The 65,898-nt window shown below is 38.9% G+C and overlaps 5 protein-coding genes and 1 long non-coding RNA gene across 9 annotated transcripts in view; 4 read left to right on the top strand and 2 right to left on the bottom strand.

Moving 5' to 3' along the window:
* Positions 1-12,022: 12,022 nt before the first annotated feature.
* Positions 12,023-56,229, bottom strand: LOC125231476 (wiskott-Aldrich syndrome protein family member 3-like). The gene is given in 13 exon segments (XM_048136955.1): positions 12,023-12,158; positions 14,659-14,831; positions 15,458-15,556; positions 15,559-15,711; positions 16,354-16,478; positions 17,164-17,302; positions 18,155-18,286; positions 18,497-18,626; positions 18,953-19,039; positions 19,326-19,594; positions 19,685-19,836; positions 20,231-20,379; positions 55,688-56,229. Coding segments are annotated over 12 exon segments (1,605 nt in total). The 5' UTR covers positions 20,353-20,379; positions 55,688-56,229; the 3' UTR covers positions 12,023-12,134.
* LOC125231315 (peroxisomal hydratase-dehydrogenase-epimerase-like) lies at positions 25,922-32,341 on the top strand. The gene is made up of 10 exons (XM_048136756.1): positions 25,922-26,036; positions 27,698-27,934; positions 28,078-28,251; positions 28,385-28,539; positions 28,860-28,992; positions 29,403-29,600; positions 31,214-31,450; positions 31,593-31,766; positions 31,847-32,001; positions 32,179-32,341. The coding sequence occupies exons 1-10, from the start codon at positions 25,932-25,934 to the stop codon at positions 32,315-32,317; spliced, it is 1,707 nt and encodes a 568-aa protein (XP_047992713.1). The 5' UTR covers positions 25,922-25,931; the 3' UTR covers positions 32,318-32,341.
* On the top strand, positions 32,485-45,588 carry LOC125231314 (short chain dehydrogenase/reductase dpmpG-like). The gene is made up of 5 exons (XM_048136755.1): positions 32,485-32,848; positions 33,412-33,648; positions 33,773-33,946; positions 34,338-34,492; positions 44,622-45,588. Exons 1-5 carry the CDS (start codon positions 32,744-32,746, stop codon positions 44,758-44,760), a joined length of 810 nt encoding a protein of 269 aa, XP_047992712.1. The 5' UTR covers positions 32,485-32,743; the 3' UTR covers positions 44,761-45,588.
* Positions 56,230-56,631: 402 nt separating the features above from the next.
* Positions 56,632-58,007, top strand: LOC125231480 (speckle-type POZ protein B-like). Of its 2 annotated transcripts, none has more exons than XM_048136963.1 (2): positions 56,632-56,835; positions 56,951-58,007. In XM_048136963.1, exons 1-2 carry the CDS (start codon positions 56,749-56,751, stop codon positions 57,941-57,943), a joined length of 1,080 nt encoding a protein of 359 aa, XP_047992920.1. In that variant the 5' UTR covers positions 56,632-56,748; the 3' UTR covers positions 57,944-58,007. The 2 variants fall into 2 exon arrangements, with proteins under 2 accessions (XP_047992920.1, XP_047992919.1); XM_048136962.1 differs by having other exon boundaries at positions 56,638-56,835; positions 56,948-58,007.
* A 4,182-nt stretch (positions 58,008-62,189) lies between these two features.
* LOC125231479 (diphosphomevalonate decarboxylase) lies at positions 62,190-63,827 on the top strand. The gene has a single exon (XM_048136961.1). The coding sequence runs from the start codon at positions 62,589-62,591 to the stop codon at positions 63,747-63,749; it is 1,161 nt and encodes a 386-aa protein (XP_047992918.1). The 5' UTR covers positions 62,190-62,588; the 3' UTR covers positions 63,750-63,827.
* Positions 63,828-63,996: 169 nt separating this feature from the next.
* LOC125231492 overlaps positions 63,997-65,898 on the bottom strand; it is a 3,055-nt gene continuing 1,153 nt past the window's right edge. For all 3 annotated transcript variants that reach the window (XR_007177623.1, XR_007177624.1, XR_007177622.1), the window contains exons 2-3: positions 64,430-64,654; positions 63,997-64,240 (exon numbers count right to left, since the gene is read on the bottom strand). This is a non-coding gene — a long non-coding RNA (uncharacterized LOC125231492). The remainder of the gene's footprint in view (positions 64,241-64,429; positions 64,655-65,898) is intronic.

Below are 65,898 nucleotides of genomic sequence, written 5' to 3'. Positions count from 1 at the left end.
GATCGAAAGACCTTGAGATTCTGAGTATGAATCGCGTAAAAAACACCCATGTTACAAAAAAACAGGGGTGAACAACTTTTAAAAAAATGGCTCATCTGGCCGGCAGCCATAATTATGTGTTGAAATGAAATGAAAATGAAATATTTATTTTTCAAGTAGGCATATTACAATGAACATGTGAACGTCAAGTTTCAGTAAATAACTAATTTCGGTGTTTTTCTCAATTTCATGAGTAAAAATTACTCTAGACAATGAAATAAAACTATGGAAACGTTAATTAATCCGTTTCCATAATTTTATTTCATGAGTAACTATCGCGGTAACCGAAGACAATATTACTCTAGAAAATGTTTTGTCAAATACTAGCTACATTACCTTTTATTTTTTATATTAAGTACATGTATTTGTTTACTTAATAATATACATTTCCATATTTATACATTGAAATAGATAATATCATACACGAAAGGAAAAACGACACCGACGACGGTTTTTTTCCCACATTTCTAATTAACTACGCGCCTGCTTTCGAGTGCTTTAAATTTTAATAAACCAACTCATTCTTTGATTGGGGGCTCGGGCCTCTCAAGGTCAGTGCAAATGTGATGCGTAGAATAGGTACTAGTATAGGTAGGTAGGGGCGCGGGGCGCGGGGCCGCGACTAAATCTTGTTCATTCACATCCGCTTGCATGTGTCGCGGATAGAGCGATTACGTAAGCGGCGAGCACACATACTAACCGCGCGGAGGCCGTTTGCCACCCTGATGTATACCTCTATGTACCTAAATGAATTTATTAGTGTTAGTGTTATTAGTGTTATGTAGTTAGTGTCAAGTGATTGACTGCACATGTCAAAACAAAAAACATTAGGAATTGGTCACACACGTGTTCAGTAATTATCTTTGGTCACAGATCAAATAATACTAGTACAGATACCTAACCCCATACTAAAAATGGGCGCCGTCCTAAGTATTCTAGACCTGTGTACTAAATTTAATCCACACTCAAAGAGCTAGATGGCGCTAGTAGCCACGCGTGGCCAACAAAACTCTTATCAGTATCCTACGTCGAAATAGTCATCAAACTGCAACATCTTGCGACATCTGTTTTAGCTTTCACGCACTAAACATACAACGTCATGTGCACGTTTAAAGTCAGACATTACTAGATGGCGTTGTAGACATAGCCTACCAGTGGATTGTATGCCGCGCGGTTTGTATGTGTGCGTGCAGGTGGTGCGCAATGTACGTATGCGCTGGGTCCGCTCATCAGTGTGCGTAGTCGAATGCACACGTGCTCACGATAATATTTGTTTCGTTGTATCTATCTACCTCTAATTATAGCTGTTGCGTACTTGCGCGACAGAGCTAGAGTACATTTCTGTCGGCATATGGTGTCGACTGTCGACAATTGCCATTCGGCTACGCCGGCTGCTGAGTAAAATATAGCACGCACCTATTATTATTGGTATTATTTTTAACCGTCGCCTCATCTCTCAAGAAGGACGGTTATCAAGTCGTCTGTATGTTTTTTTTTTATTTTTTTTAATGTTTGTTCCTCGATATCTCCGTCGCTTCTGGACCGATTTTGAAAAAATTTTTTTGATTGAATGTATATGCATACAGATTGGTCCCATTTTTCTCAGAACCCAGTTCTGAAGATGGGATCCTGGAGAAATCGAGGGAACTCCTCGAATCTGAAAGGCATACATATGCTGATTTTTGTGTTTTTAAAGGAACAGCATGCATTTGGGTACGGAAAAGTGACATTTGGTGCAGTGGAACTGCTGATGATGGCCAGAACGGAACTCTTCAAATCTGAACGGCACGCTTATAGTGACTTTGGTATTTTTATAAGAACAGCATGCACTTTCGTCCAGAACAGTGACATTTGGTGCAGTGGAATTGCTGATGATGGTCAGAACCGAACTCCTCAAATCTGAACGGCACGCTTATAGTGACTTTGGTATTTTAATAAGAACAGCATGCACTTTCGTCCAGAACAGTGACATTTGGTGCAGTGGAACTGCTGATGATGGCCAGAACCTAAACTCCTCAAACCTGAACGGCACGCTTATAGTGACTTTGCCATTTTTAGGGTTCCGTAGTCAACTAGGAACCCTTATAGTTTCGCCATGTCTGTCTGTCCGTCCGTCCGTCCATCCGTCCGTCCGCAGATAATCTCAGTAACCGTTAGCACTAGAAAGCTGAAATTTGGTACCAATATGTATATCAATCACGCCAACAAAGTGCAAAAATGAAAAATGGAAAAAAAATGTTTTATTAGGGTAAACATGTAAAGTGGGGGCTGATATTTTTTTTATTCCAACCCCAACGTGTGATATATTGTTGGATAGGTATTTAAAAATGAATAAGGGTTCACTAAGATCGTTTTTTGATAATATTAATATTTTCGGAAATAATCGCTCCTAAAGGAAAAACAAGTGCGTCCCCCCCCCCTCTAACTTTTGAACCATATGTTTAAAAAATATGAAAAAATCACAAAAGTAGAACTTTATAAAGACTTTCTAGGAAAATTATTTTGATTTTGATAGGTTTAGTAGTTTTTGAGAAAAATACGGAAAACTACGGAACCCTACACTGAGCGTGGCCCGACACGCTCTTGGCCGATTTTTTCATTTCAACATTAAGTAAATAGCATTCGTTATAAGTAAATAGTATACGTTAATTCGTCGCTCAGTTTTGCCGTGAAGGACGGACAAATAAATAGACACACACACACTTTCCCGTTTATAATATTAGTATGGATTAAAATAAACATTAAGTTAATAAAAACAAAATGCAGTATTATTGTGTGCTACTTAAAACTTTCCTTGTTAGTATAAAACCCAAAGTTCTTAAAAAAAATAAGAAAGTAGAATCTTAGAGAAAGAAATAAGCAGGTAAACAAAATCAAATAATCCATACTGATTAAACTGGAAAGTGTGTGTGTGTCTGTTTGTTTGTCCGTCTTTCAAGAGAAGCCGCGGGCAAAAGCTAGTAGAACATAAAAGAAAAAAGTAAATAAAAATGCAAAAAGATTGCGTGAGCCGAGATTCGAACTCACGACACTCATGGCGCAAACGATTCCACCTAGAAGTCAAACCCGCTAGACCATTTGCACATTGTGAAAGACGGCGAATCTTGTGATTCTAATCACCAAAATGCTAGTGCCGAAGTTTCGTGCGATGGATACGCGATGACCTTGAGCCATCGCCGTCGCATCGCGTCGCGTCGCGTCGCGTCGCGTCGCCCGTCGCTCACGCAAGACGGAGCGTAATCAAATGAATTTAATGTCTCTAAGAAACTTAACTCTTACGGTTATCGAGTTATTAAAATAAAGATAATTACTGAACATGTGTGTGACCAATTCCTAATGTTTTTTGTTTTGACATGTGCAGTCAATCACTTGACACTAACTTGAATGTTATTCGTAAGGGTCTCTCACACTAATAAATTCATTTAGGTACATAGAGGTATACATCAGGGTGGCAAACGGCCTCCGCGCGGTTAGTATGTGTGCTCGCCGCTTACGTACGTCGTACTCGCTCTATCCGCGACACATGCAAGCGGATGTGAATGAACAAGAGCCCCGCGCCCCGCGCCCCTACCTAACTATACTAGTACCTATTCTACGCATCACATTTGCACTGACCTTGAGAGGCCCGAGCCCCCAATCAAAGAATGAGTTGGTTTATTAAAATTTAAAGCACTCGAAAGCAGGCGCGTAGTTAATTAGAAATGTGGGAAAAAAACCGTCGTCGGTGTCGTTTTTCCTTTCGTGTATGATATCTATTTCAATGTATAAATATGGAAATGTATATTATTAAGTAAACAAATACATGTACTTAATATAAAAAATAAAAGGTAATGTAGCTAGGTATTTGACAAAACATTTTCTAGAGTAATATTGTCTTCGGTTACCGCGATAGTTACTCATGAAATAAAATTATGGAAACGGATTAATTAACGTTTCCATAGTTTTATTTCATTGTCTAGAGTAATTTTTACTCATGAAATTGAGAAAAACACCGAAATTAGTTATTTACTGAAACTTGACGTTCACATGTTCATTGTAATATGCCTACTTGAAAAATAAATATTTCATTTTCATTTCATTTCAACACATAATTATGGCTGCCGGCCAGATGAGCCATTTTTTTTAAAGTTGTTCACCCCTGTTTTTTTGTAACATGGGTGTTTTTTACGTGATTCATACTCAGAATCTCAAGGTCTTTCGATCCTGCCTGATAGGAAGTAAAAAAAATGTCTTAAGATATCCATACATTTTTCAAACCTTCCATTCCGTTACTGCCATACAAAACGTAGGAAAAAAAACCGGCCAAGAGTGTGTCGGGCCACGCTCAGTGTAGGGTTCCGTAGTTTTCCGTATTTTTCTCAAAAACTACTGAACCTATCAAGTTCAAAACAATTTTTCTAGAAAGTCTTTATAAAGTTCTACTTTTGTAATTTTATTCATAATTTTTAAACATATGGTTCAAAAGTTAGAGGGGGGGGAACGCACTTTTTTTTCCTTTAGGAGCGATTATTTCCGAAAATATTAACATTATCAGAAAACGATCTTAGTAAACCCTTATTCATTTTTAAATACCTATCCAACAATATATCACACGTTGAGGTTGGAATGAAAAAAAAATATCAGCCCCTACTTTACATGTAGGGGGGGGTACCCTAATAAAACATTTTTTTCCATTTTTTATTTTTGCACTTTGTTGGCGTGATTGATATACATATTAGTACCAAATTTCAGCTTTCTAGTGCTTACGGTTACTGAGATTATCCGCGGACGGACGGACGGACGGACGGACGGACGGACGGACAGACAGACATGGCGAAACTATAAAGGTTCCTAGTCGACTACGGAACCCTAAAAATGGTAACGGAATGGGAAAAAACTTGGGAGACTTCTTTTTCCTATTAGGAGTGAAAGAGCTCACGATTCTGAGTGGAAACCACATAAAAATTTCCAAATTCAAAAAAAGTCGGGTGGACGTACAACTTTGACAAAAATAAAAATGTCCCAGATAACAGTTCTAATCAACATTCAACAATTAAAATGATTTATTAATAATGAAGAACTAACACGATAAGGTAGGCAAGCACGAATTCAAATTTGTGATTTTTGTGTTTATTGCCATCGCGCAGTCGGGGGCGGTGCCGCTCGGTCGCATCAGAAGTCCGAAACTAGAGAAATATAGAAAGCGCTCGATCGCGAGTAGCTACTTGCGCCGGCGGCGGACGCGGTTGTGTGCGTGCGCCACGCGCACGCACACAGGGCCTCTCTGTGGGTTCCACCCCGTCAGCGCGACGGCGATAAAGACCTAAAAATCTCAAATTTGAATTCGTGCTTCGGTATCGTATCCTCTTAAGGGTTAATTCGCCTTCTGAATTTGTTATGAAAGTGCGTGCATTAGTGACGAATCGCTTAGTGGACGCCAGGCTTCACATATTGCTTTTCGTTTTACCAACAACGCCATTCATTCATAAGTTTCATTAACGAAACCATGTGGTTACGGAGTGCACACGAGTTGAATACGGCTACGTAACCAGTCTAAAATGTGCCGTCCAGACGCGTAAGAAGATCATGGTTCCGGAGAGCGCCCTTACACTGGTTTTTTGAGCGTATGACTAGCCCGCACTCAAGTGGCTATTCTAATTGTATCACGTACGTTATGCACAGTCACTCCATCTAGTGACGAGAGGTAATAATACTTAGACGACTCAATAACGTTCAATGCGAGTTTGCTGATGTTGTATTCAGTCGTGTAATAAATTTTAGATTCGAATTTTGAAAAATATTGCATTGAATTCGTGTTTGTGTGGATTTGTGTATTAAATTAATGATATTCTTAATGCATGAGACTAAAATAATACCTTTGAGACCTTTAAATTTATTGAATAAATAGGTCATAATGGCTAATCGTGGCACGTAGCGCCATCTATGATTTTGATTTGACATTAATTATACGATGTTCCGGATGAGACCCCATGGTTTTTCCTTTAAAGTGCATGCTGTTCTTATTAAAATACCAAAGTCACTATAAGCGTGCCGTTCAGATTTGAGGAGTTCGGTTCTGACCATCATCAGCAATTCCACTGCACCAAATGTCACTGTTCTGGACGAAAGTGCATGCTGTTCTTATAAAAATACCAAAGTCACTATAAGCGTGCCGTTCAGATTTGAAGAGTTCCGTTCTGGCCATCATCAGCAGTTCCACTGCACCAAATGTCACTTTTCCGTACCCAAATGCATGCTGTTCCTTTAAAAACACAAAAATCAGCATATGTATGCCTTTCAGATTCGAGGAGTTCCCTCGATTTCTCCAGGATCCCATCTTCAGAACTGGGTTCTGAGAAAAATGGGACCAATCTGTATGCATATACATTCAATCAAAAAAATTTTTTTCAAAATCGGTCCAGAAGCGACGGAGATATCGAGGAACAAACATTAAAAAAAAAAAAAAAAACATACAGACGACTTGATAACCGTCCTTCTTGAGAGATGAGGCGACGGTTAAAAATAATACCAATAATAATAGGTGCGTGCTATATTTTACTCAGCAGCCGGCGTAGCCGAATGGCAATTGTCGACAGTCGACACCATATGCCGACAGAAATGTACTCTAGCTCTGTCGCGCAAGTACGCAACAGCTATAATTAGAGGTAGATAGATACAACGAAACAAATATTATCGTGAGCACGTGTGCATTCGACTACGCACACTGATGAGCGGACCCAGCGCATACGTACATTGCGCACCACCTGCACGCACACATACAAACCGCGCGGCATACAATCCACTGGTAGGCTATGTCTACAACGCCATCTAGTAATGTCTGACTTTAAACGTGCACATGACGTTGTATGTTTAGTGCGTGAAAGCTAAAACAGATGTCGCAAGATGTTGCAGTTTGATGACTATTTCGACGTAGGATACTGATAAGAGTTTTGTTGGCCACGCGTGGCTACTGGCGCCATCTAGCTCTTTGAGTGTGGATTAAATTTAGTACACAGGTCTAGAATACTTAGGACGGCGCCCATTTTTAGTATGGGGTTAGGTATCTGTACTAGTATTATTTGATCTGTGCTGGCAATGTCCTTTTCCGTTTTCAATATTTTCATATTATATTAATAATTAATTTAACTAATGTGGTAATGAAATAATAGGAATTAAAGTAACCAGCTTACGTCAAAAACACAAAATTGAACTAAAACTTTAGGAAAATCAATGAACTTGACAGTAATTATTACACTGGCAATATTGTCTTGTAGATCATAAACTAAACTATTTCCGTTGGAAAAAGCGCGAAATTGAATGCGGTTTATCGGATATACGTTCAGTTCTATTACGATACGATAGCCATATTACACGTCGAATGGACACGTACACATAATGAGCGTAAATTATGCACTATTGTAACTCGGTTTTTCGATAGATTCGTGTTGGTAAGAAAGTTGAGGACGAATAAAGTAAAATGTTAATACATGGAAATAGTCAACCCATCACATTTTTATCAACAAAGTTCATAAATTCAGGTGGTAGTAAAGTAATGGAAAAAAATTTAGCATTAGGTTTTATTAGGTTTCAATCCATCCATACCAAAATCCATACTAATATTATAAATGGGAAAGTGTGTGTGTCTGTTTGTTTGTCCGTCTCACGGCAAAACGGAGCGACGAATTGACGTGATTTTTTAAGTGGAGATAGTTGAAGGGACGGAAAGTGACATAGACTACTTTTTGTCTCTTTCTAACGCGAGCGAAGCCGCGGGCAAAAGCTAGTACTGTATACAATAGAGTACTGCTTGTATTCTTGTATATAATATTAGTAATAGCCAAATTGGATCGAATTTATATATATCGTCACTACTTTTTAAAAAAACTTGTATCTTCGTCTGTCAATGAAAAGAAAATTGTAGTAAGAATGTATGGAATGCATATAGACACTAACTTTGTTTTAACTTTGAGGAACAGCGTGAGATACGAGATTTTTTAAAAGTAGTGACGATATGTATATGTCAACGCCGGCCCCATTTTAACTTATAGGTATTAAAAGAACTAAGCAGATAGGTTATTTTTAAGAAAATGTGACGTGAAATGAAACCCAATTGCAATTAATTTAATTTAAATCATATTAGCAAATAAACAATTTATAAAATATTTTCTTATTAGACATAATGACATTGTTTCAGCGATTACAACAACTTGCTTTAGCTTAAAATTATAAACATTTAAGAAAAAATGCTAATAAATAATCAGCGCTTGCCAGTATTTGGCAAAATAAAGAGGCGTTTACATAATCTACATAATATAAAACATGCTTTATTTATTTTCTTACTACTATACTTTACATGGCTTAGCACTAATCGTGATCATACATACAGTACACTAATCTATTCTACAGAGCGTTGCTCGTATCCCAATTAACAATGAGAGATAATAAAAAAATGGCTTGATAAAATGCCTAAGACTTGGAAACATTACATTCATAAGAACCTAAGCTGCTCCGATTTCATTCAATAGCTCTTCTCAAGAACATCAGATCTGTCCACATGGGAAGAGTTGCGGTAAGAATTTAGATGTTTTCTAGTGTCAAAAATAGCTTACGTCAAATGTTGTAAGAAAAAACATAATATAAGCATTTTAAAAATGGAAAATATGTCTACCTAGTTACACTACCTTCATTACTTAGAAAAAATTTGGTACACATTCGTTGCTCTTTTTAATATTAAGATTATAAAATATTTGTATAGAGAGAATGCTGAGCAACAAAACACTTGGAATGCATATATTCATTCTCATTAGTATTGATCAGAGAAATTACAAGGAGCCTGTTATTATTATAAAATTTTCCTTCGACATACTTTACTAGTATGTTGTTGCAATTTTACAAAAAAAATACAATGTATTTACAATATAATTAAATGAGATTTTATTCTGCGTATTATAAAGTAAACAGCAGGATAAATACGACATCGCCCTGCCCGAGTCCTACCACATTGAAATATGTCACACACTACTCATATTTTTGGTGTAACTCGTTGGTACTTTCACTAAATGAATACAAAATTCATTATAAAATGGAAGTTACTGATTTAATGTTGATCAAAATATACAATTGATATAATTGGCACTACATATACAGGTCACATATTATATGAAAATACAAAATCGTACATACTTTACTTTAATAATGGAATCTTATAATATGTATACCTACCTACCTATCTGTTACGAAAATAAACGGATGCAAGTAAAAATATGTATGGATCATAAAAGCTGATCTGGAAAATACTGAAAAAGAGATATCTCTCGTGATTACATAGATTTTAAATATTCATATCGACTAGCAATTTCGTATTAGTTAAACAAACTTTTAAGTTTCGATAAAGCTTGCTTCTCATACGTAAATTAAAAATCTAATCTCAAAACGTAATTTCACAACCACTAATAAAAACAGATAGAGGTCCAAGTGAAATGTTACTATGTTTTCAACAAGCAAAGCACCATTATATTTAGATTGTGCTGAGGTGGGCAGTTTCTTTTCTGTAAAATCAATTACAGGAGTATGGTATCACTTGTTACATCATAATTGACTCATAAAAGTCGAGGTTCGTCTTTGGATCAGATGCAGTAACAGGGAAATGAACCAATCTACAAAACATTACTTTATCAAAGTATTGTACATATAGGTGAAACTAAAATTCTTGTTTGAAATGGATTTGTATCACATAACAACACCCTAAAATGATTTAAGCGATTACTAATGCAGTTGTAATTTTTGCAGTACTTTAACACAAGAACTCCATTTGCAATGGCGGAATTAGTACAGACTAATTTAAAAATCTCATTACAAACTCACCCGGCCACCACAATGTAAAAGGTAAGAGTAGATAATATTTATTTTTAATACTAATACGCTAGCTATTTTCGTCAGTACTATAGTCTTTATATTCTGTGTATACATACATGTAAGTATTCTATATATATTTGGTTTACAATCAAATAAATATTGAATCACCCCTAAATTTATTCAGCTTCAATTTCTACGAGAACATTCATAAGACTAGCCGATCAATCGCCGCCCCGTACGAGAATAATATCAATCGATACATCATAATATCGAATAAATGATTAATATAAACCACATTCACACACATCGCACCAGGAACCTCACTCTACGGGCTCGCACCTCCACTATCACAAATATCATGCACGGAATAGGGCGGTACTACAGTCAACACTAACAACGAAACCGCGTCGCGACGCGGGACCGGGGCCGCTAGCGGACGCCGGCCGACTAGGGCCGGTCGGCGTCCGAGCGGGTGTAATGCTACACGAGCGTCTCGTACTTGTCGAGCACGTGCGCCTGGTTGTTGTCGTCGCCGTGCGAGCGCGAGCGCGGGCGCGGCGGCTGCTCGGCGGCGACGGCACCGGCGCTCTTGGCGCGCGTCTTCTTGTCGTGGCCGCACGTGCACGCCACGGACGTCTGCCGCTTCAGCGTCTGCGCGCGCGCGCCGGCCCACTGCGGGTCGAGCGACTCGCTGCGCGCGTACATCTGCCGCTTGCGGCCCATGGTCGCGTGCGAGAACCCGCCGTGCGCGTGCCCGCCGTCGGACGCGGGCCGCAGCGATTCGCTCCGCGCGCAGACGTTGCCGCCGGCGCGGCGGAACGAGTCGAGCACGCGCTCCTCGATCTCCTCGATGTCCTTCTTCTTCACGAGCCAGATCTCCTCGGAGCCGCGCGTGAAGTAGCTCGACCCCTTGCTGATCTGGTACGACTTCTCCTTCGGCTTCGACTTGCAGGGTTTCGAATTGTTCAGAGCGGCGTCCTCGAACTTGTGCACGGCGCGGGCGACGTCGGCCTCGGACACGAGCGCGGGCGAGGGCGAGGCCACGTTGCGGAAGGCGGTGCCGTGGGACGGGAACTGGTCGGCGATCTTGACGCCGAGGCTCGGCGAGCGGATCGTCACGTCGACGGGCGACGGCATCGGTTTGAACTCCGGCTTTATAATCTTTTGCGGCTCGGCCTTCTTTATCGGTTCCGCGGATTGGTCGCGAGGCCATTTCGGCAGCGGCGGGCTGTTTTTCGTCAAACTCTGCTGCCGCCCTAAAGTCGCGCTTCCGAGCTCAAAGTGCACGTTATCCTTGAAGGGTGTGGCCGGGGGCGGGAGGTCGTCCTTGGAGTCGGAGCGCGCGCGGCGCACGGAGCCGGGCCGGGACAGACGGCCGGACGGCACGCCGGCGTCCTCGCACGCTCTCTCGAACTTCTTAATCTTATCCCCCACGCCGTTGGACTCCTCGTCGCCCGCGCCCGCGCCCCCGTCGTTCGCGTCCTTTTTAATTTCGTTTTCTATAACTATCCCGTTGTCGACCAGCGAAAGTTTTTCAGTTTTTAACGGAGTCGGCGACTCTTTGGCGACGTTCGCTTCCTTTATGATCGATTTGGGCGGGGGCGGGTCGTCGTTTCTCTTAATTTTGAAAGTCGCGATGGGAGGGGAGTTTTCCTTCTTAGGCGGGGAGACGATTCGCTTCGGCGGGGACGCGACCTCAGATTTGGTGGGCGACAAAACGTCGGCCCTCGGAGGGGGCGCGACCTGTTTTTTAGGAGGCGACAGTATGCCCTTCCGGGGGGGCGATTCGGCCCCGGCCACGGGCGGCGGAGGTTCCTTGACGACCGGCGACTCCGGTTTGATTTTGAAACTGTTGACGGGCTCTTTAATTTTTGAGCTTGTATGTCGCGGCTCAGGAAAGAGGAATTCTTAACGTAGCTCTGGTCGTCGCGCGCGGTCTTGGAGGAGTCGATGGAGGAGGTGCGCGGCGGCGGCTTGGCCTGGCGCGCGGTCTGCTCGAGCTTGAGCGCCTGCTCGCGCACGGAGCCGCCGTCGGCGGGCGCGGGCGCGGCGGCGTTGGTGCGCTCGGGCTTGATGGTGATGGCGACGCTGACGCCGGCGGGTGCGACGGGTGCGGGCGCGGGCGTGACGGGTGCGGGTGCGGGTGTGACGGGTGCGGGTGCAGTAGCGGGTGCGGGCAGCTTGTGTTCGGGCTTCGCCGGGGCGGGGCACGGGTCGAGGGGCCGGTGCAGGCGCGGCTCGCGGCGTGGCGAAGCCCGGGGTCACGCGCGAGACTCGGTCGTCCACTGAAATTTGATACAAATTGTGAGTGTGTTTAGTAAAACGTCCCACTTTGTCGGTTACCATTAAGGCGAGATTTACTTGTATCTTTATATGAATTAACTGACAAAGCGGCTTTAAAGCAATCGACAAAGTGGGACGTTTTCCCGTGCACACTCACAATTAGTCTTGTTACAAGGCTTAAGAAACTTGATTTTAAAAACTGTTCTGTAGACATTCTGAGGTCCTGCGTTTTGGAAATGTTACGAAAGTTAGAAAACATATTACAAAATATAATAACGGATTTTTGATTGTTTAAACATTCCTGTGAGATGTCCCAAAAATATAATTTTAATTAAATTAATCATTAATTAATTACCTACTTAATTATATGAAATAACGATTTGCTTGGAGAAAGACCCAAGAGAAAGCTTGTTGCCACGGGCAAAGTAAACAATCCGGCCGCGACATAGCGTCACCGGCGTTTGGAGCATATTTTTGCGATACACTCTGTCGTTTCCTGGTTCACACCTGTACGTCGCCACTACGACTTGAAAGTGGTCGCATGAAAGTGGTGGTCGGAACGTAAACAGGGTGTCCACTACTAAACCCAAAAAAAATTCCCTGACTTTTCCCTGACTTTCCATGACCATTTAAGAAAATTTCCCTGACCAAATTTTCATTCAACTATTACCACTTTTGCTTAGAGTTGCAAAAAAACGGTTTTTTTGTCTTGAAAAAAAAAATCTGAAAAAAAAAAAAAGTTTTTACCATACCTCAAAAAGGAAAAACGGAATCCTTATAGGATCACTCGTGCCGTGCGTCTGTCTGTCCGTCTGTCACAGATTTTTTTTTTTCTGGAATATGTTTGTTTTCTACGAAATATCAAAATTTTCAAGGCAGTTCATACTTTTATACCTACAATTTTTTTTATCTTTATGTTAACTATCAAACTTTAATTTCTGGTTTTATAAAACTAAAATTAACGAAATCTGTAGTTGGTAGTTATCGCCCTTTACTTTTGGCTATACCAGTGCAACTCTATCAGAGTAGAGCGAGTTTGAGTTTCGGCGCCCTTGGGTAATCTACACCAGAAAAAAAAATCGCGAGCGCACCGAGCGCGAAATTTTTTCCTCTTTTATACGTCCCTGGGGCTGATAGTAGTTATTATGTACATAACATAGGAAACAAAATGGAGTACCTAGTCTGAGCAGAGTAGTTATGTGCAAGTAGCGGAAACTTTCCAAAAAAATCTTAATTTTAATGAAACTTTTACGAAAAATAAAGGGAATAAAAATTGATGAAATGGAAAATACTAAACGTACTCACATTTCTTTTTTTCCTGTTTATTTTAAGCCTTTATATGTGGTGTTGTGGATACGAATAAAATTATTTACCTATGTATCTAAACGCGAGCGAAGCGAGCGCGAAATTTTTTCTTTGTTTTCAGCGTCGGGATGCCCATTTAGGTGTTTTGCCACTACATGCCTTTAGGTTTCCATAAATCATACTCACTCTCATACACAATTGCGCCTCTATGTGACGTTATGCTTCATTGGCTTTATGAGGAACTCCGCTTTGGATTGTCGGATAGATACTTAGAATTTGAACAGCGTAACTTTGTCTTTGTCGTTTTCACATCGCCCTAGCAAAAGCAAATTAAGAATGTTGTATACGGTGACATTGTGGTGCAACTTTCCAGTTAATCTGAATCACAATAACTGAATTTATTCCCGACCCCCTTTGCCATTTTGGAATATGTGGCTAGGGCACGCAATGTAAAAAAAAAACTGGATTTTTCCGCATTTACGATTTTGGGCCGGATAAATTAAGGTCAGCTAGAGCATGAAGATATCTCTGACATCTCTCATTAGCAATCACTGGGATGGAGGCCAAGTAGGTACTATACTTGTAATGAAAAGTCTTAAGTGATAATTTTAATAAGTTGCCTTAAAATCACTACCGGGAATCGATCTTTACTGTCATAGATGTGGTCAACCCAAGAAATCATATTATTTTTAAATACTTTTTGATTTTTTTTCTTGGTGCCAAGTTTTTCCCTGACCTCCAAATCATTTCCCTGACTTTCCCTGACTTTCCATGACCCCTATGAGCTTCCCTGACTTTTCCCTGACTTTCCCTGACTTTCCAGAAAGTGGACACCCTGGTAAAGCTGCGTACGGACTACGCGTGCGGGCGAGCCGCCTCGCGCACAAGCCCGGTGCTGTCGGTTTTTAACCCCCAACACAAAAACGACGGGGTGTTATAAGTTTGACGTGTCTGTCTGTGGCATCGTAGCTCCAGAACGGATAAACCGATTTAATTAGTCGGAAGTGTTCTTAGCCATGTTTCATAAAAATCGGTCCAGTATGTCAGGGGTTTTTAAAAATTTTAATTTTGAGGTTAGGTTATTGCAGCGAGTGTTCTTTGATGTGCAGGGGCTCATTGCTTGCTTAAGCATGTGCAATTGTGCAGCCCGTACGCAGCTTAGGATTCTGCTAAGATATGAGTAATATGTTCCAGTACCTGGTCGGAGTCGTCAGAGTCGGAGTCAGCGCCGGAGCTGGTGTCGCTGAGCTCGACGGCCACGCGACGCGCGAGGATAGACGCCACGTCGAGGAAGGCTGGTGCGCCGCGCAGTGTGTCGTAGCGGCCTGTCGTTTCGTCACCGCGCTTGTCCACCTTGCGGAGTTTTATGCCTGTAGCGACGGTTTAAGGTTCAGGTTAGTCGCAAGTTCATTTTAATTAAAGGAGAAAAAAACATAGAAATGTAAGAGGAGGACAAAGGGAAGGCTATTTCCGACGAAAATTATTCTGCCAGACGAGAGTAGAGCTAATGTTACCGTTCAGAGTCACCGTTAGGTATGACGACGAGCGAAGCGAGGAGTGTCAGTTATTTTGCGCAAGGTGTTTCTGAGAGGAATTATTAAACAACTCAAATATAACCAAAAAAGTTACCGCAAGACAACAACGAACCATATGCAAGTGTAAAAGCGTGCGAGAGCGTATATTATATGATCTTATTTTTGTATTAGATTTTTTGCAGTTGTCATGTAACTAATATTCATAGTATTCATAGTATTAAGTTTATAAAAAAGTATATTTACATATATGAAACTATAGGTCTTTTCTATAAGAAATTCTAGCATTTAGCATATTTACAAACATGTTTTATAAGACTGTTTGTATCTCAATAAATTAAAAAAAAAGAAAAAAAAAAAAGAAACGAACGTCGCGTTAGGCGTACGTGGTATTTTTGAGACGGTTTTTGAGGTGGGTTCAGTAGGTGTTATCTAATACGAGCGGTAAGGGTAGGCGCACTGACCGTCGCGGATGGCCTTGAGCAGGTCAGAGCGCGGGTCGTCCTTGGGCTCGGCGGCGGGGCGCGGCGGCTTGAGGTTGGAGGCGCCGCGCAGCAGCGAGCCGGGGAGGGCGCGCGCGGCCGCTCCTCGCCGCCTGCGCCGGCCGGCGGGGACGGCGCCAGCGGCATGGCCGGCGGCGCGGGCGGCGCGGGCGGCGGCAGCGGCGCCGGCGCCAGCGCGGCCACCGGCACTCCCGCGCCCGCGTCCGACATCATACCTGGAGAACATAAGAAACCTCAGCCCATATAATACTAACAAGCGGACGTGTCGCAGCTCATTGGGCATACAGTTGTCGTTGTGTGCTTGCGCGATGACACGACTCGCTGGTCGTTCGCGTGTACACTGACATGGAAATGATGCGCGTGTATCGCGCGATAGCCCAATAGGAGCATCCGTCTACGAGTATGTACATGGGTTCGAGAACTTGCGACGGCAGTATTCGATACGAATCGCCATGTCCGATCTCCTTCCTTCCTACATCTGTATTCGAAACCCTCAAATTTAAAATTTAAGGGTCCCCCCACATTTAGCGTCTAGCGAGCGTCGCGTCGGGCAAATTGTATGGAAAAAGACGCCGCGTCGACGCGACGTCAGGCTTTGCCCATACAGTTGGCCCGACGCGACGCTCGCGAGACGCTAAATGTGGGGGGACCCTAACAGCTGACTGAGGGCTGCCATCTCACTTTACGCAAGAGACATTGCCTCGCGAGGCGACTCACTCAATGTGGACCCAGCTATTCAAAAACATTCCCACGACACAATTATGACGTAACGATGTAAAGTGGTTTTCACACTATACTCAAGCTGAAACATGTATGTACAATGTAATCAACATCAGAATGCCAAGCATTAAACTCACCAATGACTGCGTGCATGTGGTCGAGGTGCGCGTCGAGCGCGGTGCGGTGCGGCGGCGACGCGCCGTTCATCATCGGCGGCGACGTCGTGCCTTCCGGCGGCGGCGGTGGCGGGGGCAAAGTCGATCTGAAAAAAGATTTCACGCTAGTATAAAGGCCGTATTACACATTGGGACATATAGTCCATATATTGGTAGTTCGCGCCAACGCTAGTCGACCAACCAAATTGTGTCGATTTTTGTGTTTATTGACTGGCCCAATCCGCACAGCGGCCTTAACATTTCTTCTCTACGCGAAATCCATATCGTAGTTTCACAGACTACACAGACGCCGCATTGTGGAGCGTTTACAAAGAGCGCGTGGTCACCAAGCATATGACAAATTTTGCTGGTAAAATACCTCGTAGATATAACAGCGTAGTTGAGTAGCATCTTATACCATTACGTAATAGGTATAACAGTCCAGAGTTCAGGTTTAAGCCTAAAACTCAATTTTATAAATTGGGAAATAAAGAAATATTCCTTAATTACAAGAGTTTGACACAAGTAAATGAAGAGATCGCATCTTCATACTAAATGACTATGGAAAGTTATGTGTATGATGACTTTGAGTCTGCTCGAACGCTCAATCTAGTGCCGGTAGTGCCGAGCATAGAGCTCAGTGTGTTCCAACCGTCAGTCATGAGCGTAAGGGCCAGCCGCATCGACCACATTTGACAGACACATCATCGTCACGCAGCAGTCATCTATGGAATTTCCCATACGATAAAATTGAAGGAACGCTTTAAGAGTAGCGACGTGTAGGGTGGCTACCTGGTGGGCGTGTGGCCGGTGGGCGTGTCCTGCGGCGGCGCGGGCGGCGGCACGGAGGGCCGCGGGCGGCGCGGGGTGCCGGCGCCGCTGCCGCCGTAGATGGGCTCCACCGAGCCGTACGGGCTCTCGTCCACCATCACTGCACATACACAATACACATCACACCTCCGATAAATACTATTCAAAAGCTTTATTACTTCCCCGCACATTTAAAACAAAATTAATATTATGATATTCTAAAAGACGTCATCGTGCCGACCGAATTCGCTCGGACGAGACACGAGCGCGGACATTTTGCGCCGCGAAGCTACTCGGAATGCACTCTACGCCGACTTCGCATTGTATCCGATCCGACTTCATGGCAAAAACGAAAAGAGACACAAAGTAGCACTTTTTCTATGAACGAACTCCCTTCGGACATCTAACTTTACTAACTTTTACATATAGTGACATTCCTCTTCCGCGCCATTCAATGAAAAGTACCACATCACGATATATTAATTTAACACATTACACAAGAAAACCGTTTACCATAGTAGTAGACAAAAGAGGCAAAGGAAGCCACCGCAACCGGCAACGAATTAAATTATCCAATAGCCTCCAAATTCAATACGAGAATCGAAATCGTATCGCCGGTAATTTTCCCCGCCACTCGTTAATTCAATAATGTTTTGTTCCCTTCTTTATTATAATTAGTAATTACACTACATTAACGTATAATTAACCATTACTTTACAAGTGCGGAAAAGAGGAAATTCGAAAGGAGTGGCGATAAATTAAAATACGACCGAAGTTGTTTAGTTGTTTTAAATCGACACGAATTTCCCCTTTGCACGTGTATCGTGCGACGTTTTTTCAGTACATTATGACCCTTTGAAGTTTCGACCTGGTCAGAAATGTAGGTATTTTGCAACCTAGTGCGGAAAAAACAATATATGTACTGAAAGATAACTTTAACGAGTAAGAAAACTGAAACCGAATTCTGGCTTACCATGCCCGTTCCCAGTGAGCCTCGGCTGTCGGTTCTGGTGGTTCTCGATCTCGATGGAATTCGGCCGCGCCGCCTGGGACGACGGCGGCCGGTTCATGCCCACCCGGTAGCCACCGTCGGTAACGCTCGTTGCTATAACAATTTCAACATTTTTAGCTACTGGTATGGGGGGTTAGGTATGGTACATGTTATAATGGTTGTGTAAAGCAACAAACACCTTGAAGTATTGATGCAAGGAACCTTTAATTTCTATAAAATAAGCGAATCAAAATCAACATGATTTATAAAGCGGTAATCGAAATTTCCGCAGTCTAATTCGATGTGGTACAGTAATATTCTCACCATAGACGGACTCCTGCCGGATGGACTGCTGCGAGAGCTGCGTCTGCAACGGCGGCGGCTGCGGCTCGATGTTGTAGTGCCGCAGTTGCGCCGGCGCCATGATATGCTCGCCGCGCGTCACTGCTGCCGCCTGTAAACAATCATACATTGAAAACCGGTGTGTTCATTTACATCTCGGAACAAATTATCATTTTTCACCAGGTGTTGACTACTGTTGACACGTGAAGCAAGCAAGTCCAGGCGTGATCAAAGTAGACATCTGGCAACCGCTCTATTATAGTTCTCGATAACTTACAAATGTATAAGAAATATTCTTCAATGTAATCAGAAGTGGGACGACCCGATTCAACCTTCGGATCCCTAGTATTAACATATATATAACGTAGTCGAGGATATACGCCTCTCTATACCGCGTACCGCGATCGTATGATGACGTCAGCAGGTTGAACAACATACCTTTTGTCTTTCTCGTGTGGAGTGCGGCGGCCTCACGCGCCGCGCGCCGCGCCCGTCGGCGCCGCTACCGCTGCGGGGCTGGCGGACCTGACAACAAGCATTCCATTAGAAACCTTCTTCACCGCTCATAGGATACTTTGCTCAATAAATGAATTTTTTTATAGAATTTGACTTAAGAAACTAAACGACATAGGAATCGAACCTAACTTCGATTCATAATGACACTTATGTCTCATGTTTAAATGTCTCCAGTCGTCTCGGAACTCGTTGAGCCCCTCCGCCAGTGGCGGGTTTTGTTGACGCATGTGGTTTTGTCTACTCTTTTTAGAAAGAAACCAGAAAACAATGATATGTACCATGTCGATTTATTTACCTTCTTCCCGCGATCGTGCTGAATGCGCTCCGTATCTTGCAACATTTCTCTTCTCCACAGCTCGAAGAAGTAGTCCGGATCGGTGTAGAATTTCCTCGCGTCTCTGCCGTCGTCCCGGAACTCGTTGAGCCTCTCGAGCGGCGGCGGGCGGTCGCAGCGCGCGTACGTCGCCAACATGGCCGTCGGCATGGAGTTGCGACTGAACAGTTGTTGCTGGAATGTTCGGGAAGAGCGGAAGGCCTTGCGCATTTGGATGTCTTGAAGGGACACTGAAATAGAGCAAGATGGTGGTTAGATTGGTATGATACGTTTTCTGGGGTACAACAGTTTCGAACCATAAAGTAGAAATCATGGTTTACCTTCCTCAACCCCCGAGTCGAGCTGCGTGACCTTGATGGCGAGCCTGTCTATCCGTGCCTGCAGCACGTTTGTGCGCTCCGCGAGGTTGCTCGCCTCTCGCGTCAGCTCTCCAAACATGTCCTCCGCATGCTTCGATAGTGACGACAATTGCCTGGAAATAAAAAGTTAGGATTAAATACGGGATCTGCATGTGATCCGCTGTAACAAATGTCATTGTCATGTAATTCAGCGCATACAAGTTTTGGCAGAAATCTCGGGGGTATGGTTAACGTAATTTGGAGACCGAGAAGCTAGAAGAGGAGCCTCGCATAATATATCGAGTATCAACATTGCGATACAGCGGCTAGCGAAGCCGCTAAAAACCTTGATACAATACGAGAATCGGTCTATTTTACATTTATTTAAGCTATTAAGTTGACACCTGTACGCTGTTAAATTACAGGTTTTTATTCAACCCTTGGACCATTAACTGACGCTCTTTTGAAATAGGAGCCAACTCATCCGGATTCTCGAAGCCGATGATGTAAATTAGGCGGTAAACTGACCTCACAGTGTTGGCCAGCGTGCCGTTGGTGACGGCCTCCAGCTCGGACGGCACGGCGAGCCGCTCCGGCACGGTGCCGCGCGATACGTGCACCGGCTCCACGCATCGCTTCGGCAGCGGCATGGCTGCTGCACTACCGGACTACCATCACTGGAAACAACAGAAGCATAAGTTAAAGCTCTGTACTTTTAAATAGTCATTATCGTGAGAAATAGGATATGTATCCGGAGGGCGTCCAAATTAGTCTAGCTAGATCCTAGAATAGACATGCTGAGGTTGGTAGTCTTTCTTTTAAAGGTTAGATTTCTCAAATGCGTGTCATCTAGATCGTGATGAACTTATAACGAAACAGCGAAAAATTCATAATTATTAATTATTTTATACTCAATATTATTTTAAAATCCCCCGTCGCCCGTGTGGTGACGGGTTAAGAATTTCACCACCCCCTATCTTCCCGTGGGTGTGGGTGTGGCGTAGGCGAGAGGCTTGCAACCTGTCACTGCAGTGTCACAGTTTCGTTTTCTTTCTACCCCTTATTTGCCAAGAGTGGCACTGTAACTTTAGCAGTTTCATGTGCTCTGCCTACCCCTTTATGGGAAACAGGCGTGATTGTATATATGTATTTTAAAATAAATGTGCTACTTTAATGAGACATTAGGTAAGTCGCCTTACAAGCAACCATAAAACAGCGCTACCGGAAAATTCCGGCGTGGGAGTTACACCCGGGTTTCCGCATTTTCACCGCTGTCCGCTGTTCCCGCCAATTACCCGCCATTTAGCCATCTTCCGGCTCGCGTGCCGTGACCGAAACTGAATATATTATTATTCGCCCGCTAACTGGGTACTTCAATTTTGTAAACAAGGAATATAAACATTAACGAACCAATAACAACATGTATATTTTTCTGGCCCGCGGCGTATAATTAAACAAGATGCCCTAAATGAGAGATAATTATAATTGGCCAGTTAATATTTCATTTCAAGAGGATCTTAGAACAATTAGTTGTCGCGGTCGAATGGCAATGTCGCAGAGTGACCTACACTACAATGCCTATTTCAGAACCTCTGCCTTGAATTTGTGACCGCTACGTTTATGCTATCGAGTAACATATAAAACGTCAAACACTCTAGGTAGAGGCTCAGGTCACCCTTAGAATTGTGTAGGTATAGTAACTGTCGAAAATCCCGTATCAACTGTTACAAATACCGTAGATATTTTAATTACTACACTATCACTAACAAAACATCAGAAGGAATTAACGCTATACTACATAATTAGCTTATCATATGATACACGAGCACAATAACAATCTAGTTTTATAATGCGGATGCTGCAGATAAATATCATTTTTATACTAGAAATCATGGATGAATAATAAACTAATAATTAATGCATCTCATTATATTACCGCGGCTATGAATATTCTGACGATGACCTACTTTAGCTTCCTAAGCAGCCGAGTATAGACCGTGTCATTCACGATGGCGCGTGCTTTGGTTCTTATTGTCATCCCATATAGAGTAGATTTGTCAAATTCACGCGTCATCTTGAATGATACAATCTGATCCGCGGACTAGCTAGACTAGTTGTTTATTTAATCAACGAGCTCGAAGCACTTACACTTTAAATAGGATCGCAAATGGCGTATGATAACAGTTGGACAACGTTCCACACAGTTTAGTAAACCTTAAGGCAATCACATAAGGTCTAAGAATTAAAAGTGTTTCTGTGAATTTAGAACTTCGGCTACTGAAGGATGTCTAAACGGTGAAAAATGTGACCGATTATGTTAATGAATAGAAAGTGTCTTCGGCGTTTACATAACTGAATAGCAATTTGTAGTGGTTAATTAATTTTAAAACTTACTTTTTAGGGTTCCGTAGTCAACTAAGGAACCCTTATAGTTTCGCCATGTCTGTCTGTCCGTCCGTCCGTCCGTCCGTCCGTCCGTCCGCGGATAATCTCAGTAACCGTAAGCACTAGAAAGCTGAAATTTGGTACCAATATGTATATCAATCACGCCAACAAAGTGCAAAAATAAAAAGTGGAAAAAAATGTTTTATTAGGGTACCCCCTTACATGTAAAGTGGGGGCTGATATTTTTTTCATTCCAACCCCAACGTGTGATATATTGTTGGATAGGTATTTAAGAATGAATAAGGGTTTACTAAGATCGTTTTTTGATAATATTAATATTTTCGGAAATAATCACTCCTAAAGGAAAAAAAGTGCGTCCCCCCCCTCTAACTTTTGAACCATATGTTTAAAAAATGTGAAAAAAATCACATTAGTAGAACTTTATAAAGACTTTCTAGGAAAATTATTTTGAACTTGATAGGTTCAGTACTTTTTGAGAAAAATACGAAAACCTACGGAACCCTACACTGAGCGTGGCCCGACACGCTCTTGGCCGGTTTATTTTTATAACACAACGTGTATTGTACTCACAGAGAACGTAAACAGTATATCTAAATACGGACAAATAGTATAAAGTTAGGTACGAGTACGAAGCAGAAATGAAAGGCATATGCAAGCACAAGGCACTAAATGTCAGTGCCATTCCGGCGTCCCAAATAACAACAAACCAATTGATCGAGACAATGACACAATCAGTCAATATAAACAATAAAGTTTGGTTCGGATTGAAACTTACAACGAATTAGTTTAAGTATTAATATGAGTCATACAAGTACCACTACTTCTAAGAGATTATGTCATTGTTAACGCCAATGAATCTTGACGCTTAACCTTGTACCTACTAACTGAAAATCCATATGACGCGAGCAATTGAGATAATTATCAAAACTCAAAAGCTAAGCTTAGAAAAAATATATGTAGGTACTCTGAAATAGAAAAGTCAACGCTTTTCATACTGGAAACCAGTAATGAACCGTCAGTAACGAATAACATAGTAAAATTAGAATTCAATGCACTAGCGGACAAAGAGTAGTTGGACTTCATTAATAACGAAGACGTTATGAACGATTTGGAAAATGCGTGACAAATCGCCGGCATCTTCAACTGAGCACAGTTATTTATTGCCAATACAAAAGATGATAACGGAGAATGACGGAACTGGCAAGCGGAACTACTGATGCATTTAGAAATGACCCTTATTGACAACAGACTAGGTGGTATCCTTTAGCTGAAAACGTTAATATTCTACAATCTATCATCAATTCAGTTAGCATCGGTGCTAGACTCCGATGTTGCTATGACTACACAAGACTGTAAATTTTGTACATTTAAAATTACTCAAAAGCATACAACTACAACAGGAGGAAGACGTTTGCTTAAGACAAAAACTATTATAAGTAATACCTATTACCTAATATCCGTAGATATTCTGCACTTGTTCACAGTCACTCAAAGAAATGTTTGTCTGTTGAAAAGGGGAAATTTTATTAGTACATCATTGACGAATTTGTTCGAGGCGTCGCACGGTACACCGGACACCTAAATTAGCCGCATTCGTCCCCTAATCGAATGATCCCACTCGTGTCAACGTGCCATTTACAGCAGGTACTATAAATATAATACGACTAAATATGGACGATTTCCTCAAATCCGGACAGGAAAACATCGGGACTTAAGAATTACCAATGTTGTTCACTGTTACAAAACTATAATTCATTGCGCAGTTTAAAAAATATGTGCCTACGCATGACGTTTAGTAATCATATGTATTAAATGAACAAGACGAAAAAACAGGTATAAGAATTTCAAATATTTAGATAATATGAATAAAAAACGTACAAAAAAATATACACAAGAAACCCATAAATTAATTGAAAAAATAACTAAAGCGGAATCTTCAAGTAGTTCAAGTCATGGTAAATAGTCGGACCACGCTAACTTTTCATGCCAGACGATGAACACATTATGGAATGGAGCTTATAGGGCACTATATATGCATGCTTATGCTTACTGCCAAGTATGCACAAAGTTAGCGTGACCAGAGTCTATCCTATGAATTACTGTGTGCCTAAACCTAAACCTATGGCCAATGTCATTGATGGCATCAATTAAGTTATCAGAAATTTAAATAAGAGTAAAAACTGAATTGATCAGAAAGAGTAGGCAAAATGATACATTACAATAAAAATAATCTATAATATATATCACAATTTACAACAAAACAACTTCTATTATCATATGAATTAGCAAATTTCTAATCGGTAACTAATAAGACTTAAGGTGGGTCTAGTCTAGTTAAACAGTAGGATTAGAAACTAACATACTTTAAAAGTAGCCTACATTTTATGACTATAAAAATCTACAATCACCTTCCGAACTCTATTAAAGAACTGCAAAGCATAAATCAATTTAAAAAAACATCTCAAACAGTTTTTAGTTAACGAATGTTTTTATAATGTGAACGAATATTTAGTCAGAAAGTGAAAATATTATTGTGCTTTATTTTTGTAAGGAAATACCACCAAATGATACTGATTGAATGTATGTTAATATAACGAAATGTGTAAAATAATGTATATTATCATAATTTAATCTAATTACCTACTTGTAGCCCTCTATATTGCTGTGCCCTTACAGGGTGTCACATGTACTTGTACACCTCTATGTTCCACTCCATTCATGCTTGTAATTTCATATACAATAAATGATTCTATTGTATTCTATTCTAGCAAGTGGAACCATTATTTTTGTCGCATATGCTTGCTTGAATAAACCACCTTAGAAAATCTCATAACACAGCAGATCAAAAACATCAGGTCCTTCAGTGGGTCCTTGGCATTTTCTGGCTGCAACTAATTTCAACCTAATGAGTGACATGTTAAAAGATGATGGCAAAATTGATAGAAATTTAATAGATTGAGTTGTCCATCAGCCAGATATTGACAGATTAGCATAACTAATGTACGGAATACACGCGACCGCATGTAATCCGCTAGCGCCTCTACAGCTCATGCACATTTTTTATGGACCTGTCTAATGTTATTCGTCCCGACGTTTTCTCCACACGCACGGCATGTTATTATAGATGGACCATATCGCTCTGATACGTCTAGAACTAGAGCAGTCCGTTGGTTAATGCACTTTTTACACAACTGGCTCGTAGCATAATGTTTACAGCCATAAACATTGTTCTTCGCTACGTGTAAAAGGTATGTAAGATAGTAATCAATCGTCAACAGGCGTTAGGAGGACGGTAATCCAAAACCAATTGATTATAGTGCTACGAAATGGTAGAAAATAATACCCAAGGTAAATCGATCCAGACGAGAAAGGTGCCTAAATGCTATCATATCGTACCAAATAGTCCGTCCTTCCGTTCTATTATTAACCCTTTCCAACCGAAGAAATCGAGGTTTGCTAAATAAATTTTGAATTTTAATGACATACCTATGTTAAAATTGACAATTATATGTTAACAACCCGCTAACAACCTCACGATCGTATCAGCTCGGGTGTAAGGGTTAATATAGAATTTAAATAATATAATGTAACAAGGAAAGTTTGCATGCTTCTTTATGTAAAATGTACCTAAGTACAATGTTACCTACTGTCTAACTATGTCAATCACTACATCCACAAATAAATATCTTTAGCTTTATTTTATGTCTATAACACCCAACAAAGTAATTTTATTTTATTTACCTTCTGCATAGTTGACGCAGGATAAGATAAGATATAAATAAAAAGCTGAAGTAATGGGGGCGACGCAGTCAGTCAGGGCGATATGGCAGAACACGGTGACATTAAGGGAAAGACGTTTTTGATCACAGGAGCCGCCTCTGGTCTAGGTGCATTATACGCTGAAGCGTTTCTACGAGAAGGAGCTAAGGTATTATTGTGGTAATTATTTGACGACTAATTAGTCGCTAAGAAAGAATAAATAAAAAACCGGCCAAGAGCGTGTCGGGCCACGCTCAGTGTAGGGTTCCGTAGTTTTCCGTGTTGTCTCAAAAACTACTGAACCTATCAAGTTCAAAACAATTTTCCTAGAAAGTCTTTATAAAGTTCTACTTTTGTGATTTTTTTCATATTCTTTAGACATATGGTTCAAAAGTTAGAGGGGGGAGGCACTTTTTTTTCCTTTAGGACCGATTATTTCCGAAAATATTAATATAATCAAAAAACAATCTTAGTAAACCCTTATTAATTTTTAAATACCTATCTAATAATATATCACACGTTGGGGTTGGAAAAAAAATATCAGCCCCCACTTTACATGTAGGGGGGGGGTACCCTAATAAAACATTTTTTTTTCCATTTTTTATTTTTGCACTTTGTTGGCGTGATTGATATACATTATACATATTGGTACCAAATTTCAGCTTTCTATTGCTAACGGTTACTGAGATTATCCGCGGACGGACGGACGGACGGACAGACATGGCGAAACTATAATAGTTCCTAGTTGACTACGGAATCCTAAAAACGAGCGTGATGGCTGTACACCGTGTCCAATAAGTCCGAATACTCACATTTTACTTCAGTTCTAAAGATATAGGGATCACAGGCCATCAAATTCTTATTTAAACTAAAGAGTATATTCCTCTTAATAAAATACAAGCACAAAGTACATGAAATTTCCGAAGTGTCTAAGAAAAACAAAGAGGTAAATTGCCAACAAAATACTTGCTCGGCACGCAGGTGACGAGTTATTTTTTATAAGGAGAATCTGTATGTGATAAAACAGACGCCACGTGTCCAAAATAAACTATTATGGGTACCGAGGATAGATAACGTTCCGGGCAACTAGAAAAATGTGCCTAGGTTCCAGAGCTCACCATCGGCCCAGGTGTGGGATGCAGTATGTAAGCGAGGTAAACTACCTTCAGTACTTACAGATAAAAGCGTTAAAATCAACGTTTTTTTCTTTAAAACCAAGGTTTTGGAGAAAAAAATGCCTTAAAGTTAAAAAGGATGCTTGGGAATGAGTATCATGTGTCCCAACAAGACGCACCTCCAGCACATTCGGCAAATGGTATTCTAGCGTAGTTTCAGACTAATTTGGCAGTTTTTTATCCGAAACATGAGTGGCCACCCAGGCCTCCAGGTTTAGGCGTATTAGACTATTTTGTATGGTCATACATGCTTTGAAGACTAAATTTTAATAAAATCATAAACCCAGATCATTTCAAAAAGGTTATTTGGGATGAAATGTGAAGAAAACGGTGCGTGCCGCGTGTGATCCGTTTGAGAAGCGTTTGAGGCTGGTAAACAAGTTAATGCTGGAGTTATTCCAAAACATTTGTTGTGAATGTAGTAAATAAGAGTGCCATTCATAAAATATAATAATAATGTAGTAACTATTTGTTCATTTTGTTTTATTGGCTATTTGTGCTGCATTCAAACTTATTGGACACGGTGTATACGACTTCAGCATTTGAGGTCATTTAGTATAAAACCTACTACCTAGTAACAACCAAATTAATCGTGTAACCAACTTAATGTTAGCCTGACCCAGAATCTAATCTATTCTTTACATTTTTAATGTAGCACATAGCGATACTCGACGTAGCAGAGGCAAAAGGGAAGGAAACAGCTCAGCAACTGAATAAGACATATCCTGGAAAAGTAACGTTCATTAAGTGCGACGTTGGCGATGAGGACAATATCTCAAAGAGTTTCAACCAAGTTGTGGACACCGTCAAGCAGTTGGACGTGGTGATCAACAACGCTGGAATTCTAAACGACTCGCCTGATGTCTGGAGAAAATCCTGTGATGTTAACTGGGTACGTTTTTGTATTCAACCCAAATTTGAGTTCCAGTGCTTTGAAGAAGTTCTAACTGGTTTCATAAGGACAAATACTCATCATATTTTATCATCGATATGGTCCTTTGAAGGTGTATTTTGACGTCTTAAATTTTTTTTCAGCAAGGTCTGGTATCATTTTCAATGAGGGCCGTGCAACACATGAGAAAAGATGAAGGCAGGGCAGGCGGCACCATCGTAAATATTGCGTCCATTGCGGCTGTCTTCCCAATCGGGTCCATTCCTATCTACTGCGGATCCAAAGCCGCAGTGCTACATTTCAGTCAAAGTCTTTCGGTAAGTGAAAGAAATCAATTAAATTTTGATAGGTAATTTAAAATTACAAAATAAAATCGTTGGATTTTATTAAGGTCACACAATGTCGGTCGGAGGGGCTTTATTCAAACTTACCCATTTTATTGCTTTTCAGCAAGCTCCCTTTGAAGAAACGACAGGAATAAGAGTGTTAACCATATGTTTCGGAGCAACGGACACGGCACTGATGAAAAATCTGGCTGAGAGGGTATACAGTGAACAATTTCAAGAGGAGTTTTTGAACCTTATACCAAACAATGCGATTCAAAAGTAAGTAATTACACAACTAATACAAAAATACGAAACAAAATCCACCAATCGCTTTGATTACCGGACTACCGTATACCGTGTAGAATATGTATTACATATTAATTTTGAAATACACAATTATATATCTGTCCGACTGAATATTTATAATATAAAGCAATTTACGCTTTCTGATATTGAACTAACGTTTAAGAAAGATCTAAATTTCATCCGAAGGGTTGATGAGTGATGATGATATCGTGATGCTATTCTCAGGAAGACACTGAATTCATGATTGAGATTATAATGCTATTTGTTAAATATCCTAATGCATTATTTCACAGAGCCGAATCAGCTGTGGAAGCCTTCATTTTAATGTTCAAGAATGCATCAAATGGCTCGGTGTGGCTGTCGAAAAATAACCAGCCAGTGCAAGATATAACGCCTAAGATACACGACTTTTATAACTCATTTACTAAATAAATATACTTTAAAAACATGGTGTTAACTTATCATTTATATGCTTTGCACTTCTAACTTCTAACACTTTAAACATGCGTTAGCATTTCATTCACATGAAATTTGATGGCAGAAAATGTTTAAATCGAATTAGCGGTTATCATCGATGTTGCTAACGGAAGTTTAAGGGCCCATAAATTTACAAGAAGCGGGAATTCGCTTGCGAATTTCGTTGCATTGCTGTATTCCATTAGTGTGCTGAATTGTTCAACTGTCCGCAATGTAACTAAAATCGCAGAATGGATCCTAAAAGTTGGTGCTTTAGTGCTAATGCTAACCGCAAGAAAGACAATATGCTAGCCTAACAACAATAAAATATACTATATTAAATACTGAGCTAGGTATTCCTTCATATTTAATTTGTCTAGATAAAAATCCTGATAAGATTAAAGAACAACAGATACAATATAAAATTGACACATAAAGAGAAAGCGGAGCCATTGAATCACAAATATCACAATATGGCAGGACTAGCGGACATTACGGGAAAGACATGTCTGATCACAGGAGGCGCTTCGGGTTTGGGAGCGCTATACGCTAATGCTTTCCTGAGGGAAGGAGCTAAGGTATTTTACAAGCATATTTTTAGTGTATTTAAAAGTCTTCAAACTCATAACACTAGCGTATATTATTTGTTTAGGCTTGCTTTGTTTCAATGGAACGTTTAAATAATTATGGAGAATTAATTCGAAGAATATATTACGAAACTATTTGGCACATACGCGACAGTAGCGTTTCAAACACAGTTCAAAAAAAAACCGGCCAAGAGCGTGTCGGGCCACGCTCAGTGTAGGGTTCCGTAGTTTTCCGTATTTTTCTCAAAAACTACTGAACCTATGAAGTTCAAAATAATTTTCCTAGAAAGTCTTTATAAAGTTCTACTTTTGTGATTTTTTTCATATTTTTTAAACATACGGTTCAAAAGTTAGAGGGGGGGGACGCACTTTTTTTTCTTTAAGAGCGATTATTTCCGAAAATATTAATATTATCAAAAAACCATCTTAGTAAACCCTTATTCATTTTTAAATACCTATCCAACAATATATCACACGTTCGGGTTGGAATGAAAAAAAATATCAGCCCCCACTTTTCATGTAGGGGGGGTACCCTAATAAAACATTTTTTTCCATTTTTTATTTTTGCACTTTGTCGGCGTGATTGATATACATATTGGTACCAAATTTCAGTTTTCTAGTGCTAACGGTTACTGAGATTATCCGCGGACGGACGGACGGACGGACGGACGGACGGACAGACAGACATGGCGAAACTATAAGGGTTCCTAGTTGACTACGGAACCCTAAAAAAGAGAGAACTGGCGGCGTAACGTAACCGCCATTAGTTATATTATATGAACCGTTTGGTGTTTGGTGCCGCTTTTGACCCCTGCATAACTCAAAATCTATTTAACATGAACGTATGTCCTTAAGGTTAACTAGGACTCCAATTTTCATTTTATTTTTTATTTCACTAACCTGGTGTAGGGTGTCACTCGGTAACTATTTTGGCCCACCGTTCAGGGTGCACTGGTGGTATTTTCATTACACTAATACGGTCTCTAACTCTATTGTATCTAACCTGCGATAATTAAGCCTTTGTTAAAACAACCAATTAATTAGAACTAGGGATGTACCGACTATTGATTTGGCCGACTAGGCCGACTACCGACTAGTCGGCGCTTGGGTGGCCGATTAGTCGGCCGACTAGTCGGCTAGTCGGCCAAAACTTAATTTTCGACTAAATTCACAATTTTAATCTCATTTTTGGTCCTTCGAACGCGCTTTTCATGATTTTTTGCAAGTTCAAAGGTTCATGACAATGTTTATATACATTTTCCATTTTTGACAACCGGCTTGGCTTAGTGGGTAGTGATCCTGCCTATGAAGTCGATAATCCTAGGTGGGATATTTATTTCTGTGATAAATACAGATATTTGTTATTTAGACAATAAAAATAGGAATTACGAATAGTTACATAATACAACCATAATTTTCAGATGGTAATTTAATTTTGTACTGTTTTTCTATCACTAATGAAGTGCCGACTAATCGGCCCTTTTTGCCGACTAGTCGCCGACTAATCGCCGACTACAAATGTGGCCGGATAGTCGGCTTTCCCGACTAGTCGGCGACTAGTCGGTACATCCCTAATTAGAACCTTTTAATTATTTTCGACCCAGTATGTAGCTATACTGGACATAGCAGAGGCGAAAGGAAAAGAAACAGCTGAACAACTGAACAGCATATATCCTGGCAAAGTGGCGTTTATTAAATGCGAAGTTGGGGAAGAGGAGAGCATCTCAAAAAGTTTCAACCAAGTTGTGGACACGGTCAAACGATTGGACGTGGTGATCAACAACGCTGGAATTTTCAACGACTCTCCTACTAACTGGAGAAAATCGTGTGATGTCAATTGGGTATGATATCGTAATCAATTCAAAATAAGGCTCTTTGAGATCAAGTAGCTTTAAGTTGGACCAATTTATTTCAGAAGTGCGTTTATAAAAATAATGTTGGTATATATACTAACGTCACGAGTTTTATCTGTTTCTGTTTCAGCAAGGTCTGGTGTCGTTTTCGATGAGAGCAGTGAAGCACATGCGAAAAGCTGAAGGCGGAGCAGGCGGGACCATCGTAAACATCGCGTCCGTAGCGGCTCTCCGCCCAACAGGGTGCTTTCCTATTTACTGCGCGTCCAAAGCGGCTGTGCTACATTTCAGTCAAAGCCTTTCGGTATGCCAGCGGTATTTATTACTTCATTTATTTATTTTATTTTGTTCAGTTAGTCAAAGTAAATCAATGTATATTTACAGCAAGTTCCATTTGAAGAAATAACAGGTATTCGAGTGTTAACGATATGCTTAGGACCAACGGACACTGCAATCATGGAAAACCTGGCTGACAGGAGGTATGACAAAACATTTGGAAATGTCCTTTTGAAGCGCATAACCCAGGATTCACTTCAAAAGTAAGTAGCAATATAAATGATCGAAAATTTTCCTGAAATGGACACCTGATATTTTGGCAGTCTGTTTCATCTGTCTGTGACCTTTTTTTTTAAAACGTTGATGACACGCGGACAGGCCAGCTACGTTATTTATTTTATTAATAATATATTTTTGATTATGACTGTATTGTTTCACAGAACCGAACCAGCTGTAGCAGCCCTCATCACGATGTTCAAAAACGGGACAAACGGCTCGGTGTGGATGTCGGAGAACAATCAACCAGTCCAAGACATCACGCCGAAGATACAAGCCTTTTATAACTCATTTGCTAAATAAATTACTTATTTTAATCAACATGAATCGGTGAAAATAAATCATTTTAATCTTTTGGCAGTAGTTATCAAGGCGGCAAATTAAAAGATGTATGCACAAAGAGTTGACTTCTCATACAAACTTGAGTTCGTGACGTTTTCTATCGCCAACGTGTGTTTGTGTATTAGGGTATTAAAATAAAAAAATAACACGGTTTACTTCCATCTTTATCCATGATAACATATCAAGATCAAGGTACAGATTGCTTCATTCGTGGAGTAGTGTGCTTTGGTTCGTATTGTCATGCTATTAAAGTTTATGCTCGACAAATTTGCGCTTCGACGACAATAGCGCTATTGTAAAGATTAAATAACACGATAGGTACAGTATATAAAAGTTACGTCAAAAGAGATAAATATACATTGGACAAAACACCACACATATCATAACATGGCAGGACTAGCGGAAATTACCGGAAAGACTTGCCTGATCACAGGAGGTGCTTCTGGTTTAGGTGCGTTATACGCTGAAGCTTTCCTGCGTGAAGGAGCTAAGGTATTTAGAAACACGATACATATATCTTAACTTATTACAAATCTTGTGTAAATGCAAAACTTAACAAATAGCAGCACAGAATCCAGAAATTTCATTGCTTCAGTGGAAAGTTAAATTAATGAATGTCAATGTATACAATATATGATATTTCATCACGGTATACAGAACCTAACCTGCAATAAATAAATAAATATTGGGGGACACCTTACACAGATCAACCTAACCCCAACTAAGCAAAGCTTGTACTATGGGTGTTAGGCGGCGATATATTTACTTATATAGATAAATACATACATGTATACATAGAAGAAAGATCTAAAGAAAGATCTATCTATCTATCTATCTATCGAAGACATCCATGACTCAGGAACAAATATCTGTGCTCATCAAACAAATTAATGCCCTTACCAGGATTCGAACCCGGGACCGCGGCTTAGCCTAAACCTAAATATTCAGCGGTTATCAAGCAAAAAAAGAAATCAGTCGTTTATATTAAACATTTATGACATGCAACCACATTTCCTACTCTTTAAACAACTTATGTTCACATTTTGTTAATGTAGCATGTAGCTATACTGGATATAGCAGAGGATAAAGGGAAAGAAACAGCTGCGCAATTGAATAAAACATATCCCGGAAAAGTGGTATTTGTTAAGTGCGACGTCAGCGATGAAGACAGCATTTCAAAAAGTTTCAACCAAGTTGTGGACACAGTCAAACAGTTGGATGTGGTGATCAACAACGCCGGGATTTTAAACGACTCGCATGCTCTTTGGAGAAAATCCTGTGATGTTAACTGGGTAAGATACAAGTTAAACTCATTGATCAACATTTCTCATCTCATTCTTCTTTTGGTGGTCTAAAAGAAAATGGTCCCGATGCTTATATATAGAGTAAAATCACGTGTCTTCTACTTATTTTCAGCAAGGTTTGGTGTCCTTTTCAATGAAAGCCGTCAAGCACATGCGAAAAGATGAAGGTGGGGCAAGCGGGACCATTGTTAACATTGCTTCCGTGGCAGCTCTAATCCCAGTGGGGTCTACCCCCATCTACAATGGGTCCAAAGCTGCAGTGCTACACTTTAGTAAAAGTCTTTCGGTAAGTTCGATTTTTTTTGCGCTTTACGTATCCTGATGATAATTTGGTAGATTTCTTTTGGTAGGTTGAATTCTTTCTTAAAAGAATTCTCGTAGGGGTAAACCTAGTATTTAACGAGTTAATGAGATAAAGAGGTTGATAACACAGACCTAAAAGAAAAATATCAAGGATTACGAAAGAGAAGTACAATGAAGTTACCTAGTCAGTCAAAGGAGTGCTCTGAAAAGTTGGGAACCACTGAGGTAAATTTCAATAAAAAAAATCAATAAATTTGCTCGAATCTCACAAACATCAGGAGGCGATGTCGATAGGCATGTGGGGTGATAAATTTATGATGTTCGAGCATAATAAAATTAATCCTAATAAATTATCTCATGTATTTATTTTCCAGCAACCTCCCTTTCAAGAAACAACTGGAATAAGAGTATTAACCATATGTTTCGGACCAACAGACACGGCTCTCATGACTGAGCTGAATGGAAGAGTATATGATCAAAAAGTTGGTGAAGGTTTTTCGACCGTCATACAAGAGATTATTACCATGGGGTCTCATCCGGAACATCGTATAATTAATGTCAAATCAAAATCATAGATGGCGCTACGTGCCACGATTAGCCATTATGACCTATTTATTCAATAAATTTAAAGGTCTCAAAGGTATTATTTTAGTCTCATGCATTAAGAATATCATTAATTTAATACACAAATCCACACAAACACGAATTCAATGCAATATTTTTCAAAATTCGAATCTAAAATTTATTACACGACTGAATACAACATCAGCAAACTCGCATTGAACGTTATTGAGTCGTCTAAGTATTATTACCTCTCGTCACTAGATGGAGTGACTGTGCATAACGTACGTGATACAATTAGAATAGCCACTTGAGTGCGGGCTAGTCATACGCTCAAAAAACCAGTGTAAGGGCGCTCTCCGGAACCATGATCTTCTTACGCGTCTGGACGGCACATTTTAGACTGGTTACGTAGCCGTATTCAACTCGTGTGCACTCCGTAACCACATGGTTTCGTCATGGGGTCTCATCCGGAACATCGTATAATTAATGTCAAATCAAAATCATAGATGGCGCTGCATGGGGTCTCATCCGGAACATCGTATAATTAATGTCAAATCAAAATCATAGATGGCGCTACGTGCCACGATTAGCCATTATGACCTATTTATTCAATAAATTTAAAGGTCTCAAAGGTATTATTTTAGTCTCATGCATTAAGAATATCATTAATTTAATACACAAATCCACACAAACACGAATTCAATGCAATATTTTTCAAAATTCGAATCTAAAATTTATTACACGACTGAATACAACATCAGCAAACTCGCATTGAACGTTATTGAGTCGTCTAAGTATTATTACCTCTCGTCACTAGATGGAGTGACTGTGCATAACGTACGTGATACAATTAGAATAGCCACTTGAGTGCGGGCTAGTCATACGCTCAAAAAACCAGTGTAAGGGCGCTCTCCGGAACCATGATCTTCTTACGCGTCTGGACGGCACATTTTAGACTGGTTACGTAGCCGTATTCAACTCGTGTGCACTCCGTAACCACATGGTTTCGTTAATGAAACTTATGAATGAATGGCGTTGTTGGTAAAACGAAAAGCAATATGTGAAGCCTGGCGTCCACTAAGCGATTCGTCACTAATGCACGCACTTTCATAACAAATTCAGAAGGCGAATTAACCCTTAAGAGGATACGATACCGAAGCACGAATTCAAATTTGAGATTTTTAGGTCTTTATCGCCGTCGCGCTGACGGGGGTGGAACCCACAGAGAGGCCCTGTGTGCGTGCGCGTGGCGCACGCACACAACCGCGTCCGCCGCCGGCGCAAGTAGCTACTCGCGATCGAGCGCTTTCTATATTTCTCTAGTTTCGGACTTCTGATGCGACCGAGCGGCACCGCCCCCGACTGCGCGATGGCAATAAACACAAAAATCACAAATTTGAATTCGTGCTTGCCTACCTTATCGTGTTAGTTCTTCATTATTAATAAATCATTTTAATTGTTGAATGTTGATTAGAACTGTTATCTGGGACATTTTTATTTTTGTCAAAGTTGTACGTCCACCCGACTTTTTTTGAATTTGGAAATTTTTATGTGGTTTCCACTCAGAATCGTGAGCTCTTTCACTCCTAATAGGAAAAAGAAGTCTCCCAAGTTTTTTCCCATTCCGTTACCATTTTTAGGGTTCCGTAGTCGACTAGGAACCTTTATAGTTTCGCCATGTCTGTCTGTCCGTCCGTCCGTCCGTCCGTCCGTCCGTCCGTCCGCGGATAATCTCAGTAACCGTAAGCACTAGAAAGCTGAAATTTGGTACTAATATGTATATCAATCACGCCAACAAAGTGCAAAAATAAAAAATGGAAAAAAATGTTTTATTAGGGTACCCCCCCCTACATGTAAAGTAGGGGCTGATATTTTTTTTTTTCATTCCAACCTCAACGTGTGATATATTGTTGGATAGGTATTTAAAAATGAATAAGGGTTTACTAAGATCGTTTTCTGATAATGTTAATATTTTCGGAAATAATCGCTCCTAAAGGAAAAAAAAGTGCGTTCCCCCCCCCCCTCTAACTTTTGAACCATATGTTTAAAAATTATGAATAAAATTACAAAAGTAGAACTTTATAAAGACTTTCTAGAAAAATTGTTTTGAACTTGATAGGTTCAGTAGTTTTTGAGAAAAATACGGAAAACTACGGAACCCTACACTGAGCGTGGCCCGACACACTCTTGGCCGGTTTTTTTTTCCTACGTTTTGTATGGCAGTAACGGAATGGAAGGTTTGAAAAATGTATGGATATCTTAAGACATTTTTTTTACTTCCTATCAGGCAGGATCGAAAGACCTTGAGATTCTGAGTATGAATCACGTAAAAAACACCCATGTTACAAAAAAACAGGGGTGAACAACTTTAAAAAAAATGGCTCATCTGGCCGGCATAAGGCCATAACAGATAATAGTAATTATGTGTTGAAATGAAATGAAAATGAAATATTTATTTTTCAAGTAGGCATATTACAATGAACATGTGAACGTCAAGTTTCAGTAAATAACTAATTTCGGTGTTTTTCTCAATTTCATGAGTAAAAATTACTCTAGACAATGAAATAAAACTATGGAAACGTTAATTAATCCGTTTCCATAATTTTATTTCATGAGTAACTATCGCGGTAACCGAAGACAATATTACTCTAGAAAATGTTTTGTCAAATACCTAGCTACATTACCTTTTATTTTTTATATTAAGTACATGTATTTGTTTACTTAATAATATACATTTCCATATTTATACATTGAAATAGATATCATACACGAAAGGAAAAACGACACCGACGACGGTTTTTTTCCCACATTTCTAATTAACTACGCGCCTGCTTTCGAGTGCTTTAAATTTTAATAAACCAACTCATTCTTTGATTGGGGGCTCGGGCCTCTCAAGGTCAGTGCAAATGTGATGCGTAGAATAGGTACTAGTATAGTTAGGTAGGGGCGCGGGGCGCGGGGCTCTTGTTCATTCACATCCGCTTGCATGTGTCGCGGATAGAGCGAGTACGACGTACGTAAGCGGCGAGCACACATACTAACCGCGCGGAGGCCGTTTGCCACCCTGATGTATACCTCTATGTACCTAAATGAATTTATTAGTGTGAGAGACCCTTACGAATAACATTCAAGTTAGTGTCAAGTGATTGACTGCACATGTCAAAACAAAAAACATTAGGAATTGGTCACACACATGTTCAGTAATTATCTTTATTTTAATAACTCGATAACCGTAAGAGTTAAGTTTCTTAGAGACATTAAATTCATTTGATTACGCTCCGTCTTGCGTGAGCGACGGGCGACGCGACGCGACGCGGACGCGACGCGGACGCGACGCGATGCGACGCGATGCGACGGCGATGGCTCAAGGTCATCGCGTATCCATCGCACGAAACTTCGGCACTAGCATTTTGGTGATTAGAATCACAAGATTCGCCGTCTTTCACAATGTGCAAATGGTCTAGCGGGTTTGACTTCTAGGTGGAATCGTTTGCGCCATGAGTGTCGTGAGTTCGAATCTCGGCTCACGCAATCTTTTTGCATTTTTATTTACTTTTTTCTTTTATGTTCTACTAGCTTTTGCCCGCGGCTTCTCTTGAAAGACGGACAAACAAACAGACACACACACACTTTCCAGTTTAATCAGTATGGATTATTTGATTTTGTTTACCTGCTTATTTCTTTCTCTAAGATTCTACTTTCTTATTTTTTTTAAGAACTTTGGGTTTTATACTAACAAGGAAAGTTTTAAGTAGCACACAATAATACTGCATTTTGTTTTTATTAACTTAATGTTTATTTTAATCCATACTAATATTATAAACGGGAAAGTGTGTGTGTGTCTATTTATTTGTCCGTCCTTCACGGCAAAACTGAGCGACGAATTAACGTATACTATTTACTTATAACGAATGCTATTTACTTAATGTTGAAATGAAAAAATCGGCCAAGAGCGTGTCGGGCCACGCTCAGTGTAGGGTTCCGTAGTTTTCCGTATTTTTCTCAAAAACTACTAAACCTATCAAAATCAAAATAATTTTCCTAAAAAGTCTTTATAAAGTTCTACTTTTGTGATTTTTTTCATATTTTTTAAACATATGGTTCAAAAGTTAGAGGGGGGGGGGGGGGGACGCACTTGTTTTTCCTTTAGGAGCGATTATTTCCGAAAATATTAATATTATCAAAAAACGATCTTAGTGAACCCTTATTCATTTTTAAATACCTATCCAACAATATATCACACGTTGGGGTTGGAATAAAAAAAATATCAGCCCCCACTTTACATGTTTACCCTAATAAAACATTTTTTTTCCATTTTTCATTTTTGCACTTTGTTGGCGTGATTGATATACATATTGGTACCAAATTTCAGCTTTCTAGTGCTAACGGTTACTGAGATTATCTGCGGACGGACGGATGGACGGACGGACGGACAGACAGACATGGCGAAACTATAAGGGTTCCTAGTTGACTACGGAACCCTAAAAATGGCAAAGTCACTATAAGCGTGCCGTTCAGGTTTGAGGAGTTTAGGTTCTGGCCATCATCAGCAGTTCCACTGCACCAAATGTCACTGTTCTGGACGAAAGTGCATGCTGTTCTTATTAAAATACCAAAGTCACTATAAGCGTGCCGTTCAGATTTGAGGAGTTCGGTTCTGACCATCATCAGCAATTCCACTGCACCAAATGTCACTGTTCTGGACGAAAGTGCATGCTGTTCTTATAAAAATACCAAAGTCACTATAAGCGTGCCGTTCAGATTTGAAGAGTTCCGTTCTGGCCATCATCAGCAGTTCCACTGCACCAAATGTCACTTTTCCGTACCCAAATGCATGCTGTTCCTTTAAAAACACAAAAATCAGCATATGTATGCCTTTCAGATTCGAGGAGTTCCCTCGATTTCTCCAGGATCCCATCTTCAGAACTGGGTTCTGAGAAAAATGGGACCAATCTGTATGCATATACATTCAATCAAAAAAATTTTTTCAAAATCGGTCCAGAAGCGACGGAGATATCGAGGAACAAACATTAAAAAAAATAAAAAAAAAACATACAGACGACTTGATAACCGTCCTTCTTGAGAGATGAGGCGACGGTTAAAAATAATACCAATAATAATAGGTGCGTGCTATATTTTACTCAGCAGCCGGCGTAGCCGAATGGCAATTGTCGACAGTCGACACCATATGCCGACAGAAATGTACTCTAGCTCTGTCGCGCAAGTACGCAACAGCTATAATTAGAGGTAGATAGATACAACGAAACAAATATTATCGTGAGCACGTGTGCATTCGACTACGCACACTGATGAGCGGACCCAGCGCATACGTACATTGCGCACCACCTGCACGCACACATACAAACCGCGCGGCATACAATCCACTGGTAGGCTATGTCTACAACGCCATCTAGTAATGTCTGACTTTAAACGTGCACATGACGTTGTATGTTTAGTGCGTGAAAGCTAAAACAGATGTCGCAAGATGTTGCAGTTTGATGACTATTTCGACGTAGGATACTGATAAGAGTTTTGTTGGCCACGCGTGGCTACTGGCGCCATCTAGCTCTTTGAGTGTGGATTAAATTTAGTACACAGGTCTAGAATACTTAGGACGGCGCCCATTTTTAGATCGATGCAATAAACACAAAAATCACAAATTTGAATTCGTGCTTGCCTACCTTATCGTGTTAGTTCTTCATTATTAATAAATCATTTTAATTGTTGAATGTTGATTAGAACTGTTATCTGGCACATTTTTATTTTTGTCAAAGTTGTACGTCCACCCGACTTTTTTTGAATTTGGAAATTTTTATGTGGTTTCCACTCAGAATCGTGAGCTCTTTCACTCCTAATAGGAAAAAGAAGTCTCCCAAGTTTTTTCCCATTCCGTTACCATTTTTAGGGTTCCGTAGTCGACTAGGAACCTTTATAGTTTCGCCATGTCTGTCTGTCCGTCCGTCCGTCCGTCCGTCCGTCCGTCCGTCCGTCCGTCCGTCCGCGGATAATCTCAGTAACCGTAAGCACTAGAAAGCTGAAATTTGGTACTAATATGTATATCAATCACGCCAACAAAGTGCAAAAATAAAAAATGCAAAAAAATGTTTTATTAGGGTACCCCCCCCCTACATGTAAAGTAGGGGCTGATATTTTTTTTTTTCATTCCAACCTCAACGTGTGATATATTGTTGGATAGGTATTTAAAAATGAATAAGGGTTTACTAAGATCGTTTTCTGATAATGTTAATATTTTCGGAAATAATCGCTCCTAAAGGAAAAAAAAGTGCGTTCCCCCCCCTCTAACTTTTGAACCATATGTTTAAAAATTATGAATAAAATTACAAAAGTAGAACTTTATAAAGACTTTCTAGAAAAATTGTTTTGAACTTGATAGGTTCAGTAGTTTTTGAGAAAAATACGGAAAACTACGGAACCCTACACTGAGCGTGGCCCGACACACTCTTGGCCGGTTTTTTTTTCCTACGTTTTGTATGGCAGTAACGGAATGGAAGGTTTGAAAAATGTATGGATATCTTAAGACATTTTTTTTACTTCCTATCAGGCAGGATCGAAAGACCTTGAGATTCTGAGTATGAATCACGTAAAAAACACCCATGTTACAAAAAAACAGGGGTGAACAACTTTAAAAAAAATGGCTCATCTGGCCGGCAGCCATAAGGCCATAACAGATAATAGTAATTATGTGTTGAAATGAAATGAAAATGAAATATTTATTTTTCAAGTAGGCATATTACAATGAACATGTGAACGTCAAGTTTCAGTAAATAACTAATTTCGGTGTTTTTCTCAATTTCATGAGTAAAAATTACTCTAGACAATGAAATAAAACTATGGAAACGTTAATTAATCCGTTTCCATAATTTTATTTCATGAGTAACTATCGCGGTAACCGAAGACAATATTACTCTAGAAAATGTTTTGTCAAATACCTAGCTACATTACCTTTTATTTTTTATATTAAGTACATGTATTTGTTTACTTAATAATATACATTTCCATATTTATACATTGAAATAGATATCATACACGAAAGGAAAAACGACACCGACGATGGTTTTTTTCCCACATTTCTAATTAACTACGCGCCTGCTTTCGAGTGCTTTAAATTTTAATAAACCAACTCATTCTTTGATTGGGGGCTCGGGCCTCTCAAGGTCAGTGCAAATGTGATGCGTAGAATAGGTACTAGTATAGGTAGGTAGGGGCGCGGGGCGCGGGGCTCTTGTTCATTCACATCCGCTTGCATGTGTCGCGGATAGAGCGAGTACGACGTACGTAAGCGGCGAGCACACATACTAACCGCGCGGAGGCCGTTTGCCACCCTGATGTATACCTCTATGTACCTAAATGAATTTATTAGTGTGAGAGACCCTTACGAATAACATTCAAGTTAGTGTCAAGTGATTGACTGCACATGTCAAAACAAAAAACATTAGGAATTGGTCACACACATGTTCAGTAATTATCTTTATTTTAATAACTCGATAACCGTAAGAGTTAAGTTTCTTAGAGACATTAAATTCATTTGATCTTCCCTTACGCTCCGTCTTGCGTGAGCGACGGGCGACGCGACGCGACGCGACGCGATGCGACGCGATGCGACGGCGATGGCTCAAGGTCATCGCGTATCCATCGCACGAAACTTCGGCACTAGCATTTTGGTGATTAGAATCACAAGATTCGCCGTCTTTCACAATGTGCAAATGGTCTAGCGGGTTTGACTTCTAGGTGGAATCGTTTGCGCCATGAGTGTCGTGAGTTCGAATCTCGGCTCACGCAATCTTTTTGCATTTTTATTTACTTTTTTCTTTTATGTTCTACTAGCTTTTGCCCGCGGCTTCTCTTGAAAGACGGACAAACAAACAGACACACACACACTTTCCAGTTTAATCAGTATGGATTATTTGATTTTGTTTACCTGCTTATTTCTTTCTCTAAGATTCTACTTTCTTATTTTTTTAAGAACTTTGGGTTTTATACTAACAAGGAAAGTTTTAAGTAGCACACAATAATACTGCATTTTGTTTTTATTAACTTAATGTTTATTTTAATCCATACTAATATTATAAACGGGAAAGTGTGTGTGTGTGTCTATTTATTTGTCCGTCCTTCACGGCAAAACTGAGCGACGAATTAACGTATACTATTTACTTATAACGAATGCTATTTACTTAATGTTGAAATGAAAAAATCGGCCAAGAGCGTGTCGGGCCACGCTCAGTGTAGGGTTCCGTAGTTTTCCGTATTTTTCTCAAAAACTACTAAACCTATCAAAATCAAAATAATTTTCCTAGAAAGTCTTTATAAAGTTCTACTTTTGTGATTTTTTTCATATTTTTTAAACATATGGTTCAAAAGTTAGAGGGGGGGGGGGGACGCACTTGTTTTTCCTTTAGGAGCGATTATTTCCGAAAATATTAATATTATCAAAAAACGATCTTAGTGAACCCTTATTCATTTTTAAATACCTATCCAACAATATATCACACGTTGGGGTTGGAATAAATAAAATATCAGCCCCCACTTTACATGTTTACCCTAATAAAACATTTTTTTCCATTTTTCATTTTTGCACTTTGTTGGCGTGATTGATATACATATTGGTACCAAATTTCAGCTTTCTAGTGCTAACGGTTACTGAGATTATCTGCGGACGGACGGATGGACGGACGGACGGACAGACAGACATGGCGAAACTATAAGGGTTCCTAGTTGACTACGGAACCCTAAAAATGGCAAAGTCACTATAAGCGTGCCGTTCAGGTTTGAGGAGTTTAGGTTCTGGCCATCATCAGCAGTTCCACTGCACCAAATGTCACTGTTCTGGACGAAAGTGCATGCTGTTCTTATTAAAATACCAAAGTCACTATAAGCGTGCCGTTCAGATTTGAGGAGTTCGGTTCTGACCATCATCAGCAATTCCACTGCACCAAATGTCACTGTTCTGGACGAAAGTGCATGCTGTTCTTATAAAAATACCAAAGTCACTATAAGCGTGCCGTTCAGATTTGAAGAGTTCCGTTCTGGCCATCATCAGCAGTTCCACTGCACCAAATGTCACTTTTCCGTACCCAAATGCATGCTGTTCCTTTAAAAACACAAAAATCAGCATATGTATGCCTTTCAGATTCGAGGAGTTCCCTCGATTTCTCCAGGATCCCATCTTCAGAACTGGGTTCTGAGAAAAATGGGACCAATCTGTATGCATATACATTCAATCAAAAAAAAATTTTTCAAAATCGGTCCAGAAGCGACGGAGATATCGAGGAACAAACATTAAAAAAAATAAAAAAAAAACATACAGACGACTTGATAACCGTCCTTCTTGAGAGATGAGGCGACGGTTAAAAATAATACCAATAATAATAGGTGCGTGCTATATTTTACTCAGCAGCCGGCGTAGCCGAATGGCAATTGTCGACAGTCGACACCATATGCCGACAGAAATGTAGTCTAGCTCTGTCGCGCAAGTACGCAACAGCTATAATTAGAGGTAGATAGATACAACGAAACAAATATTATCGTGAGCACGTGTGCATTCGACTACGCACACTGATGAGCGGACCCAGCGCGTACGTACATTGCGCACCACCTGCACGCACACATACAAACCGCGCGGCATACAATCCACTGGTAGGCTATGTCTACAACGCCATCTAGTAATGTCTGACTTTAAACGTGCACATGACGTTGTATGTTTAGTGCGTGAAAGCTAAAACAGATGTCGCAAGATGTTGCAGTTTGATGACTATTTCGACGTAGGATACTGATAAGAGTTTTGTTGGCCACGCGTGGCTACTGGCGCCATCTAGCTCTTTGAGTGTGGATTAAATTTAGTACACAGGTCTAGAATACTTAGGACGGCGCCCATTTTTAGTATGGGGTTAGGTATCTGTACTAGTATTATTTGATCTGTGCTTAAGCTGGCACATGATTGGCGCAACAGTATCTCGCCGTGACACAAATTATAAAAATAATGACTAAACTGATGACATTGATGGCACCAGGACATCGGCCAGTTCACTTATTTATTTTATTAAAAATATTTTTTGATTATGACTGTATTGTTTCAGAGCTGAATCAGCCGTAGCAGCCTTCATGGCAATGTTCAAGAACGGTCCTAACGGCTCCGTGTGGCTGTCAGAGAAGAATCTACCCGTCCAAGACATCACGCCCAAGCTGGAAGCCTATTACAAGTCATTTACTGGTTAAATTATACATTTGCTGTGTTTGCTTTTGCAACTTTTTACAATATGTATATAATAACATGAATAACATATACAATAACTAGGATTTGCCCGCGGCATCGCTCGCGATAGAAAGTGACAAAAAGTAGCCTATGTCACTCTCCATCCCTTCAACTATCGCCACTTAAAAAATCACGACAATTCGTCGCTCCGTTTTGTCGTGAAAGACGGACAAACAAACAGACACATACACTTTCCCATTTATAATATTAGTATGGATTGAGCCTATATACGTCCCACTGCTGGGCACAGGCTTCCTCTCACGCATGAGATGGCTCGGGCTATAGTCCCCACGCCATCGCCAGCCCAATGCGGATTGGCGACTTCTCATTTACCTCTGAATTTCATCGCAGATTTATACAGGTTTCCTCACGATGTTTCCCTTAACCGAAAAGCTAGCTATGGTAAATGTCAAATTACATTTCGTACATAAGTTCCATATAGTATAAGTATAAATATCTGGGCGACCGAGCTTCGCTCGGTTCTATTTTAACAGGGTGTCCACTACCAAATCCAAAAAAAAATCCCTGACTTTTCCCTGACTTTCCATGACCATTTAAGAAAAAATCCCTGACCAAATGTTCTTTCTATGATGATATTTTTACCACTTTTGCTTGGGGTTACAAAAAAAACTTTTTTTTTGTCATAAAAAAAACCCGAAAAAAGCAATTTCCAAGGTTCCGTTCCTCAAAAAGGAAAAACTCTGTCCGTCTGTCACAACCAATTTTTTCTGGAATATATTTGTTTTCTAAAGTACGAAATATTAAAATTTGCGAGGCAGTTCATACTTTTATACCTAGGGTTTATTTTCCTTTATGTTAACTATTAAACTTTAATTTCCGGTCTTATAAAACTAAACATTAACGAAATTATGTTAAAAAAAGTAGTTGGTAGGTATCGCCATTTACTTTTGGCTATACTAGTGCCGGCCCGTGCACTTTCAATCAGGGACATCAGAGTAGAGCGAGTTTGAGTTTCGGCGCCCTTGGATAATCCATGCAAAAAAAAATCGCGAGCGCAGCGAGCGCGAAAATTTTTCCCCTTTTATACGTCCCTGGGGTTGATAGTAGTTATTATGTACATAACATAGCAAACAAAATGGAGTACCTAATACCTATTCTATCAGAGCAGAGTCAGGAAAGTAGGCTTGAAATGAAAACGAGATTTCGAGCGTATAGTGAGCGCGAAGTATTGACTAAGGGCCAGTGGCATCAACTACATTTGACAGACACATCATCGTCACGCAGCAGATGTCTATGGAACTTCCCATACAATAAAATTTAACGGTGACAGACGGTTTGATGCAACCGACCCTAAGTAACATAACAAAAAATAAAACCGCCTTCAAAAATAAGCGCGTTACAAAACACGGAGAAACTAAAAAGCCAAAAATAATAAACCTTTCAATTCAGATTTCTTATCGTATTGCAATAAGCTAAACATCCAAATTATAAACAAATCAATTCTTTTTGTAGTCGGTACCAGACCTGTTCGTCGCCTTGCTATTGCCTGTTTGCCCCACCCAATCATACACAGGCTGGTACCGACTCCAAAAAGAATTGATTTGTTTATAATTTGGATGTTTAGCTTATTGCAATACGATAAGAAATCTGAATTGAAAGGTTTATTATTTTTGGCTTTTTAGTTTCTCCGTGTTTTGTAACGCGCTTATTTTTGAAGGCGGTTTTATTTTTTGTTAAAAAGTTTATTTATTTGTTGATTTTTAGTGGTTCCTAGTGATATTATATGTATCAGTCCGAATACATGTACAGTAGTGAAAGAATTATCCTTTAACTCCTAACCATTGAGGAGTTGACCTACCATCATCAGCTCAGTTGATTTTTAGTGGTTCCTAGTGATATTATATGTATCAGTCCGAATACATGTACAGTAGTGAAAGAATTATCCTTTAACTCCTAACCATTGAGGAGTTGACCTTCCATCATCAACTCAGCCACATAAAATTATTACCATCAGACGTAAATACTGGTGTACCTTTGAAAAATAGACTAAAAACATTACATGTGCCTATAACATTTGAAGAGTTCCCTCGATTTCTCCAGGATCCCATCATCAGACCCTGACTTGGTGCCAATGGGACCATCTCGGGGTTATACCGGTTCGATCAAAAAAAAAATTTTGAAAATCGGTCCACGATTCTCGGAGATATCGAGTAACATACATACAAAAAAAAAAAAAAACATTCAGTCGAATTGAGAACCTCCTCCTTTTTTGAAGTCGGTTAAAAAATATATTACCTATGTAGACATATTAAATGCGAGCAAAGCGAGCGCGAAATTTTTTTTCTGTTGTCAGCGTCGGGATGCCCATTTAGGTGTTTTGCCACTACATGCCTTGCTTCATGGCCACGCTTATAGTTGCAGTTGTACAAGGCAAAAAAACGAAGAATATGGCTTTTGCTGAACCAAAGATTTCCTTTGGTAGGCCAATCCTACCAAAGGAAATCTTTGGTTCAGTCCTTTTCAGGTCCTTAGGGCCCAAGAATGGATTTTCGAAGTGGGGCCACCGTGATTTTTGATGTTAGTTTTTTGAGGTTTTGGTAGCTTCTGCTCTGGAGGAAAATAGGGTCTCAATCTATATAGTGGTATTCGTTATGCTACTATTCCAAGTTGGTACCATATTTGTATGACTTAAGAATGTCAAATACATTATAGGACCCATATGTGCACGAGGAAGATGTTAGACTTCGTAAAATAAAAAAATAAGTAAAGATTACAGTACCTATTTATTTAAAAAAATCTAACACAAAAAAATCCGAAAAATTGGCACGATGGTTCCTAGGATCCTAGCCCTCGTCTTCAAATAACTCTAAATTCAATTCTATACCATCTTCGATGAATGCTTCGCGGTCCATTACACTGTAACAAAAAATAAAACAATGATTATCCAAAAAAGTTGAAACAAACCAGCAAGCAAACTAAAAGTGACAGTTATTCAAACACTAATATACCTAGAATTATCACAGTTGCCATTACTGGTCTTGCATAGGAGTGTGCATGGCATTCCTTCTCGTCTACAAGAACAACGGCCTCTACAGCTGTTCTTACATCCACATTTTACCAGCTCTCATATGGACAACCCAGCACATTATCTGGGATGCGGCGCGAGAGTTGGTAAAATGTGGATGTAAGAACAGATGTAGAGGCCGTTGTTCTTGTAGACGAAAAAGAATGCCGTGCACACTCCTATGCAGGACCTGTAATGGCAACTGCGATAATTCTAGGTATATTAGTGTTTGAATAACTCTCGCTTTTAGTTTTCTTGCTGGTTTGTTTCAACTTTTTTGGATAATCATTGTTTTATTTTTTGTTACAGTGTAATGGACCGCGAAGCACTCATCGAAGATGATATAGAATAGGATTTAGAGGTATTGGAAGACGAGGGCTAGGATCCTAGGAACCATCGTGCCAATTTTTTGGATTTTTTTGTCTTAGATTTTTTTTAATAAATATGTACTGTAATCTTTACTTATTTTTTTTATTTTACGTAGTTTAACATCTTCCTCGTGCACATATGAGTCCTATAATGTATTTGACATCCTTAAGTCATACAAATATGGTACCAAACTTGGAATAGTAGCATAATGAATACCTCTTTATAGATTGAGACCCTATTTTCCTCCAGAGCAGAAGCTACCAAAACCTCAAAAAACTAACATCAAAAATCACGGTGGCCCCACTTCGAAAATCCATCCTTGGGCCCTAAGGACCAATCCTACCAAAGGAAATCTTTGGTTCAGCAATAGCCGTATAATTTACCCTACAGACGCAACTATTATTATCAAAGCTTATGACAAATACAAAATTGCGCCTCTATGTGACATTTTGGGCCATTGGCTTTATGAGGAACTCCGCTTTGGATTGTCGGATCGGATAGATACTTAGAATTTGGACAGCGACGTAACTTTGTCTTTGTCGTTTTCATATCGCCCTAGCAAAAGCATCTACCATAATTATGAATGTCATTGTGGTGCAACTTTCCAGTTAATCTGAATCACAATTACTGAATTTATACCCGACCCCCCTCGCCATTTTGGAAAAAAATTGCACTGAATAGAATAGAATATAATTTATTTCAGTATAAAAACACAGTTATACAATGCATACACAATGAGATGGAAAAAAAAAGAAGACTTATAACTAACATGTACACTGTAGGTAATTACACTGAAAAAGGTGAACACTCAGCATAATGCCCGGTCCTACTGGAGTAGCACTGAAAAAATACTGGATTTTTCGGCATTTACGATTTTGGGTCGGATAAATTAAGGGCATGAAGATATCCCTCATTAGCAATCACTGGGATGGAGGCCAGGCGGTACTATATTTATCATAAAAAGTCTAAAGAGACAATTCTAAGTTGCCTTAAAATCACTACAGGGAATCCATCTTTGATGTTATGGATGTGGCCAACCCAAGAAATCATATTATTTTTTCAATACTTTGTTTTTTTTTCTTGGTGCCAAATTTTTCCCTGACTTTCCATGACCACTATGAGCTTCCCTGACTTTTCCCTGACTTTCCCTGACTTTCCAGAAAGTGGACACCCTGTTTAATATATCACGTTTTTAGATAAAAAAAAAAAACTCTTATAAATACAAAAACAAAAAAAAGACAAAACAAAAACTTAATAATCTGGCCGGGATTCGAAAACCTGACACCTACGATCTATCTGCGTACATTAGACCGACCTCGTACGACTGAGCTAAGCGGAATCGATGCGCGCGCGGCGAAATTAACGACCATATTTTACGTTTACTAACGCGAAAGAAAAACTCATGAAAACTCGAAAATTCGAGTTTTCCGGGATCTAAGGCTACGCTAGATCGAATTTTCACCCACGAAAACCCTCACATAACAAATTTCAGCGAAATCGTTAGAGCGGTTTCCGAGATCGTCGGTATATATGTATAAATAAATATACAAGAATTGCTCGTTTAAAAGTATAAGATATGTAAAATTTAAAATTACTTTAAGAAAAATAAAGCTCTTCAAACCTAAGTTACTTATCCATTAGTGTTTTCCTAATCAACCTTCATATTTCATGAGAGTTTTAAACCTTAATGCAAGGCAAGACATAGGCAGAAGATACCAGGTATAGTCTGTCCGACGGTTTAAGAGCTAAAAGCCATAAAACTTGTTACAATGGCATACAATGGTTAACAATAGATGAATAATTAGCTTATCTTTATGGCTTTTGGCTCTTACACCGCCGGACGAACTATAAACGATTTTTTTATACTATACGCATACGGGCCGCCTGATGGTAAGCAGTCACCGTAGCATAGTCTAAGGAAGCCTGCAACTCCAGAAGTGTTAACTGCATTCCCGACCCTTTTAAAGACCTGTAACATTCTCTATTTAATTACTGCGGTAGTCGAAAGTTGCTTAGCGATATTCTTCCCACATGCGATAAATACCTAATCGTCGCTCGTCAAAACAATCTAAACATTTACCAACATGTACCAGAGACTTCCATTCTTAATCAATAATATCGTTTATACTATAAGGGACAATTATGATTCCAACAGCACAGATCGGAATAGACAAGACGATAGAAAATAAAACTAGTCAATAGAGAAAATTCCTATGCAGAAAGTAAACAACAATATGGCTAGACTAGGCGACATTTAAGAAAGAAACTTGGTTGATTTCAAGAAATACTTCCGGTTTTGCTTAGGTGCATTATGCTTTCCTAAGCGAAAGCTGATATCCGATTGGAAATTAAACTTCAATTCACAAATTTAATGAGAACAACCAAAACGTATGAGATGAGAACTGATGAACAAGAATAACTCATCATTTATTTATTTATTGACGAAACAGTATCTCGTCGCGCCATAGTTCAGTTTCACACGTCTCCTGATGAGTGATGACATAAGGACGGGGTAATCTATCTCCCGGCGAGATAATCTCGCGAAAATCATGTGTTAGGCCTATAGCCCTGTTGTACTGTCTTGAAGTCACTATGCTAAAGGAATTATTAATAGCAGCGTTTCATATACTTTATCTAATCGGAAGTTTTTATTTAGGTATAGGTATTTATCTAATCGAAGTTTACGTGTACAAATACAATTGTTAGGCATGAAGATGCCTTATCAAAACACGCACTTTAATATAGTACGTATATCAGGATATTCAGGATTATTTATATATATTCAGGATACGTACGAAAAATCTGAAAAAATATTCTTACCGCCCCTATATTACGAATGGAATGGTCTTCAGCTTCATGGGTTAGGCATTGTCATCGTCTCATTATTTACACGGGAGCGACTATATTTTTCATCACACTCGCACACTAAATGTGATTTTGCACGCAGGCGGAGCGTGAGTTATAGAAAAATCGTTCTCCCAAGGGAGTTATGAAATTTCTAGTACCATATTTAACTTTTTTTATCTTTTTACACATTTTTATATTGCAAGTGTGATGAAAAACATTGTGTGTAACTCGGGAAGTATGAATATTACAAACTCGAATCTTTAAATCGCTCCGGCAAGCCGTCGCGATTTAACTTACTCTCGTTAGTAATGTTCAAGTTCCTCCCCTTGTTGCACAATGTACTATTGTTCGTTTCTATCGCCCGTTCGTTTCTATCGATAGCTCATCGCTTATCCGCTTTTGGTGGGACCAGTGCCTTAGGTTAGTGTTTGGTGCTGATTTACGACAAGGTCTAGAAGAGTCAGATTATCTCGTTTACACATACAAAGATCTAGTGTATTATTATTAGCTAATCTTTGACCTGTCTCCGATCGCTATCACTTTAAAAGAATGTCATTTAAATAATAACAATAAGACGGGGAAGTAGTAAAGTTTCATTTCCATATTATTTTAACGTAATCTGCTCGTGCTGCAATAGTGTATGCGTCTATATCCGGCGATGCACGCCTAAATGTAAATGAGCGAACGTGGCACCAATATAGCACATAATAATATTCATAATCGTGTAATAATGGTCCGATTAGTATGCAAAGTCAGGTCTAAGCGCCTGTCAACATAGGCGTTTTACGCTGGAGGTACGGCGCGGCAGCGATTCCGTATTACGAACGAATTGAAGAATGCATTTCCTCTGCAGTCACGGGGTGTTAATTTTGTGTGAAACTGTCGAACTAGAGATACGCCAGTGTGCACAAGCTCTTAGTCTTACGAAGATGTACCTAAACTTATTTTTACTAGCGCGTGCCCAGCGCCCCTAAGTTGGAAAGTCTGTTCTGTAAAAATATGCACCTGACATTCACATTCCTTGGTCGTATCGATTAGGTAGGGAATGCAAATTCAACACGTTTTATATGATTGGGGTTGTGGCTTGTTGCCTGTCTTGTAGGGGTAGTCCCCTATATTTTATAGTAGGTAGGTAAAACAATAACAGTTTATGGGTTTTACCGAGCGGAAGCTTGTGTTGTTGATAAAACGCAGTCTCTAGTGAGTTCAGTATAAAGGCCGCCATCAGGTTGCTATAGGCAATGCATAAAGACTATTAATAATACCTGTTCATACAAGATCATAAAGTATATGTACCTGAACCTTGATACAGTCAAAGATAAGTTTGCATTTCAAGTGCAGACATCAAAACTTGACATTCAAATGTTTGCAGTTGCACTAAACTTTTGGAAAAAAGTGAGATACATACATATACATATTATACATACATATTAATTAATCATATATTCCTCTAAATATTATAAAATGATCTGTTACAAAACAGTGCACTTATAAATTTTTAAGAACTTTAGGGTCAAATTATAAATTATGCATATACATATACACGGTGCTTCCGTTATCACTCAAAACCTCAGACACCCCAACAGATTTTTTTTTTTAAACTTATCTAGAGTATTCATTTTTTAATCTGATGTTTCTTTATTTTTTAAATTGAATGTTTAAATTTCTGTACAGCTCTACTCGACTTTTAACTCTACACTCAAAAAAATAATTGCTAGCTACAGTAGCTACCATCAAAAACCTTAAAACTACTTATTTGTGTACGTTACTGCAACAGCATAAGGTTTACCATATGTCACTGTAAAACACTTTAAAGCTTTGTCACAGCAAACTTCAAATTGGACAGGTAATCTCAGTAAGCAAATTTAAACCCAACATTTAAAATAACAAGGTTGTAATTAGGTACGAATTCAATTTGTTATGACTTATGACTTATTAGAGGTAAACATTAAAATTAAACTGACAAACAACGTCAAACTTGTAGCGGAAAAAAATAATCATCCAAGTAACCAGCCAAGATGAATACCCCTAAATACTGAAAAAGGTATACAACCTCTAGCAATGCGATATGCACAATGTTGTATTACGAATTTGTAGAATGGCCACGTAAAAAATAACTAATAATACAAATAAAATAAAAAATTACCCCCATCAAGATGTACCTCAATCGATTCTGAACAAACGGTTTTCAGGTTTTTAGCGTTAAGTGAAACACGGTGTATATAATAAGACTAATTAGATGAGTTCTAGATAAAGTGGCATGATATTACATAATGCCTTAGATATGTTAATATTCAAATGAGAGAAAAAGTCACAACTATTAGAATCACATTAAAATTGCAAATCTGAATTTTATGTAAGATTAACTTTCATATATCTGCATATCTAAAAGTGTGTCACTAATATTATTTACACTTATATAGATTCCACCTGGAAAGTTCATTCTGAATCTACAAGGGCAGGGTATATTTTGATAGCAGGTCAGAGGGCAGCTACCAGATCCTGTGCTGCTACACAAAAACGGTCTTAGTAGACCTTCCATCTATTTCAAATTTATGAAGATTTGTGTTAACAGATTTTGGAAAAAACATAGTAATACAGGGTGCGAAAGAGGTCACAACTTTATTTTTTGATGCCAAACAATCCCATTCCTATCAAGGATCAAAAGTTTGTATGGAACCAAAAAAAATTTTCCAGCAGCAGAAAATCCACAAATCGAGAAAAACTTCCCATACAATTTGTATGAAATGAACATGTTACAATTTTCTTATACCATATTCTTAAATCCAAACGCAGGCTTTGTCAGCTGAATACAAACTCCGCTATTAGCTATAAGCTTCGTCAAAAAGTAAAACAATGGAAAATCCGCAACATGCATCGAAAAAAAACTGAACCTAAAACCTACTAAACATCATTAAAAAAACACACACACACACCTACAACTCAAAAACACCCTGCAAGTGATTGAATAACATACTATATTGTATTCTTCTTTAAGTAAATATTCTTTAATAAATGTCTTTAAACCGATTGTAACTTCATAAATGGACTTATTTTTGTAAAAAAAAATATTATTGATGGATAGTTATTTATTTCAAAATCTTTTGAGTAACTTCCTCTCATGATAAAACCAGATATGATACATTGGAATAATCACTAATTGAAACATTATTTCATAATTTTTATTTTCATTTAAAAAAGGGTTAACATGATATTTGTATTTACATAAAATTGTGTGTCCTTACTGTTTAAATTTTTAGCACAGTCAAATATATCAGAGCTGCCAAAGCTCTCACAAATATTTGAACACTCCTCTATTGTTAAGATGTTTTGAGTGCTTGTTCTGATATTTGTAAGAGCTCTGGCAGCTTCGATATATCTTACGGAAAATGTACCTACTCTTAAAGTATTTACGTAATGCAGTGTGATTTAACTGTTCTACTAATATCTGCTACTGAGTAATGATATCAATCTTCATTGAATACTTTCAGGGTTTTGACTATTTGCCTTTTAACAATTCCGACTGAACAAGTTTATACCATGATGTTATTTTATTACTTTTAGTTCAGTTTAACTATTATCCGTTATATTGAATGCAAGGTAACCGTTCTTGAAGCAATGACTCGCCTTAACTAGTTCATGGTAAACCTGTTAACTATTTTCAATTATTCTTTACTCTTTATGTAGAAATCATGTATTTAGATAACAATGGCTTATTAGATTGTCCTATACATCATCATCATCCTCCTTGCAATATCCCGGCTTTTGCCGTGGTTCATGGAAGCCTGGGGTTTGCTGTGACAAGTAATCCCAAGATTTGGTGTAGGCACTCGTTTTTACGAAAGCAACTGCTATCACCTTCCAACCCAATTGTCCTATACAATATACATATAATATAATACAAAGTAGATACTGGTTTAAATACTGCATATAATGTTTTGTCACATTTAAAACAAATTAAAATTAGATGCTTAAAAACAAGTAAAAGCAGATTATTTTTTAGTAATAATAAATAGATTAAATAAAAAATACAAAAAAAATGCAAATTATTGAGTGATATGATAATTTAAATTACAATGGTGTAATCTATTGACTCTTGTTTAATGAGATTTGTAACATTAGCTTCTAACATAAACAAGGAGCCCTCCCAGGGACTGACTAGACATTACATTTTTAGTCAAGCAGATGATGCTTACTTGATCAAATTCCACCAACACACATTTTAAATAATTTGGTTTTATATTGTTATTGTTTACGTTATTAAACTACGCACAGAAACAACAGTATGACACAGAAACAATTCTCTGAATTAAAAGTAGTGATAGATTACTATCATAGAAATTCAGTAAGAATAATAATTGAACCTTATTCGCAATTCACGATCTTCTACTAAATTACTCTAAGATAAAGAATGACTAAATTAATGAACACATCGCCTAAAGGCGTGGTGACAATTTAGCGATGATAAACCTACACACATCATAACGCCCATTTTGCCGAGAAGTTAATTCGTTCAATATAGCTGCGGTCAAGTAACTGGACCGCTCAGTATCCTTGATTGAAGAATATGCTAACCGGCCAATACAAGTGACTAAGCCGAAGAAGCAAAAATATCTTATAAGGCTTGAAATTTTGAAGGAAGTACTCACCCTTTTCACTCGAGGAAGTCAATAATTACTTGGCGCAATTTGCGCAAAAGTCTCTCGCGCTCCAAGTGTTAACTGCCGAACAAACACAAAACACAGTGATCGGAACACTTTTTATATAAATGCCAGCTATTCAATAATTTTTACGCTAAAACCGCCGCCTAGCCGTGCCACAAAACGAAAATGGCAGCGTCGAATTAAAAAAAAAAACACATGTAGTTCCAAAACTTGCCACCGGCGCAGCTGACAATTTTATTTGCTGACATGGCTGAAATTCAAAAATATAAAAACACTTGTGAGACTTTAAATTAAGTTTTTGTTGAAATAACGAACTTATTAAGTTATTTTAGTTGTGTAAATTAGAATCTTACACGATATACACTACACTACATGACATCGGATCACCCAGTATTTTGCCTTTCTCTTAACTACATGAGAAATCCCCTCTTAAATTTCTAAACTTTTTGGTCCTGTGCCGATCTTCTGGTTAATTTTAACAAAAATACATGATTATTACGTACTTACGTACTAATTTAGCGTGCAATAAATGCCTTTTGCAAGTAGAGATTAAAATAAAAAATGGACTTTTATAATGTTATTTTTACAATTTTTTATCCCATGCAAAAATTATATAAAAAAAAGTTTCCAAAAGAAAAATATAGCTTTCAACTGTCAACTTAGAAATGGTCAAAGTATGGAGGGTCAAAGGTCAAACAAACCTTAGACAAATGTTCAGAATCTTTAATAAAATATAAGTGAAATACAATAACAATTGATGTGGTTCAGTATTTTACGTCATAAATCTTACTCTTACACAGCTGTCTTACAAATAATATTGGTAAACTATATGATTATAAATAAATCTGATGATAAAATGTGAAGAATATTGAATCGTTTTTACTATTTTGAGTAATTGAGTTTTGGTATTTAGGCGGTCGCGCAAATGACGTAAGTTTGACAACTAAACACCGTTTTGTTTTCCTGTATTTACTGTATTGCGATTTGCTATATCTACAACCTATCGATCTTCATCTATCTGGTATTCTCAAATTACTTAAAAAATAATGAATACACCCACTAATCCCACTACATCTAAGGCAAATAAGAAAAGCACGGTCGAAATTATGGACGAAGATACCATGGATACTACGGTAAGTAATGAGTTTTCACTATAGGGACTATAGGGTAATCCCATGATGAATCATATCATAATTATAAATATTCTTATGCAATAAGTGTATCAACCTTATTTTTATTATTCAGCAGGAGGATGCCGATGTTGTTTGCTGGCGGAACCGAACCTGCCAGACCCGAAACGCGAAATGGCTGTCCCTAGACAAGATATATGAAAAATTACACCGTCCAAACTTTTACGAAGTCGGCAACACATATATCAACGACGTACTTGAATACATGTTTACGGTAAAAGTTGAGAATGTCGGCACCATATTCCTACTGCACCTATTTGTTGGTAGTACTCATGAAGCATCATTCAAAATCACAGTCAATGAAGGCAATGACTTGAAACTAGACCGAAAGAATGGCAAGGCATTTCTTTCCTCAATCTCTAAAGAGCACAGGTTTGACAATTCACCAGAAGGATCAGTGAACTATGTAACTACTTACAGCTTCTCAGAGCAAGATGTTGATTTGCTTAAGGATAAGAGATTGTACATTGCAATGGCTTACTTAGAAGGCAAAGGGATCAACCAAGAAATAATTGATAATGTGAAAGCTAGCCACGATTTTGGAGCACTCCTATCAAAATCCATTGGGTGTGATTTTACAATAAGATCATTGGATGGAGAAACATTCAAAGTTCACAAAGCCATGTTAGTTGTGCACAGTGAAGTTTTCAAAGCTATGCTGAAAGAAGATACAGCAGAGAGTCAGAACAACTTTGTCACTTTAGATGTAGCGAAAGAGGACCTGCAATGCATTTTAGAATTTATTTACACTGGCACTGTATCGGATTTGGAGAATAGCAATTGGTTTAATTTATTGATGTACGCAGATAAATATGATCTAAAAGGTCTGCGAGACTTATCTGAGCATGCTTTAGCTCAGCAACTAACCATAGATAATGTCTTAGAGGTACTGATTGTTGCCGACATGTCTAACTCGGAAGATTTGAAAACAGCAGCACTAAAGTTTATCAAGAAGAATCCAACTGCACTTCAAACTAGCACTTTTAAAGAAATTAAAAATGTGAGTTTGATGGGAGAGCTCTGCAAGGCTTGTGCCTTTGCAGTGAATTGAATTGTTTTGGAATCATGTTTATATTTTAAGCTGATAAGCTGTGATTATTATAGTGTAATGTAAGCATCTGTAGTTTAAGTTTATAATTATATACGAGGTGCGGTCCAAATGTCTCCGGCCCGAAAAATATGGCGGAAGAGTTTAAAAAAAGTATGGATATCATTGTGTTCGTCATTTATTCCACTTTTTTGGTGTATAGTTTCTTTAGGTGTCTGTTGGCTGTAGGTTTTTTTACGGTGTTTAGTGCTAGGTTAGTGCCCAAACTTTTATCGTGCTTACAGCGAGATGAGTGAAAAACCGTGAGTTCATGAAACTTGAGACCAGCATAGACACCGCGTAGCGAGTTTTTTGAATGCAATTGCTACTGTAGATGAAACCATGGTTATGTAAGACGATACTCTGTACAAAAGAAAATTAATGGAGTGACAACGTCATGGTGAAAAGGCACCTAGAACAACCTCTGTCACAAAATGCACGAAAAAAGATAAAGGCTACGGTATTCTAGGGTTGTCACGAAATTCTAACGATTTACATAAAAGAAGGGTAGACTACGGTAAATAGCAGATGCTACGCAATATTTTTTGTGCAATTAGGATAGCAGATTATGCAGAATAGTCTTTAAAAACTTAGCAGAGGCACAAGGGCATCTCCGCGACAATTTCCCCGTTCACGCTGCTTCACTTTACAAGGTTGCTTTGACGAAATGTGTCTTCAAAAATATTCGGCACCTACCTTATATTCGAGACGTGACCCCAAGTGATTATTATTTGTTCTAAAAACTTAAGGTAGACTGAAGTAGAAAAAAAAATCTTCGTTTTACGAAGTGACCCGTGCGGTTTAGGGCGATTTTGAGGACAAAAATCTTTATTATTTTTATTAGGTGATGGAGAAGCTTATAAAGAGATTTGAAAAGTGCGTTGTGACAGAGAAAGACTATATTAAAAAATAAAAATAAAATTGTAAAGATATGTAAGCCCTTTCTTTGTTAGGCCGGAAACTTTTGGACTGCACCTCGTACCTTATTATGTTTATTTGTTAATAAACTAGAAATAAATAAGTACAGGATTAGAAGTTCTCTCAAACCCATTTACTGCTTTGCTGAAACAGAAAAGTAACTGATCCCTCTCCTAGCAGTGAAAAGTGCCATATTGATCCATCCTAGAAAGGAAAAATTCTCATTTCCGAAATGGAACTATGTTTTTTCCCTTTGGTGTTAACACTACCTTACTACGCTCAGGGTTCGATTTTAGAAACTGTCATTCCATTACATATCTAGAGTTCAATAATAAACATACTACACCTGTAATTATGTCACTTTGTGTGACTCATTGCCTGCCGCACCAAGGTCATCCACATACTATCCAGTAAGTGAAAATGAGAAAGAGTTATGATTTATTTCGCTCTTATTTATCTCATGTAAATAAAAAAAATTGTTTGTCTGTAAAGTCGGTTTACGGACGGTAGTTTAACGTGATAACGTCAAACATTACAGTAGTATAGACAGGGGCGGTCAGAGTATAGCAAAAGGGGCCCGATTCTGGGACATTTTTCACGTTTTTTTATTTATTTATTTATTTATTAAAAATACACAAAAGTTAACAGTATTTCACCAAAGCACTTATGTGGTAATATAATTATGTACATGTTAAATTGACATAAATAAAAGCAAACACACTTAAAAGTTAAACTATGGTTATTACATTAATAACCTAAGGAGTGTAGAGTCTATGAACCTTAAGAGTTTTCTGTAAAACACACCAACACTATCAGCAAATATGTCAATATCGTCTGTCTCCAACATGATGCGGTTAAGAGCAGCTCGGGCTCGAGCGGTGCGCCGGCCGCCGCGAACAGGCGCCGCCGCCGCCACATTCGCTCTTGGCACTTGCAGCCCCATTCTCTCAAGCACGGATGCGTCATCTACTCTATGGTGAAACAGTTGGCGGTAATGCATAATATGCAGCAGTTTCCGTCTGGTTTCTAGAGTTTGAAGACCAACCATTCCTGTTACGAATAGAGATGGATACATATATGGGTAATATCCGTACAGTCGTTTGTAAATGTGCCTACAGAACTTCCTCTGCACTCTTTCTAGCATAGTGTTTTGTTCTTATTAGAAAGAATGCATTAAAATAAGCATCTTTTATAAATTAAAGTTTTTTTTAAAACCTACTAATTTAGGAGTTAGAGTGGTGCAAAGTTGCAAAATTTTCCCGTAGCATTACTAAGGCGCCAGAGACAGAAAGCGATATCGACGGAGCCCCGCTTATTACAGAAACTGCACAGAATAGAAGCCTTCGTCCGTTTGAAGATACCTAACGAACCTAACCTATACCTATATAAAAGTCGTCATTTTGTATCCTAGACCGTTTGCGAGACACGCGTTAATTTTATTAAAGTGCTAGTGCCATTTACTAATCTTAGAACCCTAATATCTCAGTAAATATTAATGGAGAAGAAAAAGTTTATATAACAAAACATCCTTATTTAAATTGGTTATATTGGTAAAAAAATCTCTGGCGCCTTAGTAAATACTATGGGAAAATTCGCAACTTCGTACTGCTCTAACTCCTAAATAAGTAGGTTTTTCAAACAACTTCATTCTATAAAAGATGCTTATTTTAATGCAATCTTTCATGTTTTTAAATTACAAACACTCAAAAATAATAAACACGGGCGCGCCATCTGTCGCAGCTGTGGTGCTTTACTCAGGCCACACGCTACAACCATACCGACTTTTGTGTCAAAGTGACAGTCAGCAATGTCAGATTCCACATTGGTCATTAATTTTGGAATCAGCACCCCCTAAAACCTATTTTACGACACCCATGATGCCTTTTGTGTCAAAGTGACAGTCAGCAATGTCAGATTCCACATTGTTCATTAATTTTGGAATCAGCACCCTCTAAAACCCATTTTACGACACCCGTGACGACTTTTGTGTCAAAGTGACAGTCAGCAATGTCAGATTCCAAATTGGTTATTAATTTTGGAATCAGCACCCCCTAAAACCTATTTTACGACACCCATGACGACTTTTGTGTCAAAGTGACAGTCAGCAATGTCAGATTCCACATTGTTCATTAATTTTGGAATCAGCACTCCCTAAAACCTATTTTACGACACCCATGACGACTTTTGTGTCAAAGTGACAGTCAGCAATGTCAGATTCCACATTGGTCATTAATTTTGTAATCAGCACCCCCTAAAACCTATTTTACGACACCCATGACGACTTTTGTGTCAAAGTGACAGTCAGCAATGTCAGATTCCACATTGTTCATTAATTTTGGAATCAGCACTCCCTAAAACCTATTTTACGACACCCATGACGACTTTTGTGTCAAAGTGACAGTCAGCAATGTCAGATTCCACATTGGTCATTCATTTTGGAATCAGCACCCCCTAAAACCTATTTTACGATACCCATGACGACTTTTGTGTCAAAGTGACAGTCAGCAATGTCAGATTCCAAATTGGTCATTAATTTTGGAATCAGCACCCCTAAAACCTATTTTACGACACCCATGACGACTTTTGTGTCAAAGTGACAGTCAGCAATGTCAGATTCCACATTGTTCATTAATTTTGGAATCAGAACTCCCTAAAACCTATTTTACGACACCCATGACGACTTTTGTGTCAAAGTGACAGTCAGCAATGTCAGATTCCAAATTGGTCATTAATTTTGGAATCAGCACCCCTAAAACCTATTTTACGACACCCATGATGACTTTTGTGTCAAAGTGACAGTCAGCAATCTGAGGTACTACATATTTGTAATCTGAAAGTAATCAAGTCAATAATTTCAGTTATTGTAAATCGACTATGATTCCGAATTATTGGTAATAGTAATTATTGTATAGATGATTAGTGATTCCTTTATATGTAATGGTAATTTACCGTTTCACTTGATTACATTACAAGTAATCTGACACCCAGTAGTGGATTACAAAGTAAAATCAAGTAATCGTGTAATCCGGAATCGATTACGATTTGCCCATCTCTGCGGCGCTGCTGCAAGTTTTGAGACAGAAGTATATGCTAGAAAGAGATGCAGATATTTGCCACTCACTCTTACCTATAGTTGCGTCTCAAAACTTGCAGCAATAACTTGCTTAACGAGAACAACACACGGGCGCGCCATCTGTCCCAGCTGTGGTGCTTTACTCAGGCCACACGCTATAACCATACCGAGCGCATCGATCAGCCGCTTAGTTCCAACGCGCGCCAATAGATGGCGCAAAAACTATATTGCGAAACGGGACAATGACGTCATCTTTTTCGTGCATGCTGCCCGTAGTAACGAGTTATTAGACGTTATCACGTCAAAAACCAAGGACGCGATACTGTGCGATCATTAATTTGTTATATAAGGTAAAACCTACGCGACCACTAAACAAACTACCGTCGTACATACCACGATTTTGGAATTTATTCACGTTTACAAATTGTCGTTTTAATCGTATACTTAAACAGCTCAATATAAAGTTTGACGTTTGCGACTTGCGAAGTCTTCTTTGTATTCGTTGGTTGGCGACTTTTCAAGTTGTTCATTTCGTCGATTTTCGCGGCAAGGCAGACGTATTTAAAAAGATTATTGAATAATATTAAAGTCGACAAGTAAATTTTCAATTACAGCATAATGAGTAATGTGAAAACTGTTATTGCTCCCGTAAATATCGCAGTGATAAAATATTGGGGGAAGCGCGACGAGGAATTGATACTACCGTTAAATGATTCCGTTAGTGCTACTTTGGACACAGGTGTTATGTGTGCCAAAACATCTGTGTTTACCGGCCCGCAACTTACCAGTGATGAGATATGGCTCAACGGCAAGAAGGAATCGTTTACGAATAAGCGGCTAGTAAATTGCCTCGAAGGAATAAAAGCTATAGCCGCTAAGGAGAAGAGTGTAAACGGAGAATTCCTAAAATGGAAAGTTCATGTTTGCTCTGTTAACAATTTCCCAACGGCGGCCGGCCTAGCATCATCTGCAGCAGGATATGCGTGCTTAGTAACTGCATTAGTGAAACTTTATAATGTGAAATCTGACGTTAGCTGCGTCGCAAGGTTGGGTTCTGGCAGTGCTTGTAGAAGTGTATATGGCGGTTTCGTACAGTGGCATGCGGGAACGGACCCTTCTGGCAAAGATTCCATTGCAACTCAAATTGCAGAAGCCTCTCACTGGCCTGAAATGAGAGCTCTTATTCTTGTGGTTGGTGACAGTGCAAAGAAAACTAGTTCAACAAAGGGTATGAAGATTACGGCTGAAACTTCTGAACTCCTTAAACACAGAATTGAATATTGTGTGCCTCAAAGAACTGCCAGCATTATTCGGGCTATAAAAGATAAGAACTTTCCCAAGTTTGCTGAAATTACTATGAAAGACAGCAACCAGTTTCATGCAGTCTGTCTGGATTCATACCCACCTTTTGTATACATGACGGAAGTGTCCCACAAGATAGTTGAAATAATTCACAAGTATAATGAAGTCTGCGGTGAAGTGAAAGTTGCTTATACTTTCGATGCAGGCCCTAATGCCTGTTTATACCTCCTCGAGGAAGAAGTCCCAAAATTAATTTCCCTTGTAAAATATGTTTTTCCTTCAACTTCACCAAATAACTTTGTAACTGGTCTCAAGTCTGAACAACATCAGCTAAGTAAAGATTTTTTGAATAAGTTGGGTTTGGAACCGGAACCTGCAGATTTGTTAAAATATGTTATTCATACCAAAGTTGGAGAAGGCCCAACAGAAGTAACTGATGGCTCACATTTATTGGATCCAAATGGTCTTCCTTTGTAAATGCTGAAGTGTGGCAAATGTGCAGAGTAGAAATAAGTGGTTAAATGGGTATTTTTATAATTTGTAAATATATATATAACTTAAGAATATACTAACTTATATATTTACAATTTTAGATTGTGTAGCTACTATGTTATGTGTATATTTGAAATGTTAATTTGATGAGTACAATGGAATGGTTTACAATAAATTACTATCTCAAATGTTACATCTTTCTTAGATAAGCATGGTAATGAAAACAAATGTACTCAGTTCTTTCATTTATTCTTTTGACATTCGGATTGGAACATAGCGGCATTAAATAAATGGATCCCCTTTTGGGTGGAGACTGACACCTTCTATACTAGGATGATGTCGTGGGAGTTACCAGCAAAGTGGGTCTGACCATCAGTGGACCACGCAAGGGAAAGGTGGGCGGTCATCCTTGGTGAGGTTCATCACTTGATCATGTCGGGGCAGAGCTCCTAAACCATCTCCTTGCTTTCCAGATCCTAGATGAAACAAGCCATATTAGTTATCATGAAATATCCATACACAGGAACACGGAATGTTAATACATAAAATCTTATCAGTACAAACATAAGATACATTGTTTCCACATTGATTAACTTCAGTGCAATAAAATCTTTTACACTTAAGGTTAAGTACTAAGAGTAAGGAGAATAAAAAAGTATACATACCCAGTTTATGATTGAAGGTACATAAGCACCACAGAGCCATTATCTGTTGGGGCTGTGATGATGTCATTGTGGTCCAAGGTGTGCACAATCTTGCCATCATTCAGGTCCCAAAGCATAACCTAAATGTCCTTGCCAGCAAAGGTAGCCATCAGGGTGATGGTCACTGTATTCAGGTAGGTTGCCAAGATGTTCGAACTTCAACTTGCAGTTGGTAAGGAGCCAGACCTAATGGAAAACAGGAAAAAAAAACTATAAAACAAATTACAGGATAAGGCTAAATTTAACCCATTCATGGCCAAGGACTGTCGAGCGTACACATCACGCCGGGCCACCATACAAACCGTTTTTAGCTAAAACGCGTGACTCAGCTGATGGGTCTCTGGCCTGGCGCGAACGCAAAATAAATTGCCGCTTATGAATCCGGCCAGTTGAACAATCTTATGCAACATTTTTACGAACCAACTGTTTTCTGTTCATATTCAAAATAAATGAATTTACTAATTTGTTGCTATTTGTAAGAATTAACATTTTATAGTCTGACCAGAAATATATGATTGTCAAGAGGATGCTGTTATTCTCATATAATTAATTAATAATACGGTTCAGAAAAGTATTTATAATGAAATTCCGCAACTTAGCGCGTGATGATTATGTATCTAGTCATCCATAGCCAAGGTCACAAAAATCACAAAATACGAAATCACTGAAGAGCACTGGGACGAGTATAAAGTCGCCAACGAATAAATCGTGACTAAATAGAATTTGCCATATTACTCTAAAATACATCCTAATACAACGTGTTTCCGGTATCACTCAAAACCTTAGACACCCCAACTGATTTTTATTTTTTAAACTCATCTAGAGTATTCAGCGTTTAATCTGTTGGTTACTTTTTTTTTAGTTAAATTTTTAATTTTCTGTACAGCTCTACTTGACTTTTAGCTCTACACTCAATAAAATAATTGCTAACTACCATCATAAACCATTAAACTATTTATTTGTGTACGTTACTGCAACGACATAAGGTTTACCAATAGACAGCTAAGATGTCACTGTAAAACACTTTAAAGCTTTGTCACAGTAAACTTCAAATTGGACAGGTCATCGCAGTAAGCAAATTTAAACCCAATATTCAATATGACAAGGTTGTAATTATGTACGAGTTCAATTTGTTATGACTTATGATAAACATTAAGATGAAATTGATAAACAACGTCAAACTCGTAGCGGAAAAAATAATTGTTCAAGTAACCAGCCAGTATTAATACCCCCAAATACTGAAAAAGGTAAACAACCTCTAGCAATGCGATATACACAATGTTGTATTACGAATACAATAGAATAGGCACATAAAAAATAACTAATTATACTAATTTAAATAAAAATATAACCCCTATGAAGATATAGCTCAATCGATTCTACTCTCGATTCTGAACAAACGGTTTTCAGGTTTTTAGTGTTAAGTGAAA

The sequence above is a fragment of the Leguminivora glycinivorella genome, chromosome 11, assembly GCF_023078275.1.
Source record: "Leguminivora glycinivorella isolate SPB_JAAS2020 chromosome 11, LegGlyc_1.1, whole genome shotgun sequence".
NCBI classification, from domain to species: Eukaryota; Metazoa; Arthropoda; class Insecta; order Lepidoptera; family Tortricidae; genus Leguminivora; species Leguminivora glycinivorella.
This window is presented reverse-complemented; position numbering and strand designations above follow the sequence as displayed.

Coding starts and splice junctions, on each gene's coding strand:
- LOC125231315 (XM_048136756.1), top strand. CDS start 25,932: ATGGCAGAACACGGTGACATTAAGGGAAAGACGTTTTTGATCACAGGA. Junction 28,252..28,384: donor ATTTCAGTCAAAGTCTTTCG/GTAAGTGAAAGA, acceptor ATTGCTTTTCAG/CAAGCTCCCTTTGAAGAAAC. Junction 32,002..32,178: donor ACCCAGGATTCACTTCAAAA/GTAAGTAGCAAT, acceptor ATTGTTTCACAG/AACCGAACCAGCTGTAGCAG.
- LOC125231314 (XM_048136755.1), top strand. CDS start 32,744: ATGGCAGGACTAGCGGAAATTACCGGAAAGACTTGCCTGATCACAGGA. Junction 33,649..33,772: donor AATCCTGTGATGTTAACTGG/GTAAGATACAAG, acceptor ACTTATTTTCAG/CAAGGTTTGGTGTCCTTTTC. Junction 34,493..44,621: donor CAAGAGATTATTACCATGGG/GTCTCATCCGGA, acceptor GTATTGTTTCAG/AGCTGAATCAGCCGTAGCAG.
- LOC125231480 (XM_048136962.1), top strand. CDS start 56,749: ATGAATACACCCACTAATCCCACTACATCTAAGGCAAATAAGAAAAGC. Junction 56,836..56,947: donor AAGATACCATGGATACTACG/GTAAGTAATGAG, acceptor TTTATTATTCAG/CAGGAGGATGCCGATGTTGT.
- LOC125231479 (XM_048136961.1), top strand. CDS start 62,589: ATGAGTAATGTGAAAACTGTTATTGCTCCCGTAAATATCGCAGTGATA.